At 43.2% G+C, this 72089-nt stretch overlaps 1 protein-coding gene across 3 annotated transcripts; it reads left to right on the top strand.

The window, feature by feature from the left end:
* Positions 1-25949: 25949 nt before the first annotated feature.
* PHF19 (PHD finger protein 19) lies at positions 25950-71881 on the top strand. Of its 3 annotated transcripts, none has more exons than XM_075578948.1 (15): positions 25950-26256; positions 35741-35948; positions 36172-36253; positions 39953-40048; positions 45753-45844; positions 49048-49196; positions 50386-50481; positions 56282-56350; positions 61094-61214; positions 65021-65088; positions 65836-66009; positions 66695-66770; positions 67155-67240; positions 68225-68320; positions 69276-71881. In XM_075578948.1, exons 2-15 carry the CDS (start codon positions 35757-35759, stop codon positions 69622-69624), a joined length of 1746 nt encoding a protein of 581 aa, XP_075435063.1. In that variant the 5' UTR covers positions 25950-26256; positions 35741-35756; the 3' UTR covers positions 69625-71881. The 3 variants fall into 3 exon arrangements, with proteins under 3 accessions (XP_075435063.1, XP_075435064.1, XP_075435065.1); XM_075578949.1 differs by lacking the exon at positions 25950-26256 and adding an exon at positions 27131-27266; XM_075578950.1 differs by lacking the exon at positions 25950-26256 and adding an exon at positions 32925-33076.
* Positions 71882-72089: the final 208 nt, after the last annotated feature.

The following is a 72089-nucleotide window of genomic DNA, read 5'->3' as shown; positions in this document are numbered from 1 at the left end:
AAATAAATAATGTGTTGCATGTCTCGCTGACCACAAAAGGATTACATTTGGTAACCTGCTTTATTTGCGTTTTATCACATTGCCACTGCGGGGAGGGGATCATATTTTGCATAAACTACTTTCGACGTGTATTATCTGCTTATAATGCGAACCCCCATTCCAGTGTTTCGCAACGCATATAAAAATGGTGTGAATGCCATACTATGCTTGAAAAACACAAGAATCTCAAGTATGTTCCATAACTATTTAACCTGAAATATTTTACGTCCTACAGTACGTCACACAAATTGGTTCTAGAACTGCTAACCCTGCACCCATTGGGTGCTGAATAAAATATGGTCGGATTTTGTATTGCATCGAAACGGGAAGTGGAAAACCTGTGCATTAAACAGCGTCATGAATTACGTAATACAGTACACGAAAACATCCATTGCGAAGATAATATATTCATTGCATGAATCAACAATGCATTCTGGGAGCTTGTGAGAGTGATTCAGGCAATAGATATTTTAATGTTGCAATCGAGCCAAGTATTTTTTTATTTATGCCTATATTTAGTTGGTTCAGATTCAGTTCTTAATTAAAGTCTCTATCCCATGATCTAGTGTCTATACAGAAGGAAGCTGCCTTCCTTTGCCACTGTGAATTATTCTTACCATTTGCCAATTGCCGTACAAGTGGACTTGATAAGGATACAGTAGCGATATAAAGGTGCTGGTTCTGGCCTTTTATAAGTATCGACATAAGGTTGTTTAATTAAACGATAAGACTTTAGACATTTTAGTCTGAGTTACTGGGATCTGCCCACGGTGATATTTCTTGAACTATACATTTTATTTATTTATTACCTAAACGTTTTTGCTTGAAATGTAACTCATGTATTTGTATAGTCCCATCACTATATACTGTACACTGTTCTATATGGTGACAGAACTAAGCTCATTCTAACCCGAACGTCCTTATATACATATATTTCTTTAATATACAGTATATATATATATATATATATATATATATATATATATATATATATATATATATATATATATAGTCAGGTATGGAGATTAGCACTCACGTTTTTGATGTAAGAGGCAGATGCTTGTCCTATAGGTAGTATGTAGACATATGGTGACCAGGGGATCCTGATAGCCAAAAGAAGACAGCACACTGCAATGTTGGTATCAAAAAAAGTGTATTAAGTGACACAGGGCCGCCCTGTGTCACTTAATACACTTTTTTTGATACCAACATTGCAGTGTGCTGTCTTCTTTTGGCTATCAGGATCCCCTGGTCACCATATGTCTATATATATATATATATATATCTATATGTTTTTTTTTCAACGCTGGAAGCTGTCTCATGCAGAAGACTACTTAGTAAATTTGGGTATATATATATATATGTATATATATATATATATATATATATATATATATGTATATATATATATATATATATATATATGTGTATATATATATATATATGCCCAAATTTACTAAGTAGTCTTCTGCATGAGACAGCTTCCAGCGTTGGAAGACACCTAACAGACTATTGACTTGAACGAGCTGTAACGTGTCTTTTGGCCAAATATATGTCTCTCGATGCAGATTTCCTGCCCCAGAATCCCACCACTTTATCTTGATGCAGAAGAACATTGGTCCATTACAGGTTGTGACACCTTTGAAGGGACCATCATATGAATTCTACATCCAGGTAGTGATATAACACTTTGGAAAACACTCATTGCCTTGAATCGCCATTATCGCGGCGGTTATGGTCTTGGAATGTTACTACGTTACATTATTTTTGTTAAAGGGCCTTTCGAGTCATGTTATTTAATAACAGTTCTGTAAATGCCTTTTGATGCAATGCATTGCAAAGCGCTTCTGCAAATTCCTTTACTTCCCTTTTGCATTATGTTCATGTGCTTGTTTGTCACAATTCCTTGGTGAAGTGAAAGCGGTTTTAATTGTTCTCATAAAATCTGCACTTCTACTTTGTCAGATGAAAAGGCCGACTGGGGGTTTCCTAGACTCATTTGTCCTATCATTTGTCTACAGTCATCGATGGAAATGTGAATAGCATAGGCTGGCGAAAGTAATAAATACCCTCATAAAATGTAATGATAGCTTTATTTATATTGAACCGTTTATGTACATAACGCATCACAGCAGTAATACACGGGACATAATAATATCACACGTAATGGGAATAAGCGCTTCAGGCATAAAAGTAACATTAAGGAAAAGGAGTCCCTGCTCCGAAGAGCTTACAATCTAAGTGGTAACTATGGAGAAGTTGCAGAGACTGTGGGCGGAGAGGGGGGGGGTGTATTCTAATTAAGAGCAAGCTATCACATTTAGTAATACCTGCAAAAATAAAAACGCATACTTACAGTGCTCCATTTTTTTATATTTGCGCGTTTTTTCTTTAGCCACCAACTATTTTGTGGTTTTGACATCTATTTTGTTGATATAATGAAGATCTGTGTACACTAATCTGTGTACACTAATAATAATAGCATGTTCTTATATAGCGCTGCTAGTTATACATAGCGCTTTACAGAGACATTTTGCAGACCCAGTCCCTACCCCGTGGAGCTTACAATCTACTGCTGCGACCCCTTTTAACCTCCTACATCCGCGAACAAATTCGGGGATGTTTTCCGTTTGTCACGGACTTTGCCACGCGTCAGCCGCGACACTGTTCAACGCCCAAGGATCCGATGTCTATGTGCTGTTTGTGGTGCTGAACACTAGTGGTTTATCTAATAGTCATCCTCTGGTATCTCATTTGCCGACGAATGGACTACCGCATCACAGGAGAATGCATTTACCAGATATTAAAGCAATATGGTGGATCTCTCAACCCCTGGGATGTTTGTCTGGGCCAGCCAAGGCGTCCAGACTTTTAGAAAATTTTCGCCAGTGTCATTAACTAAACTCGTTAATTTTTCCATCTGGCATACGTACCAAATTCTGTTCCGAATCTTGGGGGGAATATTGGGATTTTAAAAGCTCACATACAGCACATAGATACACACTTTCCAACCTGCTCAGAATCTAGGTTTTTAGCGCCAGGTGTAGGTATTGTAGGATATAACCGTACCACCTACAAAATGATAAAGTTATGTGCTTAAATTCTACCTCATAGTTAAACGTGGATGTGGAGGGTCTCCAGTTCTCTAAAGCCCCCACACATTTACAGTATTTCCCCCCATGATTTACACTGCTATACTCATATCCCTTGAATTGACTTTACAATGACACAACTGTCACTGTGTAGATTTTGCTATGTCTGGTATGCACAGGGTGTTAATCTCGTGCATTATTAAATTGCTGATTGGTCAGAAGCATCAACTAGCAATATTATTCATCTAAAAGTGGCAGAAACAGCTTACAGGATATATTCCTTCTACTCTGTTTATTTGCCCCCTTCCCTCCCCCAAGATACTGGAGAAAATGGCCGCCCAGTTCTCTCCCCTCCAAGGGAAACAAAATGGAGGTGTAAAATCTACTGTCAAGCGGGCCAATAGGAAGCCGCACCGTCCACTGTCGTGGTTTCTTATTGGCCGGCGTGGAGGAATGAAACTTCCATGAAGTATTGGCGGCCCTTTCTCTGTTAAGTATCTCGGGAAGCAAGGGGGTCCCCAGCGCTCAAATGAACATGGTTTCACGACGGAGACCCCCTGCATCCTATACATTCTAAAATCAGGGGGGTGGGGGGAACTGTTGCATTAAGTTGACAACTTTTCACTTCAAAGTACCCCCTTCCTAAAATAAAAGGAAAAGAGAGGTCTTGAACCACAGTAGCTAGATGGTCAATTATATGAAGGTCTGGGAGGAGATTGGACGAGAACCCCTATTAATCCCCCTCCCCTTTATTACACTCCCATCCTACCTTCCCCTTCTCCCCCTATCCTTCCTTCTTCCTCTTTCAGCTATCCCTTTTCTTTATCTTTTCTTTGATACAAAGGAATGCCTAAAATTGGTACTAGGGTAAAATATTGAAGGATACAAATTGAAAAGAAGTCGAATAAAAAGATCAGAGACGAGAAAACTCAACACAATTTAATATAAGAATGCTTAGTCTATGTATAAAAAAAATTGGAGATGTTTAAACACTGTACCAATGTTATAAGTTTGAATGTATACTGTTATCATTCTCAAGAAAAATCAATAAAAAAAGATTGAAACAAAAAAAAGTACCCCCTTCCTGAAGTCACGTTCTGTCACATGAGGGGGGTTATGTATAAAAGTCTCCTGGCACAAAATTGGTGCAAAAAAAGGTTAATCAGGGGGAAAATACCATTGATTTCTACAGGAAATATCTGTATTGATCATTTGGGGGCAATTTTTCTACCACAATTTTGCAGCCAGGAAATGTTGATGAATGACCCAGGCGAGGGGGCTTATGTTATGTATCACAAGCCAAAGGGATGCAGTATTGGAGAAAACAACTCCACCATATGTATCAAAGAAAAAACCTTTTCAAATCAATATTATATTTCCTTTGCTTCTTCTAGAGTAGTCACCTTTTGTTTTTGCCCTAGAATTGTCTTGACGCAGATGCCCCTATCAGATTATAATCAACTTTTCCACAGGTGCCTATTTAAAAAGAATAATGTATACGGGTTCCCAATGTAAAATGACGTCCCACTCAGAGAATATTAAGATGAATTGTGCCCGTGAGAAAACGCTGACCTTGGTTTTGCTTTGGATACTGGAACTTTATTATTATTTAACACAGCGAAATCTCAATCCTGCTTCTGCAGCCGTCCGCTAACACAGGCAAAGTGCTCTGTGCCCAGGACATACTTGAAAACGAGAGGTAACTCTCAATGTATTACTTCCTGGTAAAATATTTTATAAATAAAATAAATAAAGTGCCATTTCTCAGTCGGCTTTCTATGGAACGCTTTTCTCTTTGAAACATGTTAGAACTTGAAAGTATTGCAGCACGTGATCCCTTTCTCTGCTTTAATACCTGTGCTCACATACCTTGTCTTTAGTTTTGCTAGTTACCGGGAACGTATCTTCCTTGAAACTAAAAGACATTTTCGATACGGGCTCCCTGCGCCTTCTCTTTCGTTCCTGGGGTGCAGAAAAAGACGCGGAATTTGTTGCAAGCTTTGCCAGCGCTAAATGAGTTAACTGTCAAAAAAGTCTGTCCCCTCAGGGCGTGTCTCATTGATGTTTCATGGTGTGTGTTCAATGAATCACTCCTGTTTTTTTGGCTGGGCGCTATACCTGGCCATGTGCTGGAGTTGAATTACAACCTGCGCTCTCTTCCAAGACTGAAAGGAGTCTGTTTAATAAAGTCTCCCGTCTGCAAAAAATCAGTGCAAAACATTTGCCTCAAAATGCGTCGGATACAAAAATCCCCGTGGTCTCAGTTTTGCAGCCGGGGGACTTTAGGAAGCAAAAACTCCAAATTGTTTCTTATCTAGGCCTTTAAAAATATGTGGAATATTTCCCTTGGACGGTGCAGATAGGGAAGTGAAAGACCACATACAGTATCATAGTCACATATGCTACAATCATTGACAGTCCATCAAAAAAAAAGTAACAAAGTGACCAGGAGGTGACGTGTCAAGTCATGCCCCACAATGCCTTACTGCTCTGGATGTAAAGCATTGTGGGTAGCGACATTGAAGCTCCGGAAGTAAGTGACAGCTATTCCCCCCTGTAATGCTCGGCCTGCCCACAAACCAGACGAGACCCCGGGACTGAGGTGGAAAGGACAAATACCACACACCTAACAGTAAACGGGGGCGCGGCTGGAGTGTGGAAGTAGCGTAGGTGAACCGGGGAACAAAAATAGAAGTAGTTCGGTACTTGCCAAATCCGACGTAGAAGGGTTGGGTACGTAAGCCGATGGTCCTGGAGTAGAGAAGGAGCGTGGTAGAGTGTCCGTAAGCCTGGGTCGAGGAGAGAGCTGCATCGTTGAGGGTCCATTTGCCGAGTCCAAGGGGTATAGAAAACAGCGTGGTAGAGTGTCCAATAGCCAAGTCCGAGGGGTCCAGAAAGCAGCGTGGTCCAAGTCCAAAGCCAAGGTCGAAATCCAGGGAGGTCAGCAGAGAATCCAGGGACAGGAACAGGGACTGAAAAACAAGAGAGCCAGGCAGAAGCAGACAGCACCAAGGTACAGTAGCTATGCAGAGCACTGAGAGAATGGGGAGACCAGACTAAATAGTGGGCTGGGACCTATCAGGGGAAAGGGAGGAGCGGAGGTGCGGTCCAGGGGTTAACCCTGATAGGAGAGAGAAGCCTAGGGGCGGACCTGGTCGAGCTGGGGCTGGGGAGCGCGCCAGTGCGCATGCCCGCAAGGAAGAGGCGGGACCAGGCTCAGGATGCCAGGTAAGAGAGGCTTGGGTCCGCGCACGCCTGTAAGGAAGACACGCGTGACCCGGAAGAGAGAGAGCAGCCACGGGGGTGACGCCGACGGCAGGGGAACGCCGCCGGGGATTCGGGGCTGCGGAAGAGCAAGGTAAGGGGACGCCGGGAGCGGGAGTCCCCGCAGCACGGGACCTTACACCCCCTCTCCCACACTAAGGGGCAGTTTGGGGTCTTCCTAAGTGTGCAGACCCCACACGGGAACACCCTATATACTGCCTCACTTGGATCCACCATTACATATTTGGAGGGGGGGGGGTCGAACCCCCAGTTGGAAATCACTGCTATAAATAACACTTATTAATTATACACTTTAATTAATACACACAGTGCATTCGAGTGCAATATTCTTCGTTCAAAAGATGATTCCACCTATTACACTATATTCTTTTTTTTGTGTTTTTGGTTTTCTTACTTTGCGAGCTCGTTTTTCCATCTACGCCGGATTTCACTAGAACTCCAAAACAACGATGATACATAGGGGGCTATTTACCTCTAGTCTACCTTTAGTCTCATGGATGCAAAACTGGGACACAACCAGTCCTGCACCAGCTGTACCCAGGGGAAAACTCCAGTGGCTTTCAATGTGATACATTCTTTTCTATAAACGTGGTTCTGTTTTCTTGCACTCATTATACAGGTTTGCAGGCAGAGGACTTTATTAAAGAAACCCCATCAATCTCTTAGAATTCCTGAGGAATTCATGAGCTTGAAAGACTTACTGTACAGTACCAAATGTACCTGTGAAACAGGGCACACCTAATGGAAAATATCTGCACCCTAAATATCAAAGAATAAATCATATTGCTTTGAACAAGATTTGTTTCCTTGATAACCCTGGTGCTGTTTTATGCCTCAGTTTTACAGCCTTTGATAAGTAGACACAAAATGTAGATGATACTGCACCCCATACTCGCCAACAAAGGATACCAAAGTAATCCTTTCTGCTGGGACTTCCAGGCGACAAGAGGGTTTCCCGAATGATCAACAATCAAGGAGAACAGGCATACTGGCCTCTGTTGAATAAATTATTGGGGTATTTCTGATGTGTTCCCACTGCTTTGCAAAAAACAAGATCTTATTTATCCAGGGGGAAAAATCTCATTGCTTTCCTTAAAAATAAATATTCTTGAATAACCTCCTTCTGTCCGGCCTTCCTGCTTCTCACCTGTCTCCCCTACAATCTATCCTAAACGCTGCAGCCAGAATCACTTTACTCTCTCCTAAATCTGTCTCAGCGTCTCCCCTCCTGAAATCCCTCTCCTGGCTTCCGATCAAATCCCGCATCTCACACTCCATTCTTCTCCTCACTTTTAAAGCTTTACACTCTTCTGCTCCTTCTTACATCTCAGCCCTAACCTCTCGCTATGCACCATCCCGACTCTTGCGTTCTGCTCAAGGATGTCTTCTCTCTACCCCCTTTATGTCTAAAGCCCTCTCCCGCCCTAAACCTTTCTCACTGACTGCTCCACACCTCTGGAATGCCCTTCCCCTCAATATCAGACTAGTACCCTCTCTATCCACCTTTAAGACCCACCTTAAAGGCTGTTATATACAGGATGTGGCTGCGCGTTCGCATGCTTTTCCTGTATATAGTGCTGGGAGCTGCAGGTAATGTATGTGTGTGTGTGTGTGTGTGTGTGTGTGTGTGTGTGTGTGTGTGTGTGTGTGTGTGTGTGTGTATGTATGTGTGAGTATATGTGTGTGCATGGGTTATGTGAGTGAATGTAAGTCCTAGATAGATTTTTTAAAGAAAAAAAAACTTTAATAAATATTTTTTTTTAACTTCTGCAATCATACACACACACACGCACACGCACGCACGCACACACACACATCCATATAAACACACATCCACGCATACATGCATACATACATACACAAATACACACATATACATACATTTGAGCGCAGGCAGCGGCGCGAAAAGATGAATTTCTTCATCTTCGCCGCTGTCTGTTGGCTCCCCTCTCCCTGCCGCGCGCGCGCGGCCCTTCTATAGAAAGGCTGACTGACGTCAGCCAATTAAAAATGCGCGCACGCACGGCGAAGCACGCACCTGGAACTATATAACGTGCCTAAGACACACTTGCTTAAAGAAGCATATGAGTAGCTCCGTGGCTGATACTATACCCCTGATACATAAAGCTTGGCCCCCTGCAGATGCACTTACCAGAATGACCTCCTACTCTCTCTGTACATTCTTCCTATCTACCAATTAGATTGTAAGCTCTTCGGAGCAGGGACTCCTCTTCCGAAATGTTACTTTTATGTCTGAAGCACCTATTCCCATGACCTGTTATTTGTATTTGTTATTTATATGATTGTCACGTGTATTACTGCTGTGAAGCGCTATGTACATTAATGGCGCTATATAAATAAAGACATACATACATAATCAAAATATATTTGACTGTAACAGTTTGCACCATGGAGACTTTGAAAAATTATCCGAGACTCCTGTGTGTCAACCTGCAATGAGACATGATACATTCCACTCAGGATATGCTTCGACAGCCAGAGAATATGTGGATCAAAGGTGGATCAAACGTCAAAAATGTATTTTTTCTTTTTTGATCTTTATGAATTCAATTGTCACGTTTTTAAGCTTCTGGCATATATTCAATGGATCTGCTGAAAGATAGAGGAAAGGAGAAAAACTGGTTTGGGAATACAACACTTCAAGTGTATAGCAGCACCGTGGTTCATTGGCACATGTTAAAACCAGAGAAACAACATTGTTTTAACCTTTCTACTTTACTAAATTAATATTAACCATTTATTGGTGGAAATGTCTCCAAATATTTGATAGGTAGAAGGAGCTGACCTTCCAAATATGGAAGACAACTCTGCGTGTGTTTCAAGTACATAACCATGAAAGTAGCAGCACTGATACAGAACATGAGTTTAAAACTGGCCAAATGTATTGTTACGTCCTCGAAACAATAGTTTACAAACTGTTTATGTTTCAAGTACCAAAATAGACTGTTAGCTTTGGGAGAATTATTTATTTTGCTTGTATTGATCTCTGTGGGAAACAAGAATCCTGGTTCAATAATCTGAAAAATGGAGATAATTCCTGGTAATCAAGGTTTCCATCCCCTCAATATCCGACTAGCACCCTCTCTATCCACCTTTAAGACCCACCTTAAAACACACCTCCTTATTGAAGCACATGAGTAGCTCTGTGGCTGATATTTTACACTTCTTACATCGACCTTGGCCCCCTGCAGACACACTTACCAGAACACCTTCCTACTATCTCTGTACGTTCTTCCTACTTATCACTTAGATTGTAAGCTCTTCGAGGCAAGGACTCCTTCTTCTAAATGATACTTTTATGTCTGAAGCTCTTCTTCCCAGTATATGCTATTCGTATTCCCGTATTTGTTATTTATATGATTGTCACGTGTATCACTGCTGTGAAGCGCTATGTACATTAATGGCGCAATATAAATAAAGATGTACATACATACATAAATACATTTTTCAAGGAAGGGCCAAACTATGAGGACCAGAATTCACCAAGATTACAGCTACAAAATAAAGACGAGTTAGAAAATCCCACGACCGGAGTAATGCTGGCACCAGTCTAATGTACAAAAATGTTCCCATGCTGATTGATATCAGCAGTGTGACGTTGGGTTGAGCAATGCCCCATGCAGGTGCCATCCTACATGAACACAGCTTGTGGGCCATAGCCATATACCCATTGGTGTTTGCGGCTGATCATGCAGCTAGTACTACTGTACAATGAATGGGATGGGTGCATTTGTGAGATTGAACATTTCCTATCAGAGGAATGCGTGCAAATGGGAAATGCTTCTGTGCAGAGGAGCTGCAGAGACAAATCGGTTAGCAGCTGCTGTGATGTTTTATTATTTTTATCCAGACGGCTCTCCTCTCACTTTCTACATGACTTGTATTTTAAGGAGTCGACCAGGTCACTCACATGTTTAGGAATGCAGTGGATCACAGTATGAGCTGGAGAAACATTCAAGTATCCCCCTCTTAAGTGACTGATAGAGTGATTAACCAAACTGCTAGGGGTAAAAAAAAAACACAGACAGTGAAAGGTTAAAACAATCATTTTAAACATCAAAAGCCAACTGCATGACGGCAAAGCTCCAAGAAGTGAGGCTCACCCAGTCCCGTATCTCTAATTCTTTTTTCTAAATAGGTAACACAGATTGGGACTAGAAAATACTACATTTCCTTCAATGTTCACCAGCCTCAGCGGGGTTAACCGGTGCTTTTCAACCCTTTTTTTGGGGGGGGGGGTGGGGGTTTAAAGGATGGAAACCAGGGGTCCTTTAGAGTTGAACCATGTTAATTTCAGCTCTGGGGGCCCTGCGGTTCCCAAGATGTTTACAGGCGAAGTTGTCTCTGCCCTTCCAGTGGAGACAAAATGGCAGTTCGAACATCCTACATCGTGTGGTCCGATAGTAAGCCGGAACGTCATCCATCGAGGTGACCTATTGCAGGGCCATTGAAAGCCCCTTGTAGAAACCAAGATGTAATATCACTAACTTCCCCGGTAATATCTCAGGGACCAGGGGGTCTCTAAAGCTTGTGGTTCAGCTTCAGAGAACCCACCGGTACCCATTGTATACACAAGAGAGGAATGTGTAGGGGGCTTCTTCAAAAGCATGAATGTACGTTTATAAGGATAGGGCTCCATGTTAAAAGGGATTAGAAGCAAAAGGTGACGCTGTGAGTGCTCATTTGCGTGTCTTTACCCAGAATCCCTGGTTGCAGTTTGCCTATCCTTTCCCAGAATCCCTGGCTGCAGTGGAAGCACTGTATGCTTGCAGATAATTGGGAAAGAGACATGTGAAGCTGCTCACAAGGGCTATTTTTATTTGCTAACGATTCAAACAAATAGGTGCAACCTTTTTGAAGAATTGTTTCACAATTGTATTATTACAGTATATAAAATATTGTATATTACTTAAGCATGTAGGCTGCCCAGCCACAAATACACAGACATACTCTCACTGGCTGTATTTGCTGGGCTATGCATTGATTTCTTTTTATGTTGTCCAATAAAAACTCTGTACGTCCCATATTCTGTTGCAGAGAGAGGTCTGCAGACCATATGGAATACGTTGAAACGTGATGACAATCCAAACATGAGGTCAGATTACTGTGTGTCTGAAATAAACAAGTCATTTATTTGTACAAATCCATAATTGGTATGAATTTTCCCTCGATATTCTGAGAGCCGTTTCATAAGAATATTAACAACTTCAGAGCTGGAGTATCGGACGCACTTGTTTCCTCCCTGCCGGAGGGGCCTGCAGTACCTCTTCCATGGACACATCTTCATTTGTGGGGTTTTTAAAGTCAATCTTGAAACATACTAGGTATCTAGCACACAAAGTGTATATCTTGTGAGGAAGCAGAAGACATCCGTAACGTTCTCTCAGGGAGGGAATGGCAAATACAGGCAATGGAAGTGTGTAGATATTTAACCCGGGCTGTGGGGGAAAAGTCTGTGTCATACGGCAGGCATAAGCTTATAGGGGTCTGTGTTAAAATGGGCAAGAAGCAAAAAATGACGCACTCTGAGTGCTCATTTGCATGTCATTACCCAGAATCCCTGGCTGCATATATTGATGCAGGATTGTTCCAGCAGTTTTTCACCGAAATAATAATATGCTGTACATGTGGTTAATGAACAAGAAAATCTTTAAATTCACTGAGATTGTTTCTCTGGGAGAGATCTGAGGACACGTTTTCTTGGGTTAGAACACTTACGTGGAACGGATTAAAATGAACGATGGTTGATTTTAACTGAGCAAAGTTTTTGTGGCCGTGGAAGACTGGGGGATCTATTTATCAAACTTAGAAGTTGCCACCCCAGCATAACTAACTAACTTAAACAAAAGTTATATCACAGGTTCCTTACTTTATTTTCTGGTCAACAACTATGAAAATCAATGAAAACACACGAATGGCTGCTTCGGACAATATAGAATTACCCCCCATAGAGCAATGGCTTTCCTTGAGTGTGCACCAATTCTATCTCTGTGTGGTTACAAAACAATAAAACAATTGAAATTAATCATTTCCTTTCATTTGCCATAAAGAGGGCCAATCCTTCCCTGTGGCCTTTGGACTTTACACTTGAGAGCGGATGTTGTAAAACTCTCCACATTTTCACTGGCTCATTGGTGATTTCGAGAAAAACTGGACTGATAGGTCCCAGGACCAGTACAACAGAGTACTGGCAAAGGTATATTATATTTGTTTATATCTCAAGTCCCGTTGGTAGAGCCGGGCAATAATATACTTGATAGAAGTTAGATAAGTTCTTCCAAACAACTTGACCAATAATTGCTTTAAACAAACACTCAGGATTTAGTAGATATCACACAGAGGGGCTGTTTTCACGCCATGTGGGATTTATGGTTACTAGGAGATGTCGCCTGTTAAGCTGTTCTAGCCTGTTCACCACCACACTAAGGCCTGGTCCCCGCTGGCTACTGCAGCGCCCGCGGTTGGGGACACTACAGGGACAATAGCCGCTGCACAATGGGACCGGGCCCGCTGCGAGTGGGGAGCGCTGTGCTCTGCCGACAGTGACTCCTGCTCGCAAGAGAATTGTGATCAGGAGTCGCGACGGAGCGCTAAGCCACGCCCCCCGGCGGTTCAGCCAATGAGGGCGAACCTGCCGTGTGACGTCACGGCTGCGCCCCCGTCCCTCCCCCGTCATGCCCCTCCCTGTCTTTTGGTCTGCAGCTCCCTGCAGACCGGGGAATCGGCTGCATGCGCCGCCAGTTTCGCGGGCGCGCGTGCAGCGGAGATACTGGGGCCTCAGCCTTATACTGTAGGAGATACTACTTAGTGTATAACAAAAATTAGTAGATCACAGATGACAGCATGAAAACATAACCCCCCACCCCCCCCCAAAATTGAGTGTTACTCACAGAGTAGTTGAACATCCTGGCTCCAGTGCGTGCTTCCTGCAGTAAAAGACAACTCTAGAGTTGTCCATATACCCATCCACCCTGGTATCGCCCATGTCAGCCCCTTAATAAATTGGTTTTAATCCATTTCTGGATGTGCTGTACTCCATTTTTTCCTCCCTGTGCTGTGCACCGCTTCCTCCATTCTTGGACTACACAACTACTATAATTTGTGATTTCATTAAATTGCAAGCTCTCCGGGGCAGGGATTTCCTTTCCTGTTGTCTGATTTTGTTTATTGCACTTATTGTATTATAATTCCCTGTACAGTATTGTCTGTTGTAAAAGCAGCATGTACCGCTGTGAGCGCTGCATAAATAAAGATATATAGTATATGCACACATTTTAACAACAGCTGTGAAAAGAAATACAACAGAATAGTACAGGACAGGGGTGCACAAACTTTTTAAGCTGCGCCCCCTGCCTGCTCACTGCACTGCTCGCGCCCGCCATCAAATAAGCAGCGGGTCATGTGATGTCACGTCATGTGACCCAAATGATGCTGCGTTGCCATGGCGACGGCACGTGACATCCCGTCACATGACCCGCGGTGTCATTTGACGCCGCGTTGCCATTGCGACGTGTCACGCCAGCCGTCTGAATCACGGTAAGCAGAGTTGCAGAGGCCTCACGCGATCCCCCCGGCATATCATTTTAATGCCTTGTGGACAAGCGCGGGGTGGGGCCTCTGCAACCGCCGCGCCCCCCTCTGAAAAATCCCATGCCCCCCCTGGCACAGGATACCATTCTCTGAGAATTAACGGAGGGTGCCCACACATCATACATTCCACTTATTATTGTATTAAGCAGCTTTCACATGGCCTGTCTTCTGCGGTGTTCAATGCAGGAGCTTGGTCTATCCTGGACAAGTTGGACGTGGCTTGTATGGATGAGCTCAGGAGATGACGTTAATCGTTGTACTGACTGTTATACAAGTTTTGCTGCGGGGGAGTTAAATTCCCATTGCTCCACCTAGATTGTAACATTTTTAAGCAATTGTTCCCCCTGCTTCTGGATCTCTTTGTATAAGCTTTGAATGCCTTACCGTTAGACAGCATTGCAATGGGATATTTGCCATGTTATATTAGTTTTAACGCATCCTTGCATCTGCAAGGTCTTTGCAACACTTTCCTGTTTGTGGTAATGTGTTGCCAATGTTCCCAGCACTTTGAGCTGCAAACTGTAACAATAGATCATGGTGCCTTAGTAATATCAGGATACATTGTAACTGCTCAATTACACTGACTGCAGGATTGTCTCTTTAAGGTGAATTAAAAACAGAAAAATAACAGGTGCTGCTTTATAAAGAATATCCAGTGCTGTGGGGGGGGGGGGGGGGGGGGGGTTGCCCCCAGTTTGCAGCCGTAAGACTTTGAGAAACAGATCCCGTTGGTATTAATGAAAGCAGAATAATAACAATGTGTCCTGGTAGCACTGACCTTTCTAGGGCTATTTCTGGTATTGGTACATTGTTATTGCATTGTACAGTACATTTCTTTTTTCCCCCTATGCCTATCATTTCCCAAAATGCTGGGACACTACACAGTGTCCAAATTAAACATGACATTCTGTGCAGGAAAAGATTTCAGACACAAACGCTGTTCCTTGCAATGGTTATGAATCATCAAAGATATCAGGAATGCCATCGTGTAACTATTTCAAATATGTGAAAGGGTCGCAGATTAACATCAGAGGCAAAAAAAAAGGCCTTTTTTCCCTGAAACAGCGTCATTTTGTTCTCTACAATTGTTTAACTTGCCATGAACGTTATAAACACAGGAAACAGCTTGGAAGCAACGCCCCCCCCCCCCCCCCCCCCCGAAAAAAGGGCCAGTATCTGGATTGCACGGGAGAGAAGCAGAGAGAGCGTGTCCATTTCTCCAGGACAGTAATACCATATGACATGTGATTGAATATGCATTTCGTCCCTTATGATTCGTGTAAACCAGGGGGTGACCAACTCCTGTCCACAAGAGCCACCAACAGGTCAGGTTTTCAGGATATCCCTGCTTCAGCACAGGGGGCTCAATCATTGATTGAGTCACCTGTGCAGAAGCAGAGACTGATTGAGCCACCTGTGCAGAAGCAGAGACTGATTGAGCCACCTATGCTGAAGCAGAGATTGATTGAGTCACCTGTGCTGTAGCAGGGATATCCTGAAAACCTGGCCTGTTGGTAGCCCGTGAGGGCAAGAATTGGTCACCCCTGATGTAACCAGTTTATAAAACGACATATGTGATCACTGGTTATGCTTAATAATGCGCTAACCAATTTTGCTGCCAAAGCAATGCGTGGAAGACCCCTCGGGCAGCACAAGGGTTAAGTGCAACATGTTTGTTATCAGGGAGCATTGTAACACCAAGCAAAGAATGGTGGGAGCCGTGTTGGTCTTTTCTTCCATGTAGTAACACAAGATGGAGAGGGAGTAGCGGGTATGATACCTTTTATTGGACCAACAAGTAGTTGATACATTACAAGCTTTCCAACCTCACAGGCTCAGGGTTCAACCTGATGCAGGACCCTGAGAGGTTTTAGAACTTGTAACATATCAACTACTTGTTGGTCCAATAAAAGGTATCCTTCTCCCTTCTCCCTTCTCCCTTCTCCCTTCTCCCTTCTCCCTTCTCCCTTCTCCCTTCTCCATTTTGTTCTCTATTCTATTTTTTCATACGCTGTGAACACTCTGTGCTCCCCTCACCTGGAAGAGAAGATTCGCACAGACCTAGGAACGGTTTCCAGAGGGTTTATCCAGGGCTGTTTTACATCTTTTTTCACATGTATCACCTGCACTATTGATGGTGTTTTATTTGGTTTAGACTGTTCACTTGATAAATTGAATTGGACATGTCTCAGAATTTGTTCACTTGAGTTCACTTTCATTTTTGATCACTTTCTATCACGTTGCTAAGTGTGTATTATACACTCTACGGTCTCCGTTTATCCAGTATATTAGAGCGCCCGACTACATTTCCTTTTTCTAATGTGCATTCACTCTGGTAAATTACGTTATTGGCATTAAAACAAGGACCTCTTCTCTCATTAACCAAATAATCACCTGAGATAGGGTCATGGGAGTGAACGGCTGCTTTAATTGCATGGATCTTAGCACATCTGCTTCAGCATATAGTAATTCAATCACACATTGAAACTCCTGCGTTATTTAGTCTTTGGTGATTATTTATATCCATATCATTATGCACAGCACTGTACATATAGAGCTTACAATGTATGAGGCACAGGGAGATAAGGTGACACCCAAGGTCACAATGAGCTGACACTTGGATCAGAACCAGGTTCCCCTAATTCACACTCAGTGAACGTTGTTATCAGAGTCAGCGTCTTTACTCACTGATCCACTCCTTCAGCCCTAATTATCTATGTGATAGTGTCAATCAGGGAATCGCCCCCTGACTACAATAAATAAAAGTCTCCATGCCCTAGTATCCTGATCGGTGCTATCACAGTTTCATGAAAACCCCCTTTGAGCACTGTCTGCAGGATTTAGATGACTATCCCTTTGGTGTAGTTTTCCAACATTTGGTTTGGTTTCCATCCCTTTAGGGGCAGTATAGCCTCTGTAGACACATAGATGGTAACCACACTCCTGCATTCATGTAAGACATTAAATGAATTTTGAAAAGCCGAGGCCATCCTGGCAGATCACGGGAAGAGCTCGCCATGAAAATTACTATTCAGGGCTTAACATAATTAAGACTCACATTGCAAGTGCTACTACACTAGGAAGTTATTGAACCCCCCATCAGACTTCCATGTCATTGTTTCATCTATTGTACACATTTATTAGAAAAACAACATTATTTATGGATTTTTGACAATAGTCCAAAGTTTGAAGATGTGTTCAGCTTGGGAAAAAACATTACTAATAAATAGCAGAGGTCTCTTGTACCTGCTGGCATTAGAAGGAACCAGATTAAACACGTACATTTTTCGCCAAGGAGCCCAAATAAATCAGCATTGGAAGTTTTACCTGAATTAGATGTGAATCCCTCAGAAACAATCTTGAAAATTCACTTTTCTAACCACACCTCAAGGAGGGGCCAAGAACACACTGTGGTTTTTTTTTTACCCAGACTGCAGAACAGGAGCAGAATTGGTGTAGAACTGGTGCAAAACTGGTGCAGAAAAACAGCACTATATTTCTTATTGGAAAATAAAGCCTTTGATAAAGCTGCCACTGTTTTTGCCCCATTTTGACTTTCATATATATCCTGTATTTGACCTATCCCTTTGGTCTTTTGCATGATGACATGAAGGATTGGTTAATGTGAGTCAGTAGGATGTCACTTTTGCTTTACCTCCATTGTTTTCAATGCCCGGTTGTGTCCTCTCCATGTGAGATTGTCTAATTCCAGTTATTCAGCAGCTCCCTTTTGCTAGAGACCATTTCCTATGTTGCCATCTTTACTTCTGCAAATATAATTGGAAGCAAACCATTTCTTTCATGCATTCATTCATTGGTGGACATTGGTAATATCCAGATGGAAAACAAAATACTAAACAAGTCTTCTTTGTTTTCTGCCCTTTCATTTTCACCATATTTGTAACCCTCTTGTTGCAATCCAGCAGCCACAATGAAGTATATCATCCTTACTTCCATACTGTTTTGCAATTGCTGGTATTGGATATGATGAGCAATGATACACAAGTGCATTCCCCTTGCCTTTTTTCAGATGACTACACCTTTCTGAGTATTTACCTAGGTTAGATAGATAATTCTTCATGTCACATGTTTTGAATAATTAGGATTTATTTTAATATACACTAATGTATTGCCACGGTAGCTTTAGGCGTGTACACACAATCCCTGCAAGCTCTGAACCCAACACAACATATATATTTGTGTCAAAAGGAGTGCTATTGGGTTACTGACCAAATATATACAACAAAAGGCACAACACCTCAATGCTATATCCAACATGACAAATGATATAGGGAAATAGTTACCAGTCTGTCTTATCATAAGGGCTGTTCTATACTGCGTGTGCGTGCTACACCGTGCGCGCGTGGCACTTTTAGTTGGCTGAGGTTAGTCAGCATTTCTATAAGGTGCTGCGCATGGCAGGGAGCGTGAAACCGGCCGACAGGGGGGGAAGATGAAGAAAATAAAGAATACGTGCCGCTACAGCCGCTGAAATGTACGTATATGTGTGTATATGTGTGTGTGTGTGTGTGTGTGTGCATGTGTGTGTATGTATGTACAATGTTAATAAACAATTTATTAAAGTATTTATTTCAAAACTTATTTAACACACATATACACACATACAGTACCTCACTCGCTCACAGAATACACCCAAAAAGTGTGCGGCACATGCACGCACTATACAAAGGCCCTTAGGGTCATTTAGTTCAACTCTTTGGCCAAAGTGTAAGCTTGCAACCCAACTTGTGTACACATGAAGAGGCATGTGAGCTTTTGAAAGCACAGTACAGTAACAACTTTATGTAGCGCTTTTCTCCCAATTGGACTCAAGGCTCTTGACAATTATACTATAGTGCACTGTACAGATGCATGCGCGTGCCCAGGTGATGTTTTTGGTACCTGAGGCACGGGGAGATAAAGTGACTTGCCCAAGTTCACAAGGAGCGTACACGAGGGATTGCACCAGGTTCCACCTAATTTAAACTCAGTGTCGTTACTCACTGAGCCGCTCCTTCTCCTGTACACTGCTCAACGAAGACCTGTCCTGTTGGGTCCATTGAAATGCATTAGAACCTGCTAAATAGCTATACTTCTCCAGGACTAATGCAGATGGTAGGACTTTGTGTCTTATGCTCAAAAGATCTCACAATTTAACGTTTTGTGCCTAAAGCACAGAAAGTCAAAAGGACTAGAAAATCAGAGGGAATGGTTGAGGTTAAAATCAAAATCATATGCTTTCATTGGCAAAACCATCATCTTAACCACTCTACAACACCTTCTCCCTACCACTGACTGGAAGACCGTGCAACGCATTGAGAAGCAATGTGGCTAAAGGGATCATTGAACGTATTGGCAATCTGTCCTTATGATTAAAACACAAATGTGTTCAACATATTTCTGGCCAATTCCTGCAGCAATGTGTTGAGGTTGTGTGGTGTTTCAGTAAATACATGTGGAAGATGAGAGGTGCACTGGCAAGGTTTTAATCAAAAATAATATAATAATTGTTTGTTCTTGTGTAGCACTAGTAGTTTTACGTAGCACTTTATGGAGGCCTTTTGCAGACACGTCCCTGCCCCGTGGAGCTTACAATCTATGTTTTTGGTGCCTGAGGCACAGGGAGATAAAGTGACTTGCCCAAGGTCACAAGGAGCCGACACCAGAAATTGAACCAGGTTCCCCTGCTTCATACTCAGTGCCAGTGAGTGTCTTTACTCACTGAGCTGCTCCTTCTCTCAATCAATCAATCAATCAATCATAATTTTATAATTAGTGGTAATACAAGCATTTTTATTTAGAATTCCTTAAGCTATACTAAGTATGGTAAAGTCAAGATTATTCATAATTTAAGACATAGGTGCTGCCTGTTCTATAAACTAATAACACCCCATATGCTGCTTTGCATAAACATGTTTCATATTGTGTGATCTGCTTTTGGCGGAGACTTAGCGATCTTTCTTCTCCTTTGTAAACAATAACCTGACTAATCGCTTGTGATGGCAGAGAAGTAAAAAATAATAACTGAGAGCCGTGAAAGAAAATGTAAATAGAGCTGGTGTCACGCATTGTTGCACAATCCTTTTAATTGTTTCCATCGGGGAAATTTAACTATTACATCTGTGGGTTGTGTTTTTGGGGAGGAAGACACTCCTCTCTGAAGCAGAACTCCCCATTCTAAGATTTATAGGTAGATTTATTTAACACAATCAGGTTTGTAAATGCCGGTCGCCAGAAACACAAGATAATCTAGGAAATTGTTTTGGTTTCCAAGGATTTTGCCCGAGTTTCAATTTCTTAAATCGCGTCCATAGTGCACACATTATAATGAGATGTATCTCAGTTTGCATCTCTCTGCACAACTCTTTTTTGCCTTTTATTTGACCCCAAAAATCATCCATATCTGAAGTGACGCAAGAGTAAAATTCTGCAGGATGTTGCTCACTTTTTTACCCACTTTTCACTTTATTGGAGCATACCTGCGTCATATATATATGCCGCAGGTATGCTCCAATAAACTCGGCAGTGCGACAAAACACACTTTTCTCTACGTTGCTACAGTGCATAGAGACCTACGAATATAAGTGGTACACAAAACAGGGTAATTGTGCATGCAAATAACTCCAGAAAAGCGATTTGTAAGAAGATTGTTTGTGGGAGAAATAACTTGATGGTGTACAGGTGTGCAAACTGTAGCTATATATATATATATATATATATATATATATATATATATAACTAACAAAACAAGAAAAAGCAGCGCCTAAAATAGGTATTGATAGTGATGAAATGAATATATGTGATATTAATATCAAAATGACATAATAATTGTGTTAGTGCCTGTGTATGAAACAAATGAAATATTAAATAAATTAAATGGATGAATAACTTAGAATTCACACAGTACAATAATATGCAAAAAGAAAATAAAGTGAAAACCAGTCCTTTGAAAATAGTTCATCAATGAAATTGGTGACGTGGGTAAAAGGGGTCTCCGGCTGCTCTCAAGAGGATGAACCACATCCTATGGAATCTGTAGAAGAGAGAGAGGAGAGAGCGCACGCCCCATAGTATAAAACTGTATATTTAATGATGGGAAGGGAAAGGGGGGGGGGGGGGAAATACACTCACAAGGGTAAAAGTGTTGAAAGCATGTCGTGATAATATCACCACCATCCGGTATCTGTGCTTCGCTCAAAACGTCCGTCAGTCTCTAGATGATAGAGGATCCGTGATCATTAGGATGTTCAGGGCGTGAGAGAAGTACCACCGGAATCGTGCTGGAATCCTCAGAGAATCTCCTTGCTGGATGGCCTCTGTGCTGTTGGACGCACGAACCGGCCTGTTCATGCGCAAACGTGATGACGTAATGTCACGGATCACGGATTTCCCCCCCCCCTCCCCCTTCCCATCATTAAATATACAGTTTTATACTATGGGGCGTGCGTTCTCTCCTCTCTCTCTCTCATCTCATATATATATATATATATATATATATATATATATATATATACACACACACACACACACACAAACTTTTGTATATATTGTTTTTGTATTTTGTAACTTATTGTTATTGATGGTAGCTTTGTCAGTGTTCTCAACAGTGCTTTTCTTTTACATATATGTCCAGCTTTCTTCATATATAGCAGTAGTGTGTAGCACCCTTTTCCCAACCTCATAGATTGAGAATATTTATTTCTAAAATGTTAAACCAGGAAGTAATACATTAAGAGTTACCTCTCGTTTTCAAGTATGTCCTGGGCACAGAGTTATGATATTACATGGTTGCATTAAATGAACAGTTGTTATAGGTTCAAAATAAACTGCATGAAGACTTGTGATCTTTGGAACGCTCTGTATAACACTTAACATCTAGGAAGAATTCTGTGTGGAAAAATTCAATTTTTGTTGAATAAATTGTAATTTAATGACGAGAATCTATGAATATCTAGGTGGTGCTGGCAATGAGAGATTATTAACACAAAAATAGGAGCGCATGGAAAGGAAACCAAAATGCCGGAATTAGTACACAAATCTTTATCGCATATGAAAGACACATAAAAAATCACATACAATGTATCACGTAAATGGTCAAATGGCACAACATAGATAACACGTATATCTAAAAAATACCCTAATAAACCCGCCAAGAATTATCTTTGTGGTGCCATTTGACCATTTATGTGATACATTTTATGTGATTTTTTTATGTGTCTTTCATATGCGATAAAGATTTGTGTACTAATTCCGGCTTTTTTGGTTTCCTTTCCATGCGCTCCTATTTTTGTGTTAATATTGTCCTGAGTTTGCCCCGCTGATCACGGGAGATTAGGAGCTGCAGGGAAGATCCGGAAGCTGAGGGAGAGCATTAGGAGGGACAGGGCGCTCAAATTCCCCTTCCCTGGCAATGAGAGATTACCTTCAAACACCTGAGATTTAAAACAAGTCATTCATCTGGGTATTCTCACTAATCTGACTCCTGGGAAGAGCTAGGATTATAAACCATGTATAAATAAAAGTTGATTTTATTTACAATTTATTTTGCTCTACATCTTAAGGTCCTATAGCATTGAATGGATTTAAACAGGGAAATTGTCTTTGCATCTGGTTGAAAACTGGGAGAATATTTAATATCTGGGGCACCAGATTTAATAAAGAATCCCATGTCTTTCGATGCTATTGTTTAATTCATAAATGGCCCGCTGTTTCCATATCTGTTTTACGGTGGGGAGTTATTTAATTGGCGTTACATATTGCAATATCAATGCAAAAAAAAAAACAACAACAACACCTGATTTTATTTACAAGAAATATCCACTTGAAAATTGCGTGGTTTTTTTTTTTTACCATTGATATTTCTGCTGCTATTTTGCACTAGTGCTACAAAAATAAATGAGCAAACTAAGGACTTTAAATTATTAGCTTGGGTGCAAAATAAACAAACATAAAACACAGATTAATATTGATTATCAAGTTATAATGTATAACCCTGTTCACTTAATGCAACCATGTATAATTTGTCATCATAACTCTATGCCAAGGACATACTTGAAAACGAGAGGTAACTCTCAATGTATTACATCCTTGTAAAATATTTTATAAATAAATAAAATAAATAAAGTTGGTATGAGTGGAATCATTCTTTGTTTTGTACTAGGGAGAATTTTCACGAATAGCTCCCAAAGTGTGCAATCCTGAGCCAGATTAAGAGTTTGCCAGGCCCTAAACCATGATAAAGATGAGGCCCCTATAAATATATATATTTTTAATATTGTAGAAAGACTGACTCCTCAAAATGAACGCTTTTTATCTGAATAATTACACGGGCAGACTTTTTCTTGACAGAAAATAATTTGATTATAAACTTAGTAATAAAAAAATTCAAAATGGAAAACATTTATTTTTTCTTGATTTTTGTCAAGTAAATTTATTGATGGTATCATAAAATGATAAGATACACACTTATTACTCCCTGCGCACACAATGTTAAGAGCGGAAAGCTTTTCTTGGTGGTTCTTGGCTCATTTTTTGTCCTTTTTAGCCTCGAAAAAGACCTGAGGGAGAGAGGCAGCAGCTGGGGAGCGGCAACCCAGGACGGAGGAAAGACGCATGTAGGAGCTGAAAGAGGCGCAGGTTGCCTACCCCTACCCCGCATCTCTGCCACAGTTTCGTGGCTGTATACTTACCTTGCTGGTGATTGTAATTGATGGTTACTCTGACTCACCTTGCCCGGTTGCACTTTGTTTAGCCTCCCAGGTTTTAGTTATAATTATATACTGGAACTTACTTATATATTTGTGAGACTAACTGTGGTGCATGTGTGCATATTATTTAATTTATTTTTAAAGGTTTATTATATTTAGTGTTACGGTAATATATGTTTTAAGTACACCTATTAAAAGTTAGATTTTATATATACATAGTGTGCACATAAGGGAATTTTCTTTTTGGAGCACAAACATTTTTGTACTCCTTTGTTTCCCTGATCCACTTCAATTCACAGTCGCACCTATTGCTCCCTACAATTATCGATATATATGTATTATTCATTCACACCACATTCAGTATAATTTAGTTGATCACTCCCTATCCCTCCCCCCCTTCTTTGCTACTTGCCTACCCCTACCCTAATCCAAATCTCAATGTCATTATCAGTCAGTGTCTCATTCTTTCTCCATTATACAAGGTTTGATGTGTTCAGTGTTCTTTCTCTGGGTAATTTTCCTTGATATTGTATTGTATGTCTTTATTTATTTGGCGCCATAAATGTACATAGTGCTTCACAGTAGTAATACATATCATATAAATAACAGATAATATAATAACAGATCATGAGAATAAGTGCTTCAGACATAAAAGTAACATTAAGGAAGAGGAGTCCCTGCTCCGAGGAGCTTACAATCTAATTGGTAGGTAGGGAGAACGTACAGAGACAGTAGGAGGGAATTCTAGTAAGTGCGTCTGCAGGGGGCCAAGCTTTATGTATCATGTGTCCAGGATTATCCAGTGCTATTCATATGCATCTTTAAGCAGATGTGTCTTAAGGTATAGAGATGGAACTGATTTATTTCTCCAATAAGGTTATCAGCAGCGTCCTGAGAGTAGTATTTTATACGCAGAATTCCATCTTGACAAAGCTGAACCTTTTTCAGATATTTAATTGATTTAATTCTAATTTATTTTTAACGTGAATAGATTTACAGGGGCGCCTCAAAAATATTCTAGGTTTAGAAAAATAATATATATATATTTTTTAAATATTGCGAGGCCCTAAACTGTAGCTTATTTAGCTTATATGTAAATCTGGTGCAATCTTTGACAGCAAAAGCATCCCCATATCCATGTATCGAAAGAAAAAGCAGCACATGATTTATACATATAGGTTAATATAGTGAGATCATTCTGCTGCAGAGAATTGGCACAAGTAACGCTCAGTCTCCTGAAGGATTTCAATGGGAGTCATTTATCAAAGACCCCCGGCTGCCAAACTTTGGGAAACAGCATTGTTATTAAAAATAAATATTCCACCCCCCCCCCCCCCCACCCACCCCCTCTGCAACAGATAAAAAAAATATCATTGACATAATTAGGATTTTTTTTCTTTGCTATACATCAGAGCTCTGCATGGATGGGGGACAAGGCGGCCCCAGTGTGGCCCCCGGACTTTCAGCTTCCCAAGCAACTGGTACGAAAAAAGTGCAATTATTCACATAAAACTCACTTGTAAGTTAAGGTAATATATATATATACATGAAGTCCGCAACTGTCTGCAAGCACCTGGATTTCTGATAAGTATAAATTAGCACCTGGATTTCTGATAAGTATAAATTATTTATTGTTTTTGGTCTGTGGACGGACACACACACACACACACACACACACACACACACACACACACACACACACACACACACACACACACACACACACACACACACACACACACACACACACACACACACACACACACACACACACACACACACACACACCACCCCCCCCCCCTTTGGTTTTTTTGTATTCTAAATTTGTTTTTTTATTAATTTATACAATGTTTTCCCAGGCAGTATTACATTGGGAGTTACCTCTCGTTTTCAAGTATGTCCTGGGCACAGAGTTATGATGACAAATACATAGTTACATTAAGTGAACAAGACACACACACTTTAGCCCCCCAACTGCACAATTGCTGCTGTTACACACAGGGTCCCATGTGACAGCACTCTCTCTCTCCTCTGACCCATGCCATGAGACAGAATAACAGGAGGGGGTGCAAGGCTGAGTGCAGCAGTTTATTCTGGGAGGGGGTGCAGGGTAGCCTCCTCTGTGTCCCTTTCAGTTTAGGAAGGAGGGGTGGGGGCACATCTCCTGTCTGCTGTCTGCTCCGATGCTGCGGCCGGGAAAGGGGAGGGGGGTTGGGTTGATTCCGTGCTAATGACATAAGCGAAAAAGTAAATATTTCGCGGGAAGAAAAAAAAGATGGCGGCCCGCATGAATCTGCTAAATTAATAGGGGCTCACGGATCTGCATGACAGGAGGGAGGGGGTATTTGTGTGTGCATTATATTCTTGGAAGAGGAGAAAGATCCGCGAAGAGAGAGGAGAGAGAAAGGGGAGGGAAGACTGGAGGGAGAGGAGAGAGACAGGAGAGGGGAGGAGAGGGGAGAGGGGAGGAGAGAGGAGAGGAGACAGTCCCGGTGCTGCCTGTCCCATGTATGCTGTGCAAGGTAAGGGAGACTCCTGCACTCTGCCCTCTTCTTCTTTACCCCATTATAACACGCTGTCCTTAGCACCCCATGTCCCTGCCACCGGGATCTGTCACCGCCTTCTCCCTTCGGCACTGAAGGGGTTAATAGGCGGCAGGTTTGGGGTTGTACTGCCCCCCCCATCATTTCTATTTTGTTTAATCTTGTGGTGTTACTTATTACTTGGGATACTCAGCAGGAAGGGGGAGATCTGCTCTTCTGCACAGGGGGGAAGTTTCAGTGTCCCCTGCTGTAATGGGGAGGGGAAGAGATGTCAGTGGGTGTGATGCACAGGGGGACATGTCAGTGGGTGTGATGCACAGGGGGACATGTGTCAGTGGGTGTGATGCACAGGGGGACATGTGTCAGTGGGTGTGATGCACAGGGGGACATGTGTCAGTGGGTGTGATGCACAGGGGGACATGTGTCAGTGGGTGTGATGCACAGGGGGACATGTGTCAGTGGGTGTGATGCACAGGGGGACATGTGTCAGTGGGTGTGATGCACAGGGGGACATGTGTCAGTGGGTGTGATGCACAGGGGGACATGTCAGTGAGTGTGATGCACAGGGGGACATGTGTCAGTGGGTGTGATGCACAGGGGGACATGTGTCAGTGGGTGTGATGCACAGGGGGACATGTGTCAGTGGGTGTGATGCACAGGGGGACATGTGTCAGTGGGTGTGATGCACAGGGGGACATGTGTCAGTGGGTGTGATGCACAGGGCGACGTGTGATGCACAGGGGGACATGTGTCAGTGGGTGTGATGCACAGGGGGACATGTGTCAGTGGGTGTGATGCACAGGGGGACATGTGTCAGTGGGTGTGATGCACAGGGGGGGCGTGTCAGTGTCACTAGGTAGGATGCACAGGGGGGATATGTCAGTGGGTGTGTTACACAAGGGTTGCGTGTAGTGGAGTCTGACATTGTAAAGCTGTTTGGAAGAGGGGTTCGCACTTCATGTTTTGATACACTCATCCCCCGTTGTACAGTAAGTGCCATTTCTAAAAATACATTATTTGAAAGAAACTGGTCTTCTACTGGGAGGTGCTATGTAGATATAAAGACTTAAATGTAGTTATATATCAGATACAATAAGAAATAATATATATCTATATCGCAGATATACATCCAAATTACTGTGTGTGTGTGTGTGTGTGTGTGTGTGTGTGTGTGTGTGTGTATATATATATATATATATATATATATATATATATTTTTTTTTTTTAATTAATTTCATCAGCCCTTGTCGATCTACTGCTGGGTGAAGGCCTCCCCAAGTATCTTCCAGGTACACATATAATATACAATACATTAGTAATATCTATATACAATAATAATAATTATATATATATATATATATATATATATATATATATATATATATATAATGGAAATATTACTGTATGCTCATTTGCATGTCTTAGACAGGTCTGCAACCCTGTGTCTGTGTCTCTGAGTAAATGTTTAGCTATTCCTTGTGTTGAGTGAATATTCATAGAGAGAGAAACATACATAGACATTTTGTCAGTGTAAGGTGTAGCATTTCTCACATTATTTCCCACTTCCCATGTCGCTACAACACTGTATTCTTTTTCCAATAACATTACATTTCGTTTAGCAAATAAACTTGTGGGTGTTGCACTCTGCAAGGAAAAGCCGGTCCTAAAAAATAATCTATTTATTGCAGTGATCTCATTATTTTTTTGAAACAGCCAATGGGTGCTCAGCAGAGAAGACTGCGGGAAAGTTTTAAGCAGTTGGGTTTTTTTTTTGGTTGCACATTTCATTTTTGGGTGCTTCCGTAACCTGGCGTACACCTAGTGGGTTGGGAAGTCAGGTAGCAGACTGCAGGGGAATGGGGGTCTCGGGGCACAGAGCAGACTGGCTGTTGTGGTTGTGGAAAGTTAGAGGGGGAGAGAGAGAAAGAGAGAGAGGGGGGGGGGGAGTAGGAAAGACTGTGTCAGTTTTTGAACCTGCTGCTTTGATAAACGTCAGGATGACTGATCTGTAAAGAGCAGTTTGTGGCTACAGCAATGAGTTGCTACCGAAACCACTGCCAGATGGGTGCCGGAGGTGTTAGGATTTGCATGTATTCATTGCAATGCCATAATTTAGTTTGGCTTGGGGTGCACTGGAATTTAAGAGAGGGGTGGGGTGATTTTAGTATGGTGGCGAGCCCTGAGGACCACTTCACGCTTGCATGACTGCATTTTTTCTGCTGCAAAAGAGGGGTGAAAATGCATGTTTCCATTCTGTATTGCTGGCAAGAGCGGCTTATTACTGATCGCACAGTGACCTGAACATTTTGCAATTTGCAAAACAAAGCTTGGCTGCCCCCTCTGTCAGTGAAAGGGTTAAGAGTTGGCTTCTCCAGGTTCACTAAAGGGTGCAAAGATTTAGAACACCCTAAAGTGAATGGGATGAGGCGTCCAGATGTTTAGCACTGTTTAGTGAACTGGGCACGCTATGTGCTTAAAGTGCATTAGATGCTTCAGTGTAACTACGGGTCACATTTAATAATGTTGCAGCCAAACAAAGTGCTAGCTAACTCCATTAGATCTGATGTAACGCTTGCTGCCTATACCTGTATGTGCAGACAAGATGAGGCATCATTGGAGCATGTGTATATAGCAGAGCATTGATGTACAGGTATGAAGTTGGTTGGATGACACTGTTTTGCAGTATGCTTAAATCTTTTTAAATGTGTCTTTCCGTTTGCTGTGATAAAGCATGGCTTGTCACCCTGGCTTCATTTAGTGCAGAGGTGGGAAACTTCAGTCCTCAAGGGCCACCAACAGGTCAGGTTTTAGGGATATCCCTGCTTCAGCACAGGTGGCTCAGTCAAAGACTGAGCCACTGATTGAGCCACTGATTGAGCCACTGATTGAGCCACCTGTGCTGAAGCTGGGATATCCATACAACCTGACCTGTTGGTGGCCCTTGAGGGCTGTAGTTGGTCACCACTGTATTAGTTATTGTGAATGCAATGGCAGCTGGTGACGTCAAGAAGTGTGTGGGTTAAGATGAGGCCTTTCACTGCACCTGTGGGATTTGCTGATCACCTTTTCCCTTTAGGATTAGTACGAAGCATGTTTAGGTGACCGCTTTCTGACTGAATGGCAAAAGTGCTGCAATTTTGCGGCCAAAAATTCTCTACCATACGCATCAAAGGAAAACATCCCACTAAAACCAACAGGGATTTTTCTTAGGTACTCCGGGAGCAACGTGCAAGCCCCATAATTGCACCGGTAATGCCCTGAAAATGTCAGTATAACCGCTCGCAGGGGACCCCGGCAGAGCGGCTTGACCTCTGCAGCCTCTCTGCATCTATGTAGGTGGCTGTGGTAGCTCGGCAGAGCACCTATACCTGGGAGCTCATGCCGGGTCAGCAGCTGATTGGCTGCTTTTTGGCGGGATTTTCAGTTGACCGGGGTATAAATAAAGATGGCTCTGAGGGGGCCCACATACTTTCTTTTTTTTTTAGTTGTTAGCAGCCACACAACAGCCGCTCAACCCGGTTTAAAAAAAAAAGTGGAGTTAGTGGGTGCTAATAGGGCGTTGGGCTAATTAGAGGTTACAAATTTGTCACAGGTGGAGTGATAACCTTGCCAGAGTTTGGGCTGTGGGATAAGGTAGATCTGTCCCCAATTAGTGGGGAGCGTGGCAGAATGGCCTTGAAGCAGCCTGCTGTGCTAGTCTCTCCTCTGAGGTTGGTAATGAGTCAGGGTAACCTACCCCTCATGGTTGTAAGTCAAGGAAGGAGGGGGGGAGGGGTTGTTTTTTGGGGTTGCTGGCATGGTTCAGGTTTTGGGTTTAATATTCTGTAATGAATAAACATTCTCTTCTGATTGTTGTGTTGCTTTGGTAATTGATAACTGCGGTGTCCATTTTCAGAGAAGTTGATGAGAGAGAATAGGGCCTCGGCGATCAGAAGTTGCACAGTACAGCAGTGTGAAGTACTACATTATAAAGAGCCCAGGCTCTGCATTGAAACAGCACAGTCTACTTGTCAATGTTCCCCGACTTGGAATAAATGTGGCAACAAAGATGCATCAGGTTGATGAAAGCATAAAGTGCCAGTATCTTCTGTGGGCTTCCCTTCCTCTGGTTAATGTGCTGCCTGTGTTGTTTTGCCCCAGTTATGCAGCGGGGAAACTTTGATATAGAAACCCCAGTGTAAGAAAAAAAGAAAATGCCGACCCCAAAGAGCACTGATTTTATCTTCAAAATGTGCTAGGAGGGAAACTTTTGTATCAATGTGATTGGGGTAAATACACTCTGGATTTGTGATATTTGAGTCATCCACCTTTATTAATATCTTTATTTCATATAGCACTTTCCTCCCAGTGTTTCACAATGACAGTATAGCGAGCGGTACGCAGCGCATAGGAATGTTACAGACAGCCCAGATGAGATTACAAACTATGTGTTTGGTGCCTGAGGCACAGGGAGATAAAGTGACCTGCCCAAGGACACAAGGTCCTGACACTGGGAATTGAACCAGGTTCAGTGTCGTTGCTTTACAGAGTCAGTGTCTTTACTCACTGAGCTGCTCCTTCGGCCCATATGTTGGTGGCTGTGAGTGCCATGTGGACATGCTCCTAATCTCTGGAGACTTGGGGGGTAAAGAGATAGCAGAAGCACAGGTTCATGCTTAGGCCGAGCTCAGACTGGCTGCTACGTCCGCGCGCATGCGTGCACGCCTCCGCCGTGCGCTCCTGCAGTCCAGCGATCTGTGCTCAAACGGCAGGAGTTGGGTCGCGGCGTTTGGGGGACGTGACGAACACGTCACGGAGCTGGTTCGCCTTCATTGGCTGAACCAGCTCACGTGACGCGACTGCAGCCAGAAATGTCAATTTGGGTTGTGGCGGCAAAATGTCGCAGCGTCAACGCTGTAGTTTGCCGCCACCAGCAGTTTCTAGTGTGACAACTGTCATCCACTAGCCTCATCCTGGCTGATCTGGGCCTTGGGGAGGAGAGGGAGATATTCTTTGGCCTGTCCATGGAGGTGCCTTAAGTCCTTGGAGACGCTGTAAGTTCTTTGGTGAGTAATATAAGCGAGTTATATAAAATATCTGATCCCCCTACGTGCGCACACAGCACTGTGTAAACAACCAAAAAGGGTTGTCCAGCTTAATGCCAAAAGGGCAGAGATGACCTGGGTTTTTTAGTCTCTCTACTACAGACCGTGGAGAAAATCTGTGCACAAGAATTGCACCCGAGTTATCATAGGAAAAGCTGGCATTACTTTCAATGCTTTTCCTTTTCTTTGATGAATACGGTGCTGTTTTTTGGGGGGGGGGTTGCACTGGGTTATCCCCGGGTTATCCCCAGTTTTATGCACGTCCAGCCTCCTTAGACAAAGTACAATTTAAAGTATCACCTGCACACAGACCCTGACCAGGTCTGCCATGTTGATTTCACATTACTGCCCAAAACCAAAGTGGGTTTCACAGAGGGGGCCGGTTTTTATTAGGACGGCACGGAGGAATTTTCCCAGCACAAGTCAGAATCTGCCGTGCATAATGTTAGCAGTAGACATTATAGATTCAGGATGGCTTTATACTGTAGTGCAGTTGTGTTGCAATATTTGTAGCCGACTCTCCATTTTCTGCAAAGATGAGCAGAACATCCAGCAGTTGGACCACTGTCAGTACAATACCTGAGGAGGGAGGGGCACGTTTGAGCTTTATCTTTGTTAGGAAAGCCTATTAGAGGCACATGAAATATGAATGGCAGTGTCTACAGCAGGGGTGGGCAACACCATTGCTTAAGGGCCACCAACAGGTCAGGTTTTCAGGATATCCCTGCTTCAGCACAGATGACGCAAGTGAAGAGCCTGCTTCAGTACAGATGGCCCAATCGGTGGCTCAGTCTTCGTCTGAGCCACCTGTGCTGAAGCAAGGATATCCTGAAAACCTGACCTGTTGGTGACCCTTGATTACTGGAATTTCCCAGCCCTGGTCTAGAGTGTAGGTTTTTCCCGGCCTGGATATGTAGTTTAACACCCTCCCTGCCAGAGCGACCTGTAAACGCATTGCTTTGCAACGCGTGGGGTTGTGCAGTTCTGGGGAAGTATTCCTGGCAGCATGGATTTCCTCTACTAAATGCCATAATCCTTCCCATTTCCCTGCTAACTGCTCCCACACTGTGCCTCTTCTAAGGGAATGAACAACTCAGCAGCATTTTCCTCGGGAGTCCGTCCCTTCTAGCGAATTCACGCGGCTTTGCTTTATTAGAGCGGACAGTTCTATTCTCCCCCCCCCCCCCGTCTTTCATATTTTTGGGCAGTTTTGTACAAGTGTTTAAAATTTTACTGGATTAAAGCAGCAAAATGTGAAAAAGTCTCTTCTCTTTTTTTAATTTTTTTTTTAATCAGTTCTGTTGTATTGGATAATACTGTCTGCATTTTTTTTTTATTACTAATACAATTTTTAATGATTTTTTTTTTTAATGTACTGATCATCCTTTCATTGCTACAGCAACCATTTAGAAAGTCCTATCCACTTCCTCTTTTGAAACAGGCTCTGACACACACCTTTTTTGTTTTTGTTTTTTGAGCTCTACCTTTTGGCAACAAAGTATCAAAAACAGATCCGTTGCTGTGTTCCAAACAGCAGACTGATTATTACTCTGAAAGCTGTAACACTTAGTGTTACACATAGTAATGTAATGTTACATATCAGCTGCAGCATTTCACAGACTGCAGCACAAAGTTAGCAGGCGGCCATTATGTTAGGCACGCAATCAGGATTGTTACAGATTTGTAACAGGAGCACCAAACGTTAGCCAGATAAGGTAAGCAAGTAGAATTGTACATTGTCACACGCTTTACATATAAAAATAAGAAAAGGGGGGCGGTGGGGGGGGGGTGTATTATTGCGGCTTTAACCGTTCAGGGGGCACAAACCCCGCCAGGTTCGACTCCATCCGGTAAACCGTCATAGACTTGATAAGCCCTTTTATCCCTAAGATAATGATTGTCCACCTCTGTTCAATGGAACTCTGGGATTTTGGGGGGGCTGAGGGGGGGGGGGGGAGGCGGAGAAGGGTTGCCAAGAGTTGCCTGAAATGAATTTTAGTAATGATGTATATTTTACCCTTAAAGATTCAATCATTCCCCCCCCCCCCCCCCCTCGTATATTTGAATTGAATCATTCAAAAAAAGTTGTTGCATACCACTTCTGAGCACATTCACACGTCTCTTGGCATACAATGCTTCCACTGTTGCTAGGGATTCTGGGTAATGACATGCATAAGAGCACACCATGTCACCAGTGTACGGCGGAGCGTTTTTTTGTCACTTTGTTACCCACCAGAACTTATATAATGTATGGTTAAAAAAGTTATTGGAAGTTATGCTACAATGTTATAAAATGTTATGTAATCTAGAAATTATTGTTGTTTTTAAAAAAACCTTCCACGGCAATAGTATTTGCATGTACCGTATATACCAGGGGTGGCCAAACTCTGTCTTTAAAAGCTACCAACAGGCCAGGTTTTAACAATATCTCTGATGAAGCACAGGTGGCACCATCACATTGATGGCACTGCCTGTGCTGAAGCAGGGATGTCCTTAAAACATGGTGGCTTTTAAGGACTGAGTTTGGCCACCCCTGGTGTGTGTATATATAGGATAGGTTTCTCAGTTACACTGATTCTCAATATAATGTTAAAGGATTCAGCAGATCTTAAGAGGTTCAGAAGGACTGGCCTTGGAAGTAGTGGTTGCTTCTGAAACTGCCTCTGGCCCATAGAAATGGACAGCACCTCAGAATCACATTTGTCTTTCTAGTTTCCTTATCTTTTACCCTGTTGTAACAAGTTGGATCTCAGTACCACTGCTTGTTAAACAGCACTTGGGTTAGACAGGATTATCTTGCTGCTATTTTGACTTATATTTGAATGAAATCCTCCACTAGAGGGACAGGTTTGTAACTTCACTGGAAGAGGAGAAAACCAGTGATGTATTCCTGGAAAACACACACACTTTCCACAATTCCCTTTAGTTGCTGGTCTTTAACCCCTACGGGGCTGGAAGTACTCGCAGCGCAGATTCCTGTTGGCCGCTCAGCTCTAGCACTGCAGGGAGGGAACACAAATCTACTTTTCTATTTTGCGTTTCCGTAGCCTCCGGTCACTGCCTGTAGATTTGCCAAACATTATGATTCATGTTCCTTGCACCAGCACGGCGCTGCTAGCACACACTGCTGCTCTGTGCAGGGTAAAGCACTCACAGGTAATGTGACGAAGAGCTTGAAATCTCATAGGTAAACACAGCAAGATTGAGTGATCTGCTGAAGGACAATTTGAGCTGGCAGTGGGTTTTAACGTGGGTGGTGTGTGTAGATGAGTGTGTGTGTGTGTGTGTGTGTATGTATATTGGGGGTTGTGTGTATGTATGTATATTGGGGTGTGTGTGTTCAAAGGTATGTATATTGGGAAACCGAAACATTGATCTAGTAAATACACATTATTGCACCATGTGGTGTAGGAAAATAATGCACACAAGTGCACCATGTGGTGTGCCTGCTTTTTTTGTTGTTGACCTTTTGTGCATATAATATAATGTGGCATCATGTCACCAAAGCTTTTTACAGCAACACTAGAAAATAAAATTTGGACGTTTAAATCGGGAAGAAAAAGAACACAAAAGAAACTATTCTGGTTGTGCTTTCCAACGAGCTTTTATACTATGTTGTTTCTTCATCTCCTTGTTATCGGGGAAGCCTACTCCACCGATTCTCCCATTGTGTTGTGTTCCTCTGTCATGGAATAAGTGTCCGCTTTGGAGCTCAATGACGCCTTCATCTTTCCTTCTAACGTCTTTTCTAGTTCGTCTTCCAGTTCTTGCTGCGCTGCTTCATTGGAGAGCGCCTGAGGCAGGTGTAGGCAGCCAGATTTAGGCTAGAATGTCCGCTTTGGTTTAACCTCCGGCGATTCTTAGCACCCTCTGCCTTCTTCATGCACGCTGCCAAGCCCAGGCACAGTTCAGCCTCAGGAGAATGAGGGCCATTAGTTTTTCAGTGTCTTCCATATCTGGGGGTTGACGCCTTACTTGCCATGCCGGCATCATTTGCATGTTGGCAAGTCCCTTTCCCACTTTAGCCGGGTATATTGTTCAGGCTTTCATAGTATGATTGAACCTACCAAGTGCCACCTTCCTGCCACTCTGAGGCAGTGAGAAAAGGATTTGAAGGGAGTACACCTCTCGCTCTCCCCACTCCCCATTGAGTTGAGTGGAACAACACCTTAAAAAAAAAACGAATATATAAGAAACATGATACATCTGTTTTCCGTTATTTCTTTTCTATGTTGCTTCGCTGCAGAAAATTGGAGATGGTTGGCGGATCTCAGGTCTTAACTAATAACGGTTGGCTTCATCGTCTATAAAACAGCATAGACTAGTGTTCCATTTATAGAGTGCTGGTAAGTAACCGAGGTGTCTGATTTTGTTGGCAGTGATCTGTAGGAAGTGATGGAGAAGTGCAGCTTGGAGTCGGCGCTGCGAGATGTTTACGCACCCTGCAGTCACCTGCAGCAAGCGGTGGCGGAGCCCTCCGTGAAGAGTGGGCAGGAATGCACAGAGATGATGCTCACACAGGCTGAAGGACAGTACGTGCTGTGCCGGTGGACAGATGGGCTGTATTACCTTGGGAAGATTAAGAGGGTAAGGCTGCTGAAAACCTTACCAGATCTAGACCGGTGAGGTTCACCTCAATGTAAGATTTTTGGTATGAATTGTTTTGACCATGCCTGGGGGGACCAGCTGCTGTAGGGCAGGAAGGTAAAAGCGATGCACTTTATAGGGTTATTTCCACACCAGCAAATCGGTATCTGCAGCAAGTACACTGTTGGATATTTAAAGGGCTTTCCTTTTTTATGTATCGCAGGTAAGCAGCTCAAAGCACAGCTGTCTTGTCACCTTTGAAGATGATTCCAAATACTGGGTTCTTTGGAAAGACATTCAACATGGTAAGTTCAGATGTGTGTATATCTTGGGTTCTCATTTCTGCTAGTTACCGTCAGTGCCCTTAAATACTTGTAGAGGGCTTTAAACGTTTCAATTCTGTGGGGAGGAACTTGGCAGCGCAAACATTTAACCCCTGGCGCAGAAGGTGTTAAGTTTGCAGATGTCGTGATATTTTATGTTTTTATAGAATAAAGATATACAGGGGCACTCCCAATGCCACATGGAGTATAGACAACAAATCGTGGTGCAAATTAGCCCATCCCTCCCCTTATGTTCCAAATAGAGGGCTATATTGGTATGAACAAAAAATTTGGATGGAGGCACGCAAGTACTGATACAATAAGTTGCTGAGTTTTACTGCATAAGGGCTCGATTTATACCAGCGCACTGCAATGCACGCGCTCGCATCTGGGACGTCGCAGAGCGACGTGCACAGGCCAGTCTTCTGCGCGCCCGACTGCAGGGGGGAGACGAGGCTGGAATATGTTCTTTGAATGGACGGCGGCGTCACGTGACGCCGCCGTCGCAACCAGAAAACACATTTTGGAAAACGCATTGCAGTAGCAAGCGGCGCGACAGTCGCGGTAGGGGTAAGCGCTTTGCGGGGATGCATACTATTTGTTTTGGTGCTGAGCAGCAGCGCTCCGGGCGAAGCCGCGCATGTTTTTTGGTATAAGAACAGTTACAGCTTTGGGGTCCCAGTCCCCTTCCTCTGGCGGGAAGCCACCCGTGGGGTTTGTTATGTATTTAATCAGCTGCTGGGTTTAAGATGTAACTCTGAGGGGTTTTAGTGTAAGACCGTGATCAAGGTTATTTATACAATTAAGACCTGGTTTGCAAATGGGTTTTGATCCCTTTTCCATGCTCCTCCACCACTGATGGTGAGAAGGTTAGGTCAGGGTTGCTGGTCCCTCAAGCAGTGGTTTCCTCTAAACAGGAGAGGCTTGTTGCATCTCTTCAGGGTTCACGATGGACACACATCCTGCATACTTGAAGTGTACTCTAAGCTGTCCCTGAACTACAAATCCCAGTGTCCCACTCTGCAAAACAAGTAGATTAGAGCAGCAATTAGTCCAGGGACCAAAGCAGAATGGTCCATGAGCTGGTGTCCATCCATGTATCTGTAATTGGGAATATGTATGTATGTATATATATGTATTCGTGTTGGATCATTGGCTGTTTATCATTACCACTTTTGTTAATAATAAGCACATTACCTCCCTTCTGGTTTCATTGATGGGACCTGGAACTTCTAGGCTACATAAATGAAACATTATGGAGAACGTCCAATAGTCAGCAAGCCATGACTTAAAAAAAACAAAACTCATTCTGCTTCAGACACCCCCCACGAGTGTATACCCATTAAAGTGCAAATGGTGCGTAATCGGTGTGCTATGAAATCAGTGGTGGTGACAGGCATAAGCAATTATGCTCTGTGCAGCTCTATGGGGCCAATTTATAGGGAATTTGAATCCTATACGGGCATTTTTTGTAAACAAATGTTTTAGCAGATCTTGGAAATCATTGCATTTAGTTTAGTGGATTAGGCATGCGAGAAGAATGAGGGAATGTTCCTGCTTCGGTCATTCAGTAAACCGCTGAAGTTAATCCATCCACCACAAGGTTGCGGTATCAATTCTGCTGTGACCCTGGTGATGCAGAGAGTCGATACTGAGAGCCAAGCGGACAGAGGCTGCCTGAATTCAGAAACAGATGTGGAGTCCTACATACAGAACACAAACGAGGAATTATAAGTGAACATAGAAGCAGCAGTAAGAAAGAAGCCATTCTGCGTTTAAAAAAAATAAAATAAATTATATATAACTTTTTATTTATCATAGTTTTCATGGGATACAAAGAAAAAAAGATGGGAGAGAGGAACATGCATTCAAATAAGGGGGGGGGGAACAATACCCCCAATAATATTATATTGGTACTTCTCAAATGAAACACAGACTAATAGTGAGTGGGGGGGGGGGGGGAGAGAGAGAGAGACATACAGGGGGGCGGGGGGGAGAGGGAATGGAGACAGTTTCCTGCCGGTCCACGCCAGGGAAAAAGAGAGAACTCGTACCGATCCTCAGTATTTCCCAAGACATGGTCACCAGTTGCGCTTTTTAATTTTTTTTTTATTATTATTAAAAGCGTTGTCTGTTTGGGGCGGTAGTGGGTAACATGGCAGGTTATCAAAGGTATATCCCTCAGTTACTAGCAAGAACACCGTGGCCTCTCCATTGAGTCATTATAAAATGCTAAATGTGATATGATGCATCATTCTAAAAATGCAAGGCGTAACGCGACGATAACTAGGGGTGACCTCACGTTCACACACTTTAAAAGAAGCTTTGTGGATGTGGGCCAAGGAGCGAGACGTCTTTCCCCACATAAAGGGACACATCACGGTGTTGTTTGGGGAGTTTATGTAACTAAGGAGAGGGGCTGTGAGGTTTAGCAACTAATTTCAGCAGTTGCTAACAATGTTGTGGTTTCAGTTAAAGAATGTGAATGCATTTGGACCTGTGCACTCTAAATGGTTTTATATTCCAGCAGCTTAAGTTATAAATGAGTGAGGGGTTTGAAAATAAAATGCTGTATTTTGTGAGGCAGATTATTCAAAGGCACTGCAGGAATTTTGAGGTCGGGAGGCAAATGGGGCTAGGTTTTTGGATAAAGGAGCAAATGACGGCAGCTTTGTTGTTTAAGGCTGTGTTAGTAGACAGATACTTTCACTAAGGGCAGCATGGTTTATTTGGTTACTTTTAAGGAAGTGACTAGCGCTGACACTTCAAACATCCTTTACTCCTGCCTGGCATTTATCACACACTAAAACCCCTACGCCAATAATAAGGGGGTGCCGTCCTTTATTGCAGAGATGGGTGTTACGCGGCATGCGGATAACGCACAGTTGTCCAGATGCATTTTGCATCACTTTCTATTCTTGTGCATCTTGATAAATGGACTTAGGTCTTTAATTCAGTATATTGTAACGACATCTTGCCCGTGCTGGAAAATATTTGAGCCCCATTCATTTAGAGGACGGCTTCATAGTATATGTAACATTGGATTTATTATATCCATCTCCCCTACTTACCCGTACTTGGATTTTAAAACCAATCCCCCTAAACTAACAAGGTTCTGTTGTGCACATTCCAAGAACTTTGCACTTCTTTGTTCTCTGTGTTCCCTACTCACCCTTGTGGGAGGATTCTCCATACAGCCTATAATGTTTCAGCGAAGCAACAATGATGATGAACACTTTTTTATATGAACACATGGAGTTGGCCATCCCTGCCCCAAAATGTTGCCTTACCCCATAAGGACATACCATACAGTGCTTGCAATGTAGTAAGGGATTCTGGGTTTTGACATGCAAATGACTACTCAGTGAGTCACTTTTTGCTTCCTACCCACTTGAACCGGGATCCCTTTAAGCTTATACCTGCTGTATTGCACAGCTTTTCCAGCAAACCCAGGTTAAAGAAGTGCAGGGCCAGCAAACCTACTCATGGACATCTGTTTCCACCTTTTTGGGTCTCCCCAGTGTGAGGCTTGTTGCTGACCTTGCATTGTGAGGCGGGTCGTGGTTGCGACCCCAGATAGCGCGGGATCGGAAGAGTGCCACATTTTTCATTGCTTGGCTCTACACGGGCCCTTCATTCGTGCTGCCGCCATAAATGTGACTTGATGTCTTCTGTCCACAGCTGGCGTCCCAGGAGAGGAGCCCAAGTGTAACGTCTGCATGGGAAAAACATCCGTTCCCCTGGATGAAATTCTTATCTGCGGAAAGTGCGGTTTGGGTAGGTGGTTATGCTCCTGGTTCTCCAAGAGGGAAGGAGACCTTATTTTGTTGTTGTCCTAGCTCAACTCATAACTAACCTAAGAGTTAAGGTGCTGTCCTTTAGGTTCAGGATGTAAAATATGTCCGATCTAGGAAATAGTAGTTAAAGGTGTTGGGGTAACCTGCGTGCCATGCGGACTCCATGCTCAGTGCATGTATACAGTGAACGATATGGACCACTAATGCACTCGCTGAAGAATGAGTACTCATTGCTGTGTGATGGTGTTGTTGGGTGGTGAAAATAGCGTGGAGCTCTCCGCTGCTGGCAGTGGTGAGATGTGGTCAGAACCATAAAATATAATAACAAGGTGCGCACATCATTAAAGGTGGAACAAGGCTGGCAAGTTACTCATTTAATTTTACAAGTTAGTCACTCTTAGGAGAATGTAGACCAGGGGTGGCCAACTCCAGTCCTCAAGGGCCACCAACAGGTCAGGTTTCAAGGATATCCCTGCTTCCGCACAGGGGGCCCAATCAGACTGAGCCACCTGTGCTGAATCTGGGACTGACTGAGTCACCTGTGCTGAAGCAGTGATATCCTGAAAACCTGACCTGTGGGCTGCCCTCGAGGACTGGAGTTGGCCATCCCCTGATATAGCAGCTGCATTACAGGGAGCGCCACGTGCCACATCACATCGCGTCTGCCCTTGCACTGTTCTTTAAAAGCCAAGCTGTGAAACCGCACTACTTTAAAAAATCACAAAACATGCAACCCGTGCTGCGTCTGTTTGTTACAGGCGTTCTTACCCCGTTAATGAGAGAGCTCCCGAAATAACGGGTTAAAAAACGCGGGCGTTCCCTCTTTAAACGCTGCTTTCCATAGCACTGCTGCACCAGCATCGCAAGACATGGTTTGTGCCAGAGCGGCAATCCTCAGTGTTAACCGATGAAGGACCCTGAGGTTGGAAAGGTTGTAACATATCCACTGCTTGTTGGTCCAATGAAAGGTATCATACCCCCTACTCCCTCTCCCTCCTGTGTTACTACATGAAGATTATGGACCCATGTTTACTAGATCAGCAATGCGGGGGGCGCGAGACTTGCTGCGAGGGGCGCGGGGTTTACAGAGGCCCCCGCACGCTTCCCGAATACATTTAAATTAATGCTGGGGGAGCTGCGGGGCCTCTGTAAACCTTACTTGCCTTGATTCAGATGCTCCTGGTGACGCGTCGTCATGACGTGACATCATGACGCCAGGACGTCTGAATCAAGGTAAGATGGGGGGGCGCGAGGAGAGTGGGAAAGCCAGCAGGGGGGCACAGGGGAAAAAGATTGCGCCCCCCTGTACTAGATGATGTTATTCCACAAAACCCCTTCTGGCACCAACATACCTTATCGCCCATTCTAGTGAATGAGCAATTCGGCGTCTTCTGGCGCTGGAAGGTGGTCTTGTGGAATAGCACTGCATAGGAAATATGGCCCCATATCCTTAATGTATAAAAGTCCACACACAAAAGGTTATGTACACCAATACGTGCCCAGAATATTTAGCAGGGATGCGGGTTGAGAAGAGGCAACTTCTGCACAAGGCAAAAATGGTAAAAAATGTAGCCTCAAATATATCAAAGAAAAACTTGAAATCAATAGGATTTTTTTCTGCTGCGGTTTGGGTTTGCCCCAGAATGGTACCACTTTTGCCCTGATACATAGATCCCTTTTGGGTCACCATAAACCTGATTACATTGGTCATGTGCTCTGTTTAGCTATATACAGTATCTTAATTGTGCACTAATGAATTTGCATAGTATTTCAGTGCTGTTACTGTGAACCCATTGGGTTTTTCAGCAATGTGAGCTAATTAGTACAGTTCTCCATCCTCTCTCTTGCAGTGCAAGGATCTTTTCTAATGTGTTAATTGCATCAGATTATTACATTGAATGGCTCCACTGGTTAATTGGGACAAGAAGACTCCCCTCCCCACCCCCTCCCCCCTGTCCCTTTCTTTTCCCCCTTTTTATTTTGTATACTATTCAGTACTCTTCACCTTCTGTCCTCCCCTTTGGCTGGATAATTCTTTCATACAGAGAGAGTTGAAATTAAATTAATTACATCAGGGAGGAAGAGGAGAACGCTTTGTGAAGTTCCCAGTTCATTTTGTCCGACGTATAGGAAGTCACTGCATCTTGTAACTGTTGGGGTGTGTGCAGGATTCATGGCCGGGGGAACCGGATCTAGCGCCACACCAGGGGTGCTCAACTCAAGTCCTCAAGTCCCCCCCTCCCCCAAACAGGTCAGGTTTTCCGGATATCCCAACTTCAGCATAGGTGGCTCAATCAGAGGCTCAGTTGAAGATTGAGTCACCTATGCTGAAGCAGGGATTGCCTGAAAACCTGATCTGTTGGGGGATATGGGGGGCTTGAGGACTGGAGTTGAGCACCCCTGATCTACACCCTCCTCTCTTAAAGTTGCTGGAAGCAGCGTGTGCAGAGACGATTGCTAGCGGTTCCAGAACTATTTATTGCAAGCCTGCAGGTGCTCTGGAACGGCAGTGAAGTTACCACATCTGCTACTCCCAGCCAGACACGTGTTTTGTGCAGAGCCAATTGTATTTCTAGAACAATTTGGAACTTGGCACACTCTTTGCTTTTACACCAGGCACGCAGCTATGTTCAGGCAGCGCAGCCCTCGGCGTAAATGTGCCATTGGGAGCTTTAAAAAATAATATTGTCGAAACGCTGTTATTTACGGTTAATTAATTTTAAACCATTCCCCAACTGAAATATGCTCTTTTGGAAGCACCAATTAAGTTTAGAGCCCCAGTTTTTACTTCAAATGAGTTGAAGTAACAATTTCACCGTGTAGGAGGTGATATTCAGGGTAATATTTCAAAGTAAATAAACAGCCTATTACAAGTTTAGATACAAAGTCTCCATACAGTTACGTAACATAACTAGGCTTGTCCACATTGTGAGCTGCACTGTACAATTGCATGTATTTTAAGCACAGGACTTCTCATACCATTCATCTCAAAGCTGCAGACCAAGCAATATCCTACATGATTGTTTTTTGTTTTTTTTAATAAATCAGTTCTGTACTATGAGAAAATACTTGTAACATTTAACAAGCATTTTTTTTGTTTTTGTTTTTCTATAGCATCCATTTACAAAGTCACATCCCCTTCCTCTTCTGAAACAGGCTCTGGCACACCCCTTTTTGAGACCTGCCATCTCTCTAGCACCAATGGATCTAGTGACTGCCTGGTCACATGATCTTTCGCACAGAACTTTGCATTTTTGGTCCTATTCTGCTACGCTGACAGCCATTTAGTGAACCCCCGAGCCGAATCTTCGCCGATCGATCGGCAACTTGGCTAATTACTTATCATTGTGTGGATTGTATGGTTTTGCTTTTAAGGATATCCCTGCTTCAGCACAGGTGGCTCAGTCGTTGACTGAGACACTGATTGAGCCACCTGTGCTGACGCAGGGGTATCAAACCCTGACCTGTTGGTGGCCCTTGAGAACTGGAGTTGGTCACTTCTCTTCTAGACACTAGGCCAGGGTTGCACCCCCAGTGGGGCCGCGGGATTTTCTATGGGGGAAAGGGTGCTACAGTTGCAGAGACCCCGCGCTCTTCCCCCAGGCATGTAAATGAAATGTCGGGGGAGGCGTGAGGCCTCTGCAACTTCTCTTACCTGCTCTCAGCCGGCTCTTCGGTGACGCATCGCCATGACAACGCAGCATCAAATGGGAACGGGACATGACATTGTGACGTCATGACGCCGCAACGCCCGAGAGCAGGTAAGAAGGGGGGGGGGGGCACGCAGACAGGGGGCGCGAACTTAAAAGTTTGCGCACCCCTGCACTACGCTGAAATTTGGATCCATACACGCACCTCATCTCAGCATGCAGGAACACTAATATGCATTTATTAAAAATATTTGTCCGCTGAATGACTGCCCCAAAAATATAGGGCTGAACACACACTTTTTTTAATTGTCCTGATGCTGGCATTGCTCAGCATCTGTCAGGAAAGTGTGGTTCAGGGTGTTTGGAAATCACAGATATTGTTGCATCTTTTGCCCGCTTCTAGGCCATGTATAGAGACTTGCAGTGTATAGGTGGAGATCTATGTTAAGGATGTGCTCACAGACTCCTGTTCCACATAATCGGCAATTTCCTCACAAACTGTCAAATATGCAGAATTGATGCTTTAAATATGTCAAGTTCATTTTTAAGTGTTACCTGGTGTGTCCTGTCTGCTGCCTGCAGTCAGTTGAAGTGTAATGAGGCAGCCTTGGGGTGCTTAGAACATAAGGTATATGGCATACTTGTATATTGCATGGCTGCCGAAAACAAATAAAAGCTACACACAATGTCTGTTTTCAAATGAGGAACAAATACTGTACATATTACCTGCGCTCCTCCCTTTGTGGAGTATGCTGCTGGTTAAAGGATTGGCCTTACATATATGGAAACCAAAGAACAGGTTCTGCGCTCCCACAAATTGGGCTAAAATATACTAGTGATATGTTTACATTTAGAACCGAAGTCTGTGTAACACAGGAGTCTTTTGGTTGCATCTTTTTATCAAAACATGATTGAACCCTGCCATCTGTTTAGCAGAAACATACACTGAATATATGCAATTTCTTATTGTCCTATGACTAAACTTTGTGAAGTATGTGAAACTGCCCTAAAGGGGTTAAATAAATGAAGCATACAGTATGAGGAATGGCACATATTGTGTCTAGAACAGCCAGTCGTTTTTGTAAGGTGCTGGGCAACATTGGGGTCTTTAAATAAGAGTCAATCAACAATCAAATATAAGATGCGCTGCCCATTGAAGTCTCTGATCTTCAGTGTTATGGGGATAATGCACTTTCTTTATGGTTGCCCAGATGACGGGGAAACGTACCCAGAAGTGTTGAAGTGAGATGCTCATTTGAACGTCCTAAGGCCTGGGTCCCGCTGTGTCCGATGGCGCGCACTACTCGCCACCTGCTGATATCCTCCCGAGCCGGTCCTAGTCCCTCCTCACTGCACGCTGTGACGCGTCAGCCAGCAGGGGCTACAATAGGATTGTAACCCCAAGCGGCGACGCGTCACGTGGTGTGGCATGGAGCCAATGAGGAGGGGAGATCGCCGGCAGGGGGGGTGGACACAGGGGCTCACAGCCCACAGCACACACTGGCTCACTGAAACCACAACAGCCGTCCAGGTTTTCTGACAAAAGCAGCAATACAAGAGCAAAGTAATCACTATGGCCCATAGTGAGTTCAAATGAGGCAGCGTGGCATAGTCAGACCGCAAACCCACAGGGGGGAAGGACGGAGGGTAATTGATCAACTTTTTGCATGACCGTGGTTCTGCTGCAATTTGGCTTAATAACATTGAGGCAGCAGCGTTATATGACCAAATAAACAACACTTGTTTCTTCATTGCTTCAATGGCTAACCGATGCTAAGCTGGGCAGAATCGTAGGGGTAAAAGCATAAGATCTATCTATATAAAACCTATAACCGTGCCCTCCCCCACCACCCCCCCCTTCATGGCCCCGCCCACCCGACCCATTTGGCCATGCCCCCGCACCTAAAACCGACTCCCTAAAGACTGCAGATAGCGGTGATGTGCTATACACGCGCCGCCTGAATGCCCATTGTACGTTTGCTTTGCATGGCGACGACTCGCATATTAAATAAATCTTTTTTTTTTTATTTGTAGGTTTTCATCAGAAGTGTCACATCCCCATGGTGGACAGCAGTCTGCTGGAGCCTTGGTTTTGTAGAAGGTGCATCTTTGTGCTGGCAGTCCGGGTATGGATATTCATGGTCCTGGCTATTGCTGGCTTGTACCAAAGCCACTGTTATGCGAAGTAGACACTTTAGTATAAAAATAATATGAAGAGAATCCCACAAGTCATTGATTAATCATCTACTAATTAATAACGTGTCATGTTACTGCTTACTGTAAATTTAATCTCAAGCGACTTTATGATTTTTACTCATATTGGTTATTTCAAGTAGAATTCTGGCTTGTTGTACACTTTACAGCATCACCTGACTCATATATTCAGACTCTTGCTATTAATTCGCTCGAGCATTAAAAGCGTAAAAATTCTGTGGAATTTTCTTCATGTTATTTTGTATTTATTTGAATTTTGCCCTCTTCAAAGCCAGGGTAACAACAGTTTGTTCATATTTTACTGTGGTCTGTGGTGTCCTCCACTGACTCCGGTTTACCCATGTTGCAAGGAGGGTAGATGTAGACAAGCTAATCGCATTAAGGATATGGGGCCATATTTCTTGTGCAGTGCTATTCCGCAAGACCCGTCCCAGTGCCAGAAGACGCCTAATGGCTTATTCACTAGAATGGGCGATAAGGTATGTTGGTGCCAGAAGGTGTTTTGTGGAATAGTATCATCTAGTAATCCTATGGGTCTATCCTGGAAACAGGGTCACGTGTGATGTAGGAACAGCTCCAGTTGGCTTAACTCATGCCTTCCCTCTTCCAAAGCACAACACGTCCTTTTGTCTTTCTTAGTTTTATTGCAAAGTCAAGGAAACAAAGGGTTCTTGTAGATGGAGTAGTGTGGTAGAGAGTTCTTCTCTAGAAGTGCTGTGTATCAACGGGTAAGGCGTGTGTAAAAACAGAAAGGCCTTGCTGGGGCTAATAGCATGAAGGTACTCACTCAGAGGCCAGTGTGAAAAGGAAGTAAGGGCTAAGTGTCACACAGGAAAGGTATGGGACTGAACTAACTGTCAGCAGGGACAGGGGGGAAATAGAATAGCCCATTCTAGATGAAAGGCTGAGGTTGCTATAGCAACTCACTAACTAGAGCTGTGGAAGGAAATAATGAAACAATGTAGCCTTCACACATGCAGCTAGCTGCTGGGACAGAGGAAATTACAGGCAGCTGAACTAAGGAGACAGCAACAGTCTGTGAGCTGCAAAGGGGCACAGGAATAAGATAATCCTGTTCCAGGACAGGGTCCATAATCTTCATTTTATCTTCATGTAGTAACGCAAGAGGGAGTAGGGGGTACGATACCTTTTTTATTGGACCAACAAGTAGTTGAGATGTTACAAGCTTTCCAACCTCTCAGGGTCCTTCATCAGGTTTCCCTGACCCTGAGAGGTTGGAGCGCTTGTAACAAAAGATAATACCCCCTACTCCCTCTCCATCCTTTGTTACTACATGGAAGAAAGGACCAACATGACTACCCACCCTTAGCTTATTTTCAGGGACATTTAAATTCCACTCTCCTATCCAATGTAAAATAAATAAATCGCTAGCACCATTTTCTGCCTCATCCGCCAAACAGTAATTCCCGTCACTACAGAATATGCTGAGTTTAGTGGCGAGAAAGGGTCTGTGGTTACAAGTGATGGAATTTGAGGGTTTCTAGTGCAGTCAAGAACGATCAAGTCGTTTTGTAAACTAGCATCCAAACGGCTGCCAAACCCTCTCAAAGTTAAATAAAACCATTTATTGCTCCAGGATGAAATAGCATCCATTCTGCCAGAAAGAAGACGGGGGAGGGTGGGGGGGCGGCTTGTGTAAAGTCACTAGGGGATGCCACCCTGGTTTTCTCTCCGGTTCTGCGTCAATTTGGAAAACCATAATTTACAGCAGTACATTTAACATTGCAGGATGGTGCCAGGTTATGTATACCGGAGGCTACATGCTTCCTTGAATTTACTATGGTACAGTCCGTATTAGGGTATTATACTATACGGTATGTATGTATGTATGTATGTATGTATGTATGTGTTAGGGTTACCCTAATATGCACTGTTTTTAAGCATTTCGCTAGCCACTGAATGGTATCGTCTATTCGTTTTTGATATAGATATACACATACACACACAGTGAGAGACAGAGAGATTTGTACCTCTGTGGAATTATATTGTTCAATTATTTTTCCCCAATGAAAGGGTAATTTTGCTGTGTAAATGGCAGTGCAAATATTTGCATGTATATGCTCACTTAGCAGGCTGCGCAGGAAGGAGGGTAATGGATCTTTTTGCTGTGAGCCTGATGCACTAAAGTCATGTTCTCCCCTTTCCCCCGTTTGCTGGAGAGTGCAGAGATTTGGAGGGATGATTATGGTATTTGGTTTGGCAGCTTGGTGTGTCCTGCTCATTCAGAAATCTGACTTGTTAGAAACGCCATCAGCAGCGAATGCAAGACGCGTGTTTAGCAGGACTCCTGCATTTGCTGCAGTCAGCCAAACAAATAAACAAATAAACTTGTGGGCTTTGCCTCTAAATACCTTTCTAGGACCCCTGTATGTATGTCTTTATTTATATAGCGCCATTAATGTACATAGCGCTTCACAGCAGCAATACACGTGATAATCATATAAATAACACATAATGGAGAGAAGCGCTTGTCGGAGATGCATATTTGCTTATTAATATTTATTAATAAGTTGCTTCCTTGAATGCTGACTCATTCACTAATCCAGTGGTGCGAAAACTGGGGGGGCGTGGGAGATTTTGCCTAGGGAGGATGCGGGCGGTAGCAGAGGCCCTGCGCTCTTTCCCCAGGCATTTAATTAAATGCTGGGGGATTTTGGTGAGGCCCCTGCAACACTCCACTTACCGGGATTCGGGCCGGCTGTGTGACGCGTCGCCATGGCCACGCAGCATCAAATGACACCGCGGGCCATGTGACCTCAAACGATGCCGTGGTTCACGTGACATCACATGACCCCGACGTGGATACAAGGGGGTGGGGGGCGCTAGAGCCCTGGAAGGGAAGGCGGGGGGGCACAGCTTCAAAAGTTTGCGCACCCTGCACTAATCCACTAGGGTTATAGTAGATCTGGTCCAATCCAGTATAAGTAAAGGCTGGGCGATTAAATGACCAAAGTAGATTTGCAGCATTGTGGAACTTTTATTTCTGCATTTGAAGCACAGAGATACAAGCAGGATGGAAACTGCTACATGTTCCCTCTCCAAGTCACTGAGGGAGTTTCTTCTCTGACTGTGCTCTGCGTTCCTTTCCCCGCAGAAAGGAGGTGCTTTGAAGAAAGGCCTGATCGCAAAGACACTTCAGGCAGTGAAAATGGTCCTGACGTACAACCCAGAAGAGCTTGATTGGGACTCTCCGCACAGAACCAACCAGCAGCAGTGTTACTGTTACTGCGGCGGCCCGGGAGAGTAAGGCAAAAAGCATCCCGCCGTTTGGAATGAACCTGTTCTGGGGCAGGAAGGTGCCCGGGCCGAGACTTCTAATAAACACATTACTTGTAGAGATTGAAATGGGAGTGTTGTGTTAGGACTCAGAGGCAGCTTTGCGTCAAGGATTCCTAGCGGGGATGTGCAAAATGTTCCCAGCACTTTGCAAAACATGTCAAAATATGGTTCTGACGCGAAAAATGTGGCAAGCATTTTTTTTCCCCCCGTAACATCGTTCCAGACGTTGTTATGGGTCTTTTGCAGGGAAGATGGGGGCGGGGGGAGGGGGGGGAGAAAAGGGAAAGAGAGAGAGTGGCCGAGGGGGATAACACGAGTGCCCAGTGGAAAATATTACGGTTGATGTGTCGTAACTGCGGCGAGAGCAGTGCTGAAAACTTGATTTATGAAAGGAAGCAGTTGCTTTGAATGGGACCTTTTGACACAGATTATTTTGTCCCAGTTTTGAAGCCATGACATTTTGATACTTGACTCAAAAGATCGCATTGGGAGCAGTGACATCTTCTTGTCTGATTAGTGTACAGTGCTGTGCTTGGCGTCTGGGACATATTGCTATACACCTGGTGAAATAGTGATGGCGCAGTTTTGCACCAGGGAATCTTGGATGCGTGGCCTCCAGAGGCTGTGGGAGTAGCCAGAAACAGATGAGGTATCTCAATGTATGTTCTTTAAAGGTGAATCACCCCCCCCCCCCCATCCTTTTTATTTGACCAGGATGGGACATAGGGGGTCCCCAGAGCTGAGCAACCTGCGTTTCCATTCCAGAGAACCCCCAACCCCCCCGGCTCCCCAAATACCTACTGGTTGGGAGCACTGGTACTTACTTGTGTTTAAAACCTCTGCATCACATGGGCTAGAAGGGAGCCATGGCAGATGACAATTAAACCGCCATTCTGTTTCACCTGGAGGGGACGTACCCGCAATAAGCTGAACAAAGCGGGTTTTATCTTGGGGGGGGGGGGTGGGGATCCCATGTTTCCAATCCATGTAAAAAAAAAATCGTTTTTTTTTTGTTTTTTTTAAATGGAGGAGGGTAGCAAAATCAAGTAGGGGGAACTGCACCTTTTAAATGTTGTATAAGCTTCTTGTTACCCCTCTATAGTGCAATAATGTGTCCCAAGCATAATGCTGTGAATCTTGTCTCTTGTTACAGATGGTACCTGAAGATGATACAATGCTACCGATGCCGCCAGTGGTTTCACGAAGCCTGCATCCAGTGCCTTAATGAGCCCATGATGTTTGGAGATAGGTACATCCCCACTTAGCACTCTCTGACCAACCTGCAGGCAGTGACGCGTGGCCCAAACACTGTGACTGCCCCCCCCCCCCCCCCCCCCCCCCGGTTGTGGTAAATGGTCGGCTTATTTATTCAGTCTCTTGACTATTGACACTTGTCACGCACAGCACACCTGGGTTCATGTGACCTGCATACAGGACACGGGTTAAAGCTCATCTCTAGCTGGCGCACTTTTCACCTTCGCAAAGATCCCTCAAATGAACAATATCTCCCCTTAATCTGTCCCCATATACTACCTGTCAGAAACAGCACACAAGTGAGCACATGACATAGATATGCAACCAGGGTTAATACACACGGCTACTCTAACCAACTCACCTTTCTCCTCCACAAGGTACCTCCAATGAGTTAATATTAACTGCTTACTCAATTGCAATCATATCTGTCTGCTTCCACCACCTGAGAAGTAGGCAAAATATGTAATTAATATATATCTGCCAGGGTCTCGGGTCCCTGTTTATTATAGAAAGAACTATGTACTTAACACAGTAAAATCTTGTGTAACAAAATGTTAGAAAATGTAAATTACTCTCTACAGAGCGTGCAACAGTTCATTCAGAGCCCCAAAGCATTACCTATTAAATATTTTAATAGATATAAAATTACAGTGCTTTAGATTACAAGAACATACAGTTACAATAAATGCAGAGCAATTTCTTAAAATAACAGGATAAAACATAAAACAGAAATCCCTATGCATATCATATGTCATAGGTTTTCCCCAGAGAGGTCACTGGCGTAGAAATATGAAAATTCACGAGTTTGTTCCCAAAACATATCTTGTTGAATTCTGATTTCATGACTCCAGGGCAAGCCCTATATACAATTCTTCTCCCATTGGAACAACATAAGCCCACCGCTGTTGTATGTCAGCTGCTAGGTTGACGGCTTTACGGAAAAAAAAGACACTTACATTTTTGCCTCAATATGTATACCGAAAAAAACCTCCCCTTTTGACATTTAAGACGGTGCCTAGATATATGACAGACCTCATAACTTTGTGGCCCTGATACACACGTGAGTCATATCAATAGGTTCCAGCGATTATGACGGATGTAACAAGACTTGCTCCTAAATTTGAGTGACAAATGGATATCTGTCCCTTATCACTGGCTAGAAATGAAGGGTTTGGCCTTATTGCATTCGTCTATTTGTCACGATTAAAAATATCTAATTCTTACTCTTATGAATTAATGTCAGGCCCATCATTTCTTCATTTTAACAAAGTGGTGACCTGGTTGTCGCCCCCGGTGCATCCCAGAGAGAGGTATCTCAGGAATGTTAGTTTCCTTTGAGGCTGACAGCCTTGGTTCTGGTGATCGTCCCCAGCCTTCAAACCTATATATATGTCACTTTTAGTGATGGCCCCCGAATTAAGCCCTCTTTGTAGATCTGCACAGACCCAGGAAGGGTATTGACCTGTTATAAACCCAATATATTGTATTTTTAAGACAAATGGTAACCACATTTATATTAACCCAGGTTGATTAACATACTTAATAGCCCCTATCATTTTCATTACAACACTCAAACCCGCTAGCCGTCAACAGCCAGTAAACGGGCCAGCATTGATGGATTATTAGTATTGTAAATTGTACAGTAGGGTTTATTTTAAACTTGTTTTCTCTCTTGTCAGTATTAATGCGGGAGGCTTTGCAAAAGGAATTTGAGCACTTCAGGCATACAGGAGGCCTTTCTTTGGCAACAAGAAACTAGTGTAATTTAGCTGTGATCCGTTTAAAGGCGCAATCCATCTTAATTGGTTAAAAAAATGATATATAAATAAATTACACACACAAACACGTGTGTTACAAATTACTTTACCATTCTTTATTGTTATCCTGATCATACTCTTAATTACTGAATGACTTGAAAATGAGAACAGTTTTAGAGAACGGTCATAAAAAAATATCCACGATTGGGTCTCGTCTATAGACTATTTTATCCTGCCGCTCAATATTATGTTAACATTGTCTAGATCAGGGGTACGCACACTGGGGGGCATAAGATTTTCTAAGGGGGGGGGGGGCGCGCAGCGGTTACAGGGGCCCCCCGCTCTTCCCCAAGGCATTTAAATTAAATGCCGGGGGAGGCGTGAGGCCTCTGTAACTTCTCTTACCTGCTTTCAGCCGGCTCTTCGGCGTCGCCATGGCAACGCGCGTCAAATGCCACTGTCGGGTCACATGACCCGCAGCGTCATTTGATGCCGGGTCCTAGGACGCTTGGGCTGCCTGGCAGGGGGGGGGGTGCAGCTCAAACTTTGCGCAACCCCTGGTCTAGATCACTGCAGCTTTACTCCGTAAGATAAAAGCCCCCTAACTAACCCTTGGTAAAAAATAGCATATTGTTTATTTTTGGCTTTTTTATGTGCAGATTAGATGGAGGCTTGAGTATTGTATTGTATGTCTTTATTTATACAGCGCCATAAATGTACATAGCGCTTCACAGTAGTAATACATATCATATAAATAACAAATAATATAGATAACAGATCATGGAAATAAGTGCTTCAGACATAAAAGTAACATTAAGGAAGAGGAGTCCTTGCTCCGAGGAGCTTACAATCTAATTGGTAGGTAGGGAGAACGTACAGAGACAGTAGGAGGGAATTCTAGTAAGTGCGTCTGCAGGGGGCCAAGCTTTATGTATCATGTGTTCAGAATATCCACAGTGCTATTCATATGCTTCTTTAAGCAGATGTGTCTTAAGGTGGGTCTTAAAGGTGGATAGAGAGGGTGCTAGTCGGGTATTGAGGGTAAGGGCATTCCAGAGGTGTGGGGCAGAAAGTGAGAAAGGTTTAAGGCGGGAGAGAGATTTAGATACAAAAGGGGTGGAGAGAAGACATCCTTGAGAAGAACGCAAGAGTCGGGATGGTGCATAGCGAGAAATTAGGGCTGAGATGTAAGGAGGGGCAGAAGAGTGTAAAGCTTTAAAAGTGAGGAGGAGAATTGAGTGTGAGATACGGGATTTAATCGGAAGCCAGGAGAGGGATTTCAGGAGGGGAGATGCGGAGACAGATTTAGGAAAGAGTAGAGTGATTCTGGCAGCAGCGTTTAGGATAGATTGTAGGGGAGACAGGTGAGAGGCAGGAAGGCCGGACAGCAGGAGGTTGCAGTAATCGAGACGGGAGAGAATGAGGGCCTGTGTCAGAGTCTGAAAAAGCCATTAAAACGATATTAAATTATATAACGATTTGTAAAAGAAGATAGATCAGGTATCCCTAATATACTTGGGATGACTCCTCTAACCATTAGAACAGGAGTGGCCAACGCCAGTCCTCCACTCCAAGTCTGAGCCACCTGTGCTGAAGTAGGGATATCATGAAAACCTGACCTATTGGTAGCCCCTGAGGACTGGGGTTGGCCGCCCCTGGCCCTAATGCTATGATTTGGATCCAGGCAATCAGGCTATGGCTTGATGTAATGGTTGAGGGCCTCAGCAGCTGTGGGAGGTTTGAGTAGATGTGCTTGGGAAGGGACCTGCCTCCGGCACAGGGCATGTCTGTGTGTGCAGGCAGCTCGAACCGAAAGGCCGTCTGCTTTAAAAGAAATCCAATGTGGTTTCCTCCGTTCAATAACATTCTGCGCATTCTTAAACATTCCAGAGAGGCGGCTTTTTCGCAGCCAATGGGGCCTTCTCTCCTTCACCAGTGCAAGGCATGCATCCCCCACATTAACCCATTAGCTCCGGGGGAAATGGTCTCACCCGGGGCTCTCTGCATTACTAGTAACGAGAATAAGATGTACCAACATGATTAGGATGTGCAACCCCACTGTATTCACATGCTGTGGGAGGCAGCTTCCAAAGAAGCACACAGAAGCCAGCAAGGCATAGTGCTGTAACGTGTGTGAGAAAAAGATTAGACCCCCCTATTAAAAACACATCTTGCCCCTTATACTGGCCAGTTTACATTGCTCATGCAAGATGGGGTTTTTTTTTTGTTTTTTTGCTGGTCATGATTTAATCAACAGGAACACTAAAGGTCTTTGTACAGTAAATCTTTTTACAGTTCCTTTTTTTAGTATATTCAAAAATATTTTTATTCTTTGCACATTTTTGTTTTTACTTTTTAAGCAGCAATTCTCCCTCTCACCCCCCAAACCGATATGAGTTTAACTGCTATAGTGTTAGTATCTTACTCCGTGAGCCGGTCCCAGTGTTAAAACTCAAGGTTCTCCTAATTTCTAGCTTCTGAGGGTTACCATGGTAACCTTTAAACTGCGTGGAGTTCTGGGAAAACTTCATTTTAACCTCCGGGACACTTAATATTGTAAGCGCTTATATCGCCAGAACCCAGCACCAGATTTTACAAGTAAAAATCGCATTGGAAAGGGCACAACCCCCCCCCCACCCATCTCTTGAGGTAACTAAAAAAATGGAAGGCTAAAAATGGCCGTCTGTTTGTGTTTGTTTTTTAACTCGTCTTCTTTCTGTTTTACACGTTTCTTATGAAAGCCCCTCAAGGTGTTATTATTTCTGCAGAATTCTGGCATCAAATATTTTTGAGGGACTCCTAAAAATTGCCACAATTGAGAATTCCCCCCCCCCAATTATTATTATTATTATTTAATAATTTAAAATGACGTCCCAATCACATCAATTCTGCGTTTGCTGCGGCGTTGTGATCTTGGGCAGATCTAAGCAACCGGCGTGTGTGTCTTTTAGTTTTCAGTAGTAACTATAATAATTTCTCTGAGTGTGTGTGTGTGTGTGTGTGTGTGTGTGTGTGTGTGTGTGTGTGTGTGTATACACACATATATATATATATATATATATATATATATATATATATATATATATATATATATATATATACACACACACAGTAGAGGCAACTCTTATTCGAACAAAAACAAAAATATATACACACACACAGTAGAGGCAACTCTTATTCGAACAAAAACCAGTGGCAATTCCCCAAAAAACCCAGGAAACACCCAGGTACATTCTGAATACATGCCTTAAACTTTCCTTAAACTAGCCCCAGCATTTCTGCATTGATTAATGGCCTATCAGATTAACAGCGGGGGTCCCTGGCAGTCCCATTCAAACTGAATTGGACTGCCAGGGATCCCTGCTATGTTAATCCTATGGGTCGTTAGTCAATGCAGAAATGCCTTAAACGTGCCTCAAACAAGCCCAGAACATACCCAGCACATACCCAGCACATACCCAGAATGTAACCCGGCTAGTTTACGGCAAATGTTCGAATAAACGTTGCCTCTACTGTATATATATATATATTGTGTATATAGCGCAATAAATGTACATAGTGCTTCCCAGCAGTAATACACGTGACATCATATAAATAACAAATAATATAAATAACACATAATTGAAAGAAGCGCTTCAGACATAAAAGTGACACTTAGGAAAAGGACTCCCTCCCCCGAAGAGCTTAAAAGTTCTAACAATGTACACAGCGCTGTACATAGAAGCTCACAGTTTACTGTATGATGTTTGGTGCATGTGGCTCAGGGAGGAAGAGGGACTTGTTTAATGTCACGAGGAGACCCCATAACCCTTATTCAATATGATGAGAAGCATGTTCACACCGTACTGATATCCATTTAAAGGGACAGGCCCAGTTAGCGGGTCCAACAAATGCAAACAGCTTATCAATGTCACTGGCTTCCTCAGAAAGATTCACCTGAATGTGCCGTAGTGTGACTTATGGCATAGCACCGCTTAGTAAATGGGGCCCTTATATGTCATCTATTTAATATTTTTTTCCCTCCCATTTCCTTCTCAGGTTTTTTCTATTTCTTTGCTCCGTTTGTAACGAAGGGCCCGAATTCATCAAGCGGTTTCCGTTGAGATGGTAAGCAGAGAGTTTCCGACACCCCGGTCACGTGTTTGTTAGTATGAAAGGGGGGGAAAAAAAACCAAGATGGGTCTCCCCGAGGTTAACCGAAGTTTAAACAGTGATGTCAAATAGAACGAGACTGTTGTGCTAGGTTATAAGAGTAGAACGTAAAGTGTGAAATATTCCCTGAGAAAATTCAAAGATCATACTGGCTTTGCAAAATGAAGCAGGGGTCGGTTTCACCACGCTTAGTTAAGTTATGGTGGGTAAAAAAATGTGACAAAAACCCTCCACAGTAAAGCATATAGCAAATGGAAATATTACTGTGTGCTCATTTGCATGTCTTAGACAGGTCTGCAACCCTGCCTTTCACCATTATCACCCAGCACACACTGCTTCCACTGCAGCAAGGGACTCTGGGAAAAATAATATAAATACACAAAGAAAAAGAAACCCAATAAAAAGCACTCAGATATAGCAAAAAATAAAGCAGATATGTAATAAAGATTATCAAAAGAATATTTTAATTAAACAAATCTACAAAAGACATATACACTTTTTTTAAAAATCTTGAAACCAACACACAAACTTCTGCACCTCCTATAATAAAAACAGACTGGAAATAAGGATACACAATAAAGATCAATGAGAATCAGGCACAGTGAAGCTATGAATACATTGGGGACTAAGTTCCCAATTAACTCAACACTGCCCGGTCATCTAAACATGTAGCGAATAGCAAAAAGCCTAAACAATGATCTAATGTGTCACACAGGAAATACCACTGTGTATACAATTAGTGAGATACAATACTCTGGCATCGCATAAGTCTAACAGAGCACAGCATAAGGCATAATTAGATATAAACTGAAAGACTGCACATGATGGATGTGTAAATTAGACCCACAGATGAAACCCAATACAAACATACTGAGCGTGCTCTGACATCAGACCAAATAAGTCCTATAGTTAGCTATTGAAAACCAGTGCAAAAGAGAGAGTGGTAATACGCAGCGTAGAGAAATGCCGGTGAATGCGTAGTGTCGGGAAGCGAAGCCAACAGTTCTCATAATGCAGAGTAGTGGTAAGTCCATAAAGTTATAACGTCCATTATGAGGAGAAGGAGATTGTGTGTGTGTGTGTGTGTGTGTGTGTGTGTGTGTGTGTGTGTTCCACCCGACGCATTTCGTCACCATCGGACTTCTTCCCGGAGTGCTGATGAATTGCTAAACAGAAAGGCTTTGTAAACCCGACGACTGATGGTGGCGTCACTTGGCGCCAACTGTTCGAACCAATCGCTATGAGATACAATAGCACACTGCTGGTCTTGTATAATTGGCCAGCTGATAGTATTACTCTGCAGCTGAAAAAAGATTACTAGACTTTAGCTCCGTGATGTTAGCACTGCTTAGGGGTATTGGGCATGCGTGAAGGTTAAATCCAATCGACACCAGCATTGCGTTGATAGAAGGCAGAATAACGAACTAACAGTATTGCACATAGTTAAATGGAAAACGCCTATTTCAAAACATAGTGCCTACAGATCCTCTCTAGCATTGTTTGAAAGTAGATCATACCGATGAAAGCACTTGTTCCTTATCCAAATTGCATAATTTTAGTTCGTAACCTCGCCCACAACTCCATATTATCAATCAAGATGAATTATGTCACGCGTGCATACATAGCACTAACTTGCCACAAAAGTCCAGAGTGGGCAGAACAGAATTTAAAAAAAAAAAAAAGGGGGGGGGGGGGGCTCATTTGCATGTCTTAGACAGGTTTGCAGCCCCGCCTTTCACCATTATCACCCAGCACACAGTGCTTCCACTGCAGCAAGGGATTCTGGGAAATGACATGCAAATGAGCACACAGTGCCACCTTTTGCTTCAAAGTCATATGACATGGACCCCTATAAGCTTATGCTTGCTGCATTGCACAGCTTTAAAGCACACCCTGGGTTAAGATGCATAGCCAGTAAACCCACCCACAGACAGCCGTTTCGACCTATAGGGTTCTCCTCAGTGTGGGGGTTGGTTATACTGGCTTTGCAATTTGAAGCTTTTGGATAGGTTTCACCACACATTGGTTACGTTATGGTGGGTACAAAAAGTGACAAAAACCCTCCACAGCAAAGCATATAGCAAATGGAAATATTCCTGTCTGCTCATTTGCATGTATGGATATAGATGTAGATATATATCATACTAGATGCACGGGCAGCTGAGAGTCCGAGGGCCGTATCAGGGCCCCCGAGAGCTGCCCAGTTGAAGGGCCCTAATCCGCACCCCTGTATAGGATATATCACATAACTATGACAGTAGGCAATGCAGGGATCTCTTGCTGGGTTGAATAGAGATCAATGCTTATTTGTACACCTTGTAGAAACACCTTTTTGAGCTTATAAAAGCTCCTTGCAGTATAATTACATCTACGGCCCCTCTTCAGTATGCTGTAAAGCAGTCAATGCAACTGAAATTAAATGTGTTATATATTCTCCCTTTATGGCATACTGAATAAGAACTTATGAAGTTAACTAAAAGGTATCACTGCCTGCAATGAACCTACACTTCTCCAGGACCAGGCCAGCTGCTAGAACTGAATTCTATTGCCCTATGCCAGGAGCGCTCAACTCCAGTCCTCAAGACCTCCCCCAACAGGTGCAGTTTTAAGGATATCCCAGCTTCAGCACCTATGCTGAAGCAGGGACTGATTGAGTCACCTGTGCTGAAGCAGGGATAGCCCAAAAACCTAACCTGTTGGCAGGATCTTGAGGACTGGAGTGGATCCCTCCCCCTGCTCTACACATTGCAAAGGCCTGGAAATGGGTGTACAGCCTGTTTATTCAGCGTGACATCCAAAAGCAATTTGTGTTCAGACAATATGTGGAGCAAACGTGGATCTGCTCCGGGCGGTCGTTGAAAACTCGCCTGCTAATTTCGTGCGCTTGTAGTTTGTCTGATAATTCTGCTGGCGGTCCTTCTAATAAGCAATGTTGCTGTGGTTTGAGTGGTGCCAAGATGAAGTCATTCATTGTGTCCCTGCCAAAAAAAACGAGAAGCCCGGCGCCCAAATACCTGATGCATTTAACATCCTCGGGCTGTCCTACTGACTCAAGGACGTAGTATGGAATCCAACCAAATCATTAAGCATTTTGCCTAATTATTTCCAACAATGGAGGTTAGTCACTAAACTGGGATGATGACGATGGGGTCACTAGGTCACGGAAACCACCTGTAACTTCAGTGGGAATTTCTGTGCATTATTGCCCCGTTTTAAACTATTGCAGTATAATGAATGTGTGTGTACGTGTGTGTACGTGTGTGTACGTGTGTGTACGTGTGTGTACGCGTGTGTACGCGTGTGTACACATCTTAGGACCGTTTATTTTCCACACTTTGAATTGGATTTTTTGGGGATTTTTTTCTCCATCGACATCATTGGACTGCTGTTTTTTTATTTATTTTTTATTTTCACTCTTTATTTAGTTAGGGTAATCTCACATTATTCTTTTTCCTTGTTGTTTGTGCGATTATCCATTTTTTTCCTGTATTTCTCCTTTGAGGATCTTGTGTGGGACCTTAAGACAATTTAGCAACATCTTCCAGAAACTATAATACTTATATTCAATTATTCTTGCATTTACATTTTGGAGGTGATACTGTATATCGGAGCACACTAATTTCCTAGTTTCTCATATATATATATACAGTATATATAGATATATATCTATCTACAGTATCTCTTGATATATATCTCTTGATATATATCTGTGTGTGTTTATCTGCTTGTTGTTTGTTCATTGAATAATTAGGAACAATGATATTAATAGGGGAATAGTTATGATGTACAGTATAGCATTGTGTAATTGAAATGCTATTGAAATGCAAACTGATTGGATTTATAAATCGGTGTTTCAATAGATGCTAGTTGAATACAAAGTGACAACGTGTAAAAAAATACTTTAAAAGGTCCTAAAGGTTTTTCGAGGCATAATAGAATGGAAAAAAAATTCTGGTGTTTTTAAACTTTAACTCTTTCACTGCGGAGCCCACAACGCATTGGACTTTCAGCAAAAGCGATTACACTTCATTTGGATCCCGTTTCTATCTGATTCAGCTTTCCGGTGATTTTATTAATGGAAGCAAATACCAATCTGTTTTATTTTAATTAAGACTGATTAAACCATAATGCAGAACAAATAATTCCATTTCACTTTTATCCCAATTTCATAGAGTAACCATTTTAATTAATTAACTTGTAACTTTGTTAGAAATTCTGGACCCTATGGAGACAAGATTCTACAATATCACTGTTGGATTATGTGTAAATACAATTTTTTTATGGTCTATAAAAATGATGCATTACCAAAGGCATTTCAGTTGTTAGTGGTGCATTTGAGAACATGTTGTTTTTTATTTGTTTTCTTCAACAAAACCATTTAAAGCCGCAAATCCCCCGTATCATGAAATAATCCTGCAGAATACCTTTAAATAGGTATCATAGATATTGTAAATGCATGACTGGATTTTCAAATGGAAATTCATGTTCTCCAGTATAAAATGCGGTGAACTCGGGTAAATTCAGCGATGCAAAGCTCAAGAATATAATCCAGGAAACCAGCGCCCCTGAAAAAATATAAATAGATTTATTAGATCAATTCATCGTTTAAAATCAAGTAAAACCAACAAAAAAAATACCATACGCGTTTCGCACTCGACGGCACTTATGGTATATTGAACTGTGTTCTGTGATTTGCAGGGTAGATGTAGTACATCTAGCGTTGTACAACCTGGGAGTCGTCAGCAAAAAGAAATACTTTGACTTTGAGGAGATCCTGACCTTCGTCAATGTAAACTGGGACCATTGGCAACTGGGGAAGGTAAGCGTATCCTGGGAAGTTCAGGCCTCCTTTATTGCGTCCTTGATATCCACACTGTTTGTTCTCCAAAGGTTCTTCACTGATACGTTTGAGACTTTTTTTTTTTTTTTTTTTTAGTTTTCGAGCAAAAAATTATGATAATCGCAGAACATGTCACCCAGTTCCACATGTGTTCTATTTATAAGGCGGTTAGTTGGTAAAGCTACTGGTATCGGACTAAAAATGCTTAAGTATTTTAATACTTTGCTAATACTATGAGGTCCTAAATAATTTATTATTGTGTGGTATGTGATGTCATAAGATCACCGCATCTACTGAAGGATACAGCAATACTTTGTCCCTTAACCCAGTGATGCTCAACTCCAGTCCACAAGACCCTCAACAAGTCAGGTTTTCAAGATATCCCTGCTTCAGCACAGGTGGAGCCACTGATTGAGCCACCTGTGCTGAAGCAGGGATATCCGGAACACCTGACCTGTTGGGGGATCAGGAGTACTGGAGTTGAGCACCCCAGCTTTAGCCAAGTGTTGAACTTTATTTAAAAAAAAAACAAATGACATTCTGCAATGTATTGCTGGCTCCTGGCAATCCGTAGGTTAATGGAATACATGTCTGAAAGTTGCCTGCGATATAGCAACTACTTTGTATGCAATCAGCAATTGGCTGTGCCACTGAGCACTAAAGACTGTGTTCCATCTGCTTGTCATTTGTAAAAATGCAAGCCGTAACACAATATCCCTCCAGCTCTCGGTTCTGGGAAATGAGACCACCGATGCGAGACGTGCGCATGCTGGGGAAAGAGGGGGGGTAGGGGGGACGCGGCTTGTGAACTGCGGATTGTGTCACGTGTTCTATTGCAGCAACTACCGGACTTTGGAACAGCACCACCTTCTGTGTCTTGCTCGGGGAAACGTGAGGGTGCAGTGTCTTGTAGGGCCTGTCTGAGCTAATGACAACTTTGTATCTAAAGCCCTCTCCCGCCTTAAACCTTTCTAACTGACTGCCCCTCACCTCTGGAATGCCCTTCCCCTCAGTACCCGACTAACACCCTCTCTATCCACCTTTAAGACCCACCTTAAGACACACTTGCTTAAAGCATATGAATAGCACTGTGGATATTCTGAACACATGATACATAAAGCTTGGCCCCCTGCAGATGCACTTACCAGAACTCCCTCCTACTGTCTCTGTACGTTCTCCCTACCTACCAATTAGACTTTAAGCTCCTCGGGGCAGGGACTCCTCTTCCGAAATGTTACTTTTATGTCTGAAGCACTTATTCCCATGATCTGTTATTTATATTATCTGTTATTTATTTGATTACCACGTGTATTACTACTGTGACGCGCTATGTACATTAATGGCGCTATATAAATAAAGACATACATTACAATACAATACAATACAATTACACTGTTAGTATGTTGCTAGTTTAGAATGATTCGGTCCTAAAATAAAACCATGGTTAACCAGTCAGGCATCGCTTCTTAACATGGCAGAACTTGACCAATAAGAACCACTCCGTCTGCCTAATCTTTTTGATGCTAAACATACTAGTGGGCTCTTTCATATTTAGGATATCCTATATCTGAATTCCTTGACTGTATTAGCCTGCCTCTACCCTCCTCTGTTGGGAGGCGATTCCATGACTCCACCACTCTTTCTGTGAAGAAGTACTTCCCCCCATCTCCCTAGAGTCTCCCACCATCCAGAGTATGACTTTTTTTTGCTCTAGCCCCTATCATTCGGTGACCTATGCTTCCCTCCTCTTCCTTGTTGATAACCTTAATGTAGGGGGGCTCAACTCCAGGCCTCAGGAGCCCAACCCTACCCCCCCCCCCCCCCAAACACACCAGGTTTTAAGGATTGCCCAGTTTCAGCACAGGTGGCTCAATTTGAATGAGCCACCTGTGCTGAAGCTAGAATATCCTTAAAACCTGGCCTGTTGGGGGGTCCTGAGGGCTGGAGCTGAGCCCCCCTGCCTTAATGTATTTGAAACTGCATTATCCTCCTCCTCTCATCCAATCTGTACATGTTGAAGTATTTTTAGCCTTTCCTGATGTTTCCATCAAGAAAACCCCATAGGTTCCAACTGGAATGTAATTCCTTTATAAATCTGGTGCTGGGGTTTTTTTTGGGGGGGGGGGGGGTTGCACCTGACTGATAAATAACACTGACGGTCCTCAGAACTGAGCACTGCTCGCTAAGCGAGGTCTTCCCAGCTTCATTCCTGCCCGTGAAAGCTTGGGTTATAGGAAGCTGGTTAAAGCGAATGCTTGGGCGCCCCCATGTGTTCCCAGCTTGTATAACATCCCGACATAATGAAATACAAGAGCATCATTCACACTTGCAGTAAATATATACACTTGATTTTTTTGGAGCACTTATCAATTCTGTACAAATGGATTGACTAGTTACAAAGCAGAGGAGAAAAAAGACACATGTCCATCAAGTTCAACCTACGCTAAATTTAGACAACAGATACTTTTTCCCAGCGGTGCGCAAACTGGGGGGGCGCGAGATTAACTGTGGGGGGGGGGGGGCGCAGGGTTTACAGAGGCCCTGTGCGCTTCCCGAAAGCACTTACATTAAGTGCCGGTGAAGCGGCGAAGGCCTCTGTAAACCTTACCGTGGTTCACCCGACATCTGGAGACGCGTCGCCATGGCAACCTGGTGCCGGGGTCATGTGGCGTTGCGACAACCAGACGCCGGGAACCAAGGTAAGAGGAAGGGAGGGGGGCGCGCAGAGAGGAGGGCAGCCGGCAGGGGGAAAAGATTGCACTCTCCTGCTTTATCCTATATCCGTACTTGCAGTATATTGATCCAGAGGACGGCAAACAAAGAACCCCAGTGACACGTCTAATAATATCTCATACGGGGAAAACTAAATTCCTTCCTGACTCCAAATATTGACAATAATCTATGGTCTCCCTGATATTGATCAACTACAAACAAATATGCAGGACGCTGTGTGCCCGTCTGTATTATTTACTTTTTATCCGAAGCATTTTGTGATGGATAAACGTCTGCGGGAAGACAGCCTTCTGCATTAGCATTTCAAGTCCATGGCTCTTATTCAAGCGGTTACTGTGTATCGCGGGTTGAAGTGCGATCGCAAGAAAACTGGCATTGACTTACATTTCTCAGTATAATGCAAAAAAGCCCAGCGTCTTCCTGCGATGATAGCCACTCGTGCACCACAAAAGTCCACCGCAGAATCAACAACCAAGGAAAGGGACGTTTTCTGAAGATTCTTCCTGGATAATTAAACTGGTCACATTGACGAGTGCCACAGCCTGCGTTGGATGGCCCCCTACTCAATCCAGGTGCTGGGGTCCAAAGGATGCTCCTACCTGAAAAAGCTATCATCAAAGAATTCATGTCTAATAAAAGTGCAATCATTCAGAAATGCTACTTTTTAAGGCTGAAGCCTACGTTTATTGTCAATGAAAATAGCCTCAGATAATAATGTATACATCCACCTGCTTTTAATGTTGGTAATTGCAGCCGTGGCACCCTTCTGCAAGAGATTTAGGGCCATATTGACTGAACGGTGCTAGTCTATAAGACCCCTTCTGCCACTGGAAGACCTCTTACAGTTTACTCAAGTCAGAGTCATGTGGAAGACCAGGCCTGTCATCCCTAGCATTTCTTTCAGAGATGTGTGTGTGTGTGCTGTAAGTTGTCCTTGAGACCTACCAATCATTGGACAGTGTGGTGCACGCACAGCTATGTACAGTTTTGGTAACACTAGTAATAAACCTGCTTTAGCCGCCTCTTGTGACAGTGTCAATAATTCTTTACAGCTGTCAATCACTTCAGTAGAAGATCGCAGTCAACACCTTTTGGATTCTTTAAACGGCTATAAGAGCAGGTGGGTCTGTTTCATAAAAACTTTTTGACACTACACTACATCTCTCCCCCGCCCCCCAAAAAATAAATATGGGGTTTTTTTAGGTGCAGAAAATTTACAGTGAATTCCATTTATACTCTATTTAAAAGCATAGCAGGGTTTGAAGAGACAAGTCTACCTCAATTTGACCCAATATTTGTATCCAGGTCGACGTATTAATTTTGTTTGATTTAAATTTAAAGGGTAGCCTCAGCCAGTGCTGGTAATAGGACCTGATGCGCTCACCACCACTCCACTTCGACTGACGTTTGAGGGGACCAAGGAAGGACCCTCTATAGGTTGAGCTGCAACTAGTGGACAATATTAAGGGCCAGTATTCTACCGTTCTCCCTTATTTGGTTTTATTGTTACCTACAATTTTATGAAGCACTATTGTTAGGGGAGCGCCATAATTTCTCTTTTTGACACTGGTAATAGGATTAGGCTGAGAAGTTTAACAATCAGAAAGGGTGGAATGGTCACTCTCTCTACTGTGTATGGGAGAGGGCTTGGGAAATTCCCATCTACAGGAATCCCAGAGCCAGAGACTTTATTATTCTTCAGCCATATACCTGAAGTGGTCAATGTCCTTTCACTTCAAAACAATGTGTTGTTGGCTTTTCTGCAAGAAGGCGGGGTGTGGGAGGCTGTAATATGTGAAAGGGTTATTAAAGTACCCATGAATTCAGGTACAATTATTCACATCGCTTTTTGCTAACTTGATTTCAGATTCCTTTGTGGCAAAGAAATAAAAAGGAAGAAATGTATCTTCCGCCTGAGAATTCGAGTTCCCCCAAGTCCGCCGGGGAAACTGCTGCCGGGCAAGGTGGCTGGTCAAACGGAGAACAAGTCTTCTGCTGACCTCAAGAAGAGGGGGAGAAGCAAATATTCCCATAAAACCAGGTAGGGGGTTCGGCAGATATATCCCCACATGTCTTTAGGCTGTGACACCATTCTCTGTCGGGGAAGCTCTGATCTGTGAATAACATATTTAACGGAATTTATATGAGACCTCCGTGATCATTTGCAAATTGGACACAATGGGCCATGTTTACTAAGCAGTTTTTTGCCACCAGGCACCATCTGGAGCTAGAGGCCACCTTACAGCCAAGCCAGTGGGCTATGAGGAGTCCTCCAACACCGGAAGGTGTCTTGTGATAGAAGATCTTTTAGCAAATATGGACCCTAATGCAGACTAATAGCCTAAAACATTCAAAGCTTCTTACACGAATCTCATGGGTTTCCTAGGAGCGTCCTAGTTTTGCACATATGAAGGTTGTAGACATGGAACGGCAAATGATTACATCCCAGGTGTCATATTTAGCCTGCTGGATGTAACCGTCTGTTGGTCCCGCATTGCAAAGCTATAAGCAGATTGCAAACCAGATGAGGTTATGGTGGGTAAAAAAGGGGACACAGACCCTAAATCTACCCACTTTCCGCTTTCAGTGATCAAAGCGTGATAGTAGAAAGCAGTGTAAAATATTTGTTTTTTTGTTATAAACTTCCACTTTATTTGTATTATTTTTTTTTAAGTGTGTGTGTGTGTGTGTTTGCCACTCCTGTTATATTTCTTTCCTTGTTGCAGTTTGCTGCCCGATGAATGTCAGCGGCAGAAGAGGACAACGCGGTCCAAGTTTCTCTTGGAGGATGCAATTCCCAGTGTTAGTAACTTCTGTCAGCGGCCTCTCTGAAAGTAATGCAGCCAGGACTGCCGCTTTAATCACAAACCAGGTGTCAACACTTTCGCCCACATCTTCCAGAGACATATTCCTAAATGGGTCACTTTAGTAAGATACAGTAGCAACATAATAAGTGGTGGATACAAATTCTGATAATGCAGCGTACCCCTTCCCCCAACTCCCCCTCCCTAGTCCCCACCCCCCTCCTCCCTTCTCCCCCCCCCTCCCCACCCCTCCCCAGGGACCTTTATAGATAGAGAATGTGGGGCCTTCGAAATGGCCTGGTACAGCTTAGCAGTAGGGAAAAAATATTCCATTAGGTTAGAAATGTAAACGTTTTGCCTATTTCTTTCTCTTGAATTACAGAGCGATTTTACTTCTGCGTGGAGCACTAACCATCACCTGGCCAGCATATTTGATTTTACGCTGGATGAAATTCAGAGTTTGAAAAGGTAACTCGCAATAAATAAATGTGCTGATTTATTGAAAGCTCTGAGCACACACACACAAACCGCTCCGTAGCCACAGAAGTTCGAACAACTCCATGAGCATGTAACACGTGTAAGTTCTATGCATATTTCCACCTGCTCAATTATTTTATGTGGTTATTTTTAGGCATTTACACTGGTTCCTGTCTGCGCTGAAATGCGCTACTTTTTGCTCTGTGGAGCCGCGCTTCCTGGGAGATATTTACCGGTTTAGTTTCCAGTGTTTTCCTCCTCCTATTTGGGAAATCAAGATGGCCACCGAATCTTATGGCTCTTAACGGGCCAATAGGAAGCCTCCACATGTCAACTTCCTATTGGTCGGCCATTTCAATGTCCATGAGGAGACTCCAGTTACAAAACCCTGTTTCAAATGCTGTAAAGAAATATAATAATTAAACATAGGGTGATTTGCTGCTTTAATTCTAGATGGCTGTCTGATAAAATGATGCAGTGTCCACTTTCACTGATAATACACTAGATATTTGCCATGCCCCTACTCTAAAACCAGGTTGTGTATCTGAAGGATGGCTGGATTGAAAGATACTGTATTTGTGGTATCTAACAGCTCTTTCCTGTGAGAAACAATAGGAGCTGGGAAAAGTGATTGGGGGGGTGGGGGTTTGAGTTGGTAAAGTGTATTTTAAAGTTGGAAACCTTGCTAGAATATTCTATAACATTGGGCATCGATATTAGTGGATTGGTAACAATCAATGGCAGATCATACAGAGCAGCTTTGTGCTCACAGGACCCTTTTGTAATTCCAGATACTGTATGTCTGGATTTGGATGGATACTTTTCTGGTAGTGGCTCAATTATTAGTACACAAATTAAGGGGGACAAGGGACACCCTCACCTGGTACCATTAGATAGTATAAAGGTGTAAAATAGCTTACCTTTAACCGTTATTCTTGCTGTGGGGTCACTATACATTGCCTTATTGCCTTTCAGTGCAAGCTCAGGGCAGAACTTTACATCAGACCTGGATTCTAATGATGCTGCCAGCACATCCGGATCTGCATCCACGAGTCTGTCTTATGAGTCACGGTAAGCAGTGTTTGCGCAGCTAAAAGTACCAGAACACTTAAAGCAGTCTGATTTTTACATGGCGCCCAGCAAAATGCAGAAGGATATGCAGAGCCTATCCGCAGCCATGTGCCTGGTACAGAAACGGATTTCGCTTATGAAGCAAAAACATACTTGCTTGGATTGCTTAGTTTCTGGGATCAAGCACTTTTATGTGCATTAGTTGAGACATTGCATTTGCTCTGGATTTCTTTGACATCTCGGCTGTGACTCTCTTTGCATAGGGAGCAATTCTCTCTTCTCAATAATCAGTTCGCATTTTATCAGTCCTTAACAACATGGTTTCAGTTCCCAAATTACCCAAATTAAGTGGTCATAACATTAGTACTAAATTATACTTGTGCACAGTGTCTTCTTCTTTTTGTTCTGAATGCTGTCGTACACTTAAAAGCATCAGCCCGCACTGCTCGCTGGTTATTTGCCTTTTTGCCCCCACCCCCTTTTAATTGAACTAAGAGGTCCCCCCGGGCCTGATTTAAAATTAAAGGGCAAAAAACAATGTTGACATATAGCACACAAACAGAATAACAGTACAACAAAAAAAAGTACAAACAAGGGAATTTGCATTTGCCCATATTCTAGATGCATAGATATCTAAAAGCAGTTTTGTCGGGCCAAGTTTGTAGATACAATATATCTGGGGTCCCCCAGATATATAACAAAGTTTTAAAATAGTCAATAATAACAAGTGGAGGGGGAGGGGAAGGGCCATCGTCCCTTACATCCCCCGGAGGAACCCAACAGGTCAGAGATCACTAATACTTTTCAAAATCCAGCCCAGTCGTCCTGCGCTAACTGACATAATTATCCACATCTTAACTCATCTCTCAAAGATGTCTTTCTTTAAGCTGCTCAGATTGCTTCCTTAATGAAATGCAAGGAAGTCCTCTCTTCTTTTTGTATTATTGAATTGCAGAGGGAACGTGGGAAGTCGGAAGAGAAAGCTGACCTCGAAAATGTACACATCCTTCGAGTCCAAGAGAAAGGCTCTGGACCACTCGGGAAGGCAGAACGGCCACGTCACCGAAGCCCTCGAACTGGCCAGGGTATCGGACTACCAAGACACCGCCATCGACAGCCACACCTTCGAAAGCATCAGCGAGGACGACTCGTCTTTGTCCCACCTGAAATCTTCCATCACAAATTACTTTGGGGCCGCCGGGAGGATGGCATGCGGGGAGAAGTACCAAGTGCTGGCCCGGCGAGTGACCCCCGACGGCAAATCTCAGTACCTGGTGGAGTGGGAAGGTACCACTCCATACTGACACAAATGGGTGTGGCGTGGTGTGTGTTAAGACCAATGTAAAAGTAACCAAAGGAAGAACCAGCATGTGTTGTTTTTGAGCAGGGCTCCAGAATTGTGCACAGTATATTTCCCTGCACGGGAGAAATAGGAATCTATGTAGACAATATTGTAGACGTGGAGAAGGCGTATAAGTATGTCATAGACTTTACCGTTTATTAGTATGTGCAGCGCTTTGCTGCAGCAATGAAGAAAGCACTTATAACAGGGTTCAATTATGGATTTACCATTCTGGTATCTCCTATTAGCAGCTTGTGGCTGAAACTGACATTTTTTTTTTTTTTAATGGCCACTAGTGTACAAACTAGAGGTATCTCGCTAAGGCACGAGGGACCAAATGCAGTCCTTGAAGGCCACCAACAGGCCAGGTTTTAGGGATATCCCTGCTTCAGCACAGGTGGTTCAATTAGTGGCTCAGTCATTGACTGAATATATATATATAATCTGTACCGTGTTAGCCGAGCTTAATAATCAAAGAAAATACTCGATACCGTTTTGTGGCTAACGAAATGCTTTCTTTAGCAACAGAACGGTATAGAGTATTTGTCTTTGATAAAATATATATATATATATATATATATATATATATATATAATGGAAATATTACTGTATGCTCATTTGCATGTCTTAGACAGGTCTGCAACCCCGCCTTTCACCATTATCACCCAGTACACAGCACTTCCACTGCAGCAAGGGATTCTGGGAAATGACATGCTAATCAGCACACAGTGCCATGTTTTGCTTCAAAACCATTATTAACATGGTTATATATATATATGTTAATAATGGTATATATATATATATATATATATATATAGTGTAATGTGCAGCCCTTTTGAGGGTTCAAGGGTCACAGATGCGGTCCTTGAAGTATATATCATGTTGCCTGCCACATATCGGGATTGGGAAGGGCTACGGTGCCTCTAGCTTTGTTTGTGATGCAGAATGTGCCTTGGAGGCCACACATTGGAGCGCCAAAGAGTTCACGGCATCTGTGTATCCGTTCGTTGCCAGGGACAATGATTTTATACAACATTAAGGACAATTTACTTTCAGGTCATAAACAGAGCTAACTGTATTTTGTTTTATAAGCTGCCACCTATAGAACGTATATCTATTTTCAATAGAGATTATAGACCACACCAACATAGTCCCAGATTTAAAGTTCGGGTGGCTATTCGATCAGTAAGAATTGATTACTAATACAAGTATCTGATTTACTGTGGACACAATGATATTTCAATAATAGTTTTATTTTTTAAATGAATCCTATTAGATTCCTTCCTTTTTTATAGATACGAACTGACCGTTCCCCTGCCCCTCTCCCCCCCCCCCCAAAAGCACTTACATTAAAGGGACGGCTGTGCGATATCCGGCAGCATTCCAACTCATCCACTGACGTTTTTACTTTGATAGTATGTACGAGCTGCATTTTCTCCGTCATTTGCTGCTCTTTAGGATTGCAGGAAAAGGTTAATGTTAAAAAAAAAAAAAAAAAATATATAGCAAAAAAAGAAAGGGACCAAGTATTTTTGCTCGGAGTGTAAAAGGAAACGTAACCGTAAAAGTAAATCGCTGACGCACACAACATTTAAGCCCTTTGCTGCCAGAAATGCCCAACTTTGCAATGTGTCGCAGGTCCCTCCTGGCAGCGCAGGGGTTAACTGACAGGAGAATATAGAATGTTCTGTATCGAGCCCAAAACCAAGTGATTGTTACGACCTTCGCTGTCCCGCGTGGTGTCAATGTGTTTGACCCCCCACCCACCTTTTGCATAGGTGAGCTTGAGGTGTGTGTTGCTGCTGCTTCAATGGAACTGGTTGTTTGGCATAATAGGAGGGATCTGGGAGCTGGTTTGTCTCTTGTACTTAGAACCGGATATATATGTTTCTGCCACATCATTCCCTTCCCTTTTCCTTGCATTAAAAAAAACTAAATCTGCCAGATGGAAAGCAGGGATCGTGCCCGTCAGGGGGGCGGGGGGGGTGCGCACTGTCGCACGGAAAAGCCCATCGACTTCAGCGTTCGGTTCCGTGCCACAGTGCGCCGATTTGGGCGCTGGACCGCAGGAGTAAACCACAAACTCTGAAACCTCAGAGCCGCGTACATTGTAAGAACTTGAACCAGTTTAATGCAGATGCAAGCAAAAAAATAAGCAGGAAGATTTATTCGTGTGTTTCAATGCAGCTTTCTGGGAGCTTGATGCATAGCGCTGCAAAGTTGTTTACTCGACTCCATCTCTGCTTTGTTTCTCCTTTTGAGGACCATTTCCCGGACCCAGTGTGAATGTAGTTAGCAGAGCAGAAAGCAGCATGGGGGGTTTAATTAGAACTGACTCTAAAATGTCTACCTATTGCTTATTGGAACTTTTTACTCTGCTGTAGAAGGACCGTTTAGCATCAGGGGCGGCCAACTCCAGTCCACAAG

The sequence above is a fragment of the Ascaphus truei genome, chromosome 21 (genome assembly GCF_040206685.1).
Source record: "Ascaphus truei isolate aAscTru1 chromosome 21, aAscTru1.hap1, whole genome shotgun sequence".
NCBI lineage: Eukaryota > Metazoa > Chordata > Amphibia > Anura > Ascaphidae > Ascaphus > Ascaphus truei.
This window is presented reverse-complemented; position numbering and strand designations above follow the sequence as displayed.

Excerpts from the sequence above, each read along its gene's own strand:
- PHF19 (XM_075578948.1), top strand. The coding sequence starts at position 35,757 with ATGGAGAAGTGCAGCTTGGAGTCGGCGCTGCGAGATGTTTACGCACCC. Across the intron at positions 56,351-61,093 it reads AAGCGGTTTCCGTTGAGATG|GGTAGATGTAGTACATCTAG; the intron begins GTAAGCAGAGAG and ends TGTGATTTGCAG. Across the intron at positions 68,321-69,275 it reads AGTCTGTCTTATGAGTCACG|AGGGAACGTGGGAAGTCGGA; the intron begins GTAAGCAGTGTT and ends ATTGAATTGCAG.